At 42.4% G+C, this 72,089-nt stretch overlaps 2 protein-coding genes across 2 annotated transcripts; one reads left to right on the top strand and one right to left on the bottom strand.

Annotated features, from left to right (window-relative positions):
* Positions 1 to 26,985: 26,985 nt before the first annotated feature.
* LOC311056348 (voltage-dependent calcium channel gamma-4 subunit-like) lies at positions 26,986 to 54,756 on the top strand (the record flags this gene model as incomplete). Its single annotated transcript, XM_084072912.1, has 4 exons — positions 26,986 to 27,214; positions 50,568 to 50,651; positions 51,537 to 51,677; positions 54,227 to 54,756. The coding sequence occupies 4 exons, from the start codon at positions 26,986 to 26,988 to the stop codon at positions 54,754 to 54,756; spliced, it is 984 nt and encodes a 327-aa protein (XP_083929038.1).
* On the bottom strand, positions 45,507 to 46,283 carry LOC311055733 (NFU1 iron-sulfur cluster scaffold homolog, mitochondrial-like; the record flags this gene model as incomplete). Its single annotated transcript, XM_084072001.1, has 1 exon — positions 45,507 to 46,283. The coding sequence occupies one exon, from the start codon at positions 46,281 to 46,283 to the stop codon at positions 45,507 to 45,509; it is 777 nt and encodes a 258-aa protein (XP_083928127.1).
* Positions 54,757 to 72,089: the final 17,333 nt, after the last annotated feature.

Raw genomic sequence — 72,089 nt, 5'->3', positions numbered from 1 at the left:
AATAAGTAATTCATTCATACAGTATAACAGAAGCTGCAGTCGGCCCTACAGTATTTTCATATTTTCAAATATTGCTCCATTTGAAAACAGTTAGGACACCTCTGCTGCTCTATAGTCACATGAGTTGAATGAATGAGTTCTCATTGTGATACCAATACATAATTAACTTAAAGTATACTTTGTCTAGCATTGATAATGGAGTTTAATATATAATGTGTTTCACAATGGAGACAGATATAGACCAGTGGTTCCCAAACAGTTTTTAGGGGACGTGACGTGTCGTGAGCTTGTAGATCGGCTATTTTCAGTAGTTTTGGAACCATTATACCCACATTTATGCTCCAGTACTTTTACTGAAGTACTGGAGTTGAGTACTTTGTCCACCACTGCCTGTAACCATGACAACACAAACAGTTGATTGACAGAGGGCATTTTCCAGAGGGCATTTCCCAGTAGCTCTGTATCATGCATGTATCAGGTTTAAAATGAGACTTATTGTAGAATCATTACTCTATAGCAGTGGTTGTCAATCTTTCCAGGCCGTGACCCCCAAAATAATCATAATCTGATTATTTTGGGGGGTCACGGCCTGGAAAGATTGAGAATTATATTTGAACTGGTGACCCCCTCTCTGATGAGCAATTTTTTCCTCTTTCTTATATTATTTGACAATTTGGCCAATGTTTAACCAGTTTTGAATGTATTGTTTGTTGATTACTTTTGATACAGTAATGGTCTCCTTTTTTCTTTTTTGAGGCAGTAAAAAGTTCCCACAGGTTGAGAACCACTGTGGCAGCAATTCCCAACCTGTGTGTGTTTATGTGTGTGTGTGTGTGTGTGTGTGTGTGTGTGTGTGTGTGTGTGTGTGTGTGTGTGTGTGTGTGTGTGTGTGTGTGTGTGTGTGTGTGTGTGTGTGTGTGTGTGTGTGTGTGTGTGTGTGTATGTAACAATACAATTATAATAATTATATAATGTCATGCTGTTTTTTCTTCCTTTCTTTAAAACCTTGAATTTTTTTTTTTATTGTGAAATCGATGAATAATTAACTTCAAGTATACTTTGTCCAGCGTTGCTAATAGAGTTCATATGAATGTCTCTGAATGTGCTTCACAATGGAGACCCACTGAAATGATGGCACCAGTAAACACATGGATTATATTTCATGCTCTTTTATTGTGGTGATCCCAGTACAAGTCAGTGGGTTGAATCACACATTCCACTCAACAAGATGTCTGTGTACGAAGCATACAAACAAAAGGTGTTTTGAAAGAACATGGGTAGTCATACCAATAAGTTTCACCGTACGTTATCACACAGTTGTCACTTGTACCACCATTTGGCTGACCACTAATCCACCTGGTGTAGTTCACATTGGAGCCGTCAGACCACATCCATCCACCCTCTATATAGAGGTCATTCAGTCCAATCCAGGTATCTCCCAGCAATGGGTCATAGTTCTGGATCAGGGTTTGGACAAAGGTGTGCTCCTCTTTGCTGTGGATGGACACCAGGTGGGCATCTTGAGACTGGCAGTTCTTCTCTGCATCGTTCCAGCTCAGGTCTGAAGGTACGTACTTGTAGCAGCGACCGTTGAAGCTGAACCAGAACATTGGACAGCTCCCACGCTCCAGCTTCAGCTCAGCAGAGGGACTGGCGTGCACGGTGCCTACACACACACACACACGTGCACACGCACGCACACACACACACACACACACACACACACACACACACACACACACACACACACACACACACACACACACACACACACACACACACACACACACACACACACACACACACACACAGAGGGGGAAAAAAGTGCCAAATTAGAGTGATGCCATAGAAAACCATTTTTTAATGTTTCTTTTTTTCTTTTTATAGGTATTAAAAAGGTCTTAAACGTCCTTACATCGTAACTTTAGACATGTGCAGATACCCTGTATACAATACTCTATGTTGATTTGTTTACTGTTGAGTGAGAAAACAATGTTGCACATTAAGTTAATCATCTGGGGACCCCCAAATCATTTGGGGACCCCCCTGGGGTTCACGACACCCAGTTTGGGAACCACTGAACCATATGGAACCATAGTATGGACCTTTAAAAAACAGTTATATTAATATACTTAGTGCCATGAGGCCCAGCAAGCACAGGAGTTGAGGAATCAGCAGCATGTCAGCCTGAGGTCTCTGTATCCGTGGAGCCTGGGTCAGGGTCTTCTAGAAGGGTGTGTGTCTGTGGAGCCTGGGTCAGGGTCTTCTAGAAGGGTTTGTGTTGCTGTCTGTGTGTGTCTTTTTATCTGCTCCACATGAGGGTGTCTTCACAGCTGGCATCATTTGATTGGTCATGATGCATTAACAGCTGTGGAGTTCACATGTTCACTCAACCCACCTTTTTACACACACACACACACACACACACACACACACACACACACACACACACACACACACACACACACACACACACACACACACACACACACACACACACACACACACACACACACACATACACACACACACACACACACACACACACACACACACACATACACACACACACACACACACACACACACACACACACATACACACACACGAGAGAGAGAGAGAGAGAGAGAGAGAGAGAGAGAGAGAGAGAGAGAGAGAGAGAGAGAGAGAGAGAGAGAGAGAGAGAGAGAGAGAGAGAGAGAGACGGGGGGGGGCTTATATTTATGTCACATTTAATGCATAAGTAATCATAAACATGTTTAACTTACTTTTATCATGGAGAGCCTGTGTAAGTCAGTGATTTGAATGGGACAATGTAGTCATTGGGACAGACTGTATGAGAGAATGAAGGTACAGTAATAGTCACACAACAGGGCTTCCATTTCAATACTTTTTACATTGTAGAAGTAAAAAGTATTGACATTTTTAAATACTCCAGTAAATAAAATAAAATAAACCTCAAAATTGTACTTAAAGACTCACTATTTAACTTTCTTATATGAATAAAATGTAATTTTGTCCCTTTTGTATGGTAGAGTATGTTCATACAATAACGTATGCAATTGCAGTGGTTGTATTTTGTCTCCCTGCTCTTCTATTGAGACCTGCTCCCACTCCCCCATTGTTGTACTGTACATATAGGGTGCGTTCGGAAATTGCACACCGGAGCGCACTTGCCTATTAGTTTGTATTGGCCAGTGCGCTCAGTGCTGTATTTCCGAACGCACCCATAGTGTTATTATTGCTTTAGGCTGCACTAGCCTTCCTGCTTTCGTGTATAGATCGAGGGTGGGTTTAAAATCGGCGCGGAGAGAATGCGCCCGATCCCATTGGTTCACCGATCTGTCCGTCAGCCCCCGCCCCGTCAACACAACATTACGAGCGACGCCCACTGCACTCTGGTTGGTTGGGGAAATGAAACACTCCCTATATCGGGTACACCGACGCGCTGGTCCAGGATTTTATTTTTTAGCAAAACTAAACAATAAAAGCCTGGAGATCGAGGCTATTATTGCTTTGACCCCCCCCCCCCCCCCCCCATTGTACATACTGTATCATTTTTGTGTATTTGTATTCTGTATGTTTTGAACTGTTGGTGCCACTATATTTGACTATGAATTGAATACCAAGGAGCTCAATGGAAACAAAAGCGCAAGGACTTTTTTGAACGAACCTTTTAGACAAAGTATTCTAAATGTAACTGTGCTGTTTGCCTAATAAAATATTCAATCAATCAAATGACCATTTTGACAAAAAATGGTCTTTGACAAGATCATTTAGATCGTGTCAAAGGTCGTGTCTCACCTATAGACAGGATTTGATAGACACTAATTTTGACCTCATGGTCAAGATTACATTAATCCCCTGAGAAAGCAGGCCGGCTCTATTAGCACAATTGTAGAAATGTCAGCACTTACGCAGGAAAGCAGGTTAAAATCTGGGGTAGAAGAGGAAAGTGCAGCTTTAATCACAGTACTTGAGTAAATGTACTTAGTTACTTTCCACCACTGACTCTATAGCTGCATTAGTGTGTCCATTGGTCAGTTCACAGACTGACCTCTGTGTGAGTGACACTCAGTTCAGCCCAGAACCGTCCTGCTCCAACAAAGACCTGAGGCCTGGTTCTATAAATGTCTTCTAAATCAGTAGTTCTCAAACGTTTTATGCCAAGGACCCCCAAAATGATATGTATTTGGCCACGGAACCCCCCATCTGAAAATGTTTTGTGCCAGGGAGCCCCCCATAAGAGAATATTTGTGTTAATGACCAAAGATCTTTAAATAAATGAATGGCAATGGACACAGAGATGGTTAATAGTACCTACATATCGGCTATTAAACAAACACACGTATAGCCTATATTCTTTTTTTTTTTAAAGTAACTTGGAAGTAAGTGACATGATTGTAGTCATTTATTACGGAATTTTGTTTTAGTAATGCCTTATATTATTTTGTTAGCTCTAAAAGTAATTAATTACAATGAGTTACTCTTGTAACTAGTTACCCCCAACACTGTGTCTGTCTGTCTGCCACATCACGATTCCCAGACGACCTCCCTGATAGTCTGTGTGTGTGTGTGTGTGTGTGTGTGTGTGTGTGTGTGTGTGTGTGTGTGTGTGTGTGTGGTGTGTGTGTGTGTGTGTGTGTGTGTGTGTGTGTGTGTGTGTGTGTGTGTGTGTGTGTGTCAAATGTGAACACCACAGGTGTTAGATTAATGAACTACTAGCATATCGTTGATCTCGGGTGGAAATCTTGTATGTCCAAACTCTTAACTTTTTTTGTTATTTATTTTCTTTCTTTTATTTAAATAGTGAAAATAGCTGGTCCATAAGCTCACAAGCTTGTAGATCAGCTATTTTCACTACTTTTGTGCAACACTCTTGTATGATGAAGTAGGACATTCATTTAGAAAAAACACAGAAAGTTGAAATATGGAGATACATGGTTTCAGCCTGACAGTAATGTTAGACAGTAGCTAGCTATCCAAGAGGATGTTTATTTATTCATCTGGACAGTTACTCACACACAAGCCAAACATAACATATTCAATATTTATCGTTTATTAAATGTATTAAACACTGACAGCTTAAACTCACACTACAGAGAGTTACAGCAATAATATTAAAGTAATAATCCTTCACTTTTTGATATTAACAATTCTCCTTTTTTATCCTCCCTATTGCTGGTATATTTAAGACATTTTTATATATATTTTCTTATTATATTACATATATTTTAGACATTATAACATATTGTCTAACCATTTTCCATTGTGTTAAAAGACATGCCCCTTACTTTACGGATTAAATGGTTAAGAGAGAGAGAGAGAGAGAGAGAGAGAGAGAGAGAGAGAGAGAGAGAGAGAGAGAGAGAGAGAGAGAGAGAGAGAGAGAGAGAGAGAGAGAGACACTGAATCTGGTACAGGTAATATGAATTATTAGAGGTCAGTTGCACGTTAAAAGTGTGAATTTAATTTAATAAAAAAATAAGCTTTAAAATAAGCTAAGGATTTTGCCACATCACAATTCCCAGACGACCTTCCTGATAGGCTGCGTGTGTGTGTGTGTGTGTGTGTGTGTGTGTGTGTGTGTGTGTGTGTGTGTGTGTGTGTGTGTGTGTGTGTGTGTGTGTGTGTGTGTGTGTGTGGGGGGGGGGGGGGGGGGTTATCACACCGGGAAATGGTTAGTGCATGTAATGTCTTAAATCGGCAACATGAAAGATAATTAACTTTATATTAAACTATTTTTTTATATTTAATATACATATACACATTTAATAATATGTTATGTGTTCCTTGTTTGTGAGTAACTGTCCAGTTGAATAAATAACCATCCTCTTTGATAGCTAACTACTGTATGCTAGTGGATCATTAATCTAGCACCTGTGGTGTTCACACGCACGCACGCACGCACGCACGCCACAAACAGAGAGAGAGGGTGCGGTGGGGTGGTGGGGATTGATATGATTATTTTGAAGAATACATTCTTGAACTGGAGTTTACTGTATTCAAGTCACATTTAATGCATAAGTAAGCATATAAACATGTTTAACTTTTATTATGGAGAGTCAGTGAATTGAATGGGACAATGTAGTCAAAAGGGACAGACTGTATGAGAGCATGCAGGTACAGTATATAGTCACACTGTAGTTGTGTATTTAGTACTAAGCCTATAGCTGCATTGTCTGGCCGATACTCAGTTCACAGACTGACCTCTATCACTCTGACACCGTCTCCGGTTTACTTCCCATATCTGTGTGAAGTAGGCGGACGTTCATTCTATAGCTCCATGGTCACTGAACTAAATATTGGACCAGATCGTCACCCCAACCCTGCTACACTCTCACACCGGCTCACTAGCTCCCCTCCACCCAGTGTTGCATTGCTGAATTGGAACGTGGTTGCACTCTATTTTAATGACGTGATGCACCCGTCGCTTAACACCTACGCTACAGGTCACACAATGGACAATTGATACTACATTACATTACAGTCATTTAGCAGACGCTTTTATCCAAAGCGACTTACAATATGTGCATTCAACATAGGTAGGGAACGAAAACTACCAATCACCAGAAGTCGTAAGTGCATTTTCTGAAAAAACAAGCAACCAAGAGTATACCTAGGGCTAAGGTAAAAGTGCAATATATCAGCTACCTATTTCCTTAGACAGGTGAGACAAAATAGCTAGATCAAATGAGCAAGAGCTAAAACAAATAGTTGTATCAACTAAACAAGATCCAATAAAATAATACAACAATAAAACAAGCGTTCGTACAACTAGTTAACAACAAGTAGGCCAGGCAAAGGGGAAGGGTAGTGTTTCCTGAAGAGGTGGGTTTTCAGCCTGCGGCGAAAGATGGGCAGTGACTCTGCTGTCCTGACATCAGTGGGAAGTCCATTCCACCACTGTGGGGCCAGAACAGAAAAAGGTTGTGACCGTGTGGATCGGCCAGAAGGACCCTTGAGTGACGAGGCAGTCAGTCGCCCCGAGGTGGCAGACCGAAGTGGTCGGGCAGGGGTGTAGGCATCGACCATAGCCCGGAGGTAAGAAGGAGCTGTTCCTTTCACTGCCCTATAGGCTAGCACCAGGGTTTTAAACTGGATGCGAGCCGCTACGGGGAGCCAGTGTAGAGAATGGATATGCATCTAGGCTCATTCCTATGTTAATTCACCTGGTGTGAGTCGGGAGCCTTTGTAAACTTTGTTGAGGTGTGAATTTAAAGTTGTTTTAAATCTATGCATGTGCCTGCGCGTGCTCCTGTTCAAAAAGGTTGTTGCACGGCGTGTTAGGCCGTCTCATGAACAATACAACCCTGCCTCCACCCCCTTGAGGTGGACCCTAGGCCTGATACACTCTGAGGGAAGCCTCCGGAGGTACCAGGCCATCCAGGTGACCTTGAACACCTGATACATTTTACATTGTGAATCAGTATACTACAATATCTCATAGTAGTCGAGAAATGGAAATAAACTAATAAAACTACTTTTTAATTTACTCGCTCTTTTTTTCACACCAAACATGGGGTTACTACAAGTGGTTTTGGTGCAAAACAAATGCTTGAAAGAATCATGAAAAACTCTTAGTGTGATCCCTCAGCTGTCAAGGGTTCCCCTGAGAGTTGAATTTCAATCTTTGTGACTACTAAAGATTTACACCTTTGTAGACACAAAGTGAAGTGAAGACATTTCTTGGTAAGGAATTTATTCCAGGATTGGCCATTTTTTAAATAATATTCCCTGACTAATACCCATTATGCCTATTTTTGGGGGATATTTGCCAAAAAGTGTAGATCAATAGCTGCTATTTTCACTATTTTCACTACTTTAGTTACTAGTTACTTTCCAGATATAAATTATTACATTATAAAACAGACATTTATCACTTTAACCCTATTTTATACCTAAGTTATTTGAAAATAGCCGATGCGACGCTTGTAGATCTGCTATTTTCAACTTTACTTTTACTTTTGGTACTTTAAGTACATTTTGATGAGTCTTTTACTCAAGTAAATTTTGAATTCCAGACTTTTACTTGTAACAGAGTCTTTCAACATTGCAGTATTGATACTTTTACGCAAGTAAAACATTTGAGTACTTTTCCCACCACTGGTCATGAGGATATTGCAACATGAGCCCCCAAATAATTGGCAAAGCACTAAGATTTTAATTTAAAGTGTGATATAAATTACCAAAAATATGGAAAAACAAACATGATGGTGTTTTTTCTTCTTTAAAACAAAATAAAAATGAATGAGTTTTCATTGTGATACCACCAAATAATTAACTTCAAGTATACTTCATGTCCACTGATGTGAATAGAGTTTAATATTATGAATGTCTCTGAATGTGCTTCACAATGGAGACACACTGAAATGATGGCACCAGGAAACACATGGATTATATTTCATGCTCTTTTATTGTGGAGACCCAGTACAAGTCAGTGGGTTGAATCACCCATTCCACTCAACAAGATGTTTGTGTACGAAGCATACAAACAGAAGGTGCTTTACTAGAACATTCCCAGTCACACCATTGACGTGGAACTCCACAGTTTGTAATCACACAGTTTTCACCTGTACCACCATTTGGCTGACGCTGATCACTATTCCACCCGGTGTAGTTCACATAGGAGCCATCAGACCACATCCATCCATCCTCTATATAGAGGTCATTCAGTCCAATCCAGGTGTTATGGTACAACGATGGGTTATAGTTCTGAATCAGGTTTAGGACAAAGGTGTGCTCCTCCTCGCTGTGGACGGACACCAGGTGGGCACCTTGAGACTGGCAGTTCTTCTCTGCGTCGTTCCAGCTCTGGTCTGAAGATACGTACTTGTAGCAGCGACCGTTGAAGCTGATCCAGAACGTTGGACAGTTCCCGCGCTCCAGCTTCAGCTCAGCAGAGGGACTGGTGTGCACGGTGCCTACACACACACACACACGCACACACGCACACAGAAAAATAAAGGTGCCAAATGAGAGTGATGCCATAGAAGAACCATTTTTGGCTCCAGAAATAAAAATGTTCAGACTAAAGGTCTTTAAAGCAAGGGTTCCCAAACCTTTAGGCCGCGCCCCCCCAAAATAATCATATTTGAACTGGGGACCCCCCAGAATAATCAGAAAGAGAGGGAGAGCCAGGAGAGAAACAGAAAAGAAAACAAATCAAAAGAAAAATCTAAGATATCTATTACCTTCTAACTCTGGCTTATTAACATGGATGTGAAAACCGACGATTTTGATTAATGTGCACTGTCCCTGGTAAATAAATAAATACATAATACAAATAAATAAATTAACACTTTACAGTGTAGACTGGCACTGCACTGCTCACTGCCTTATCAGAGAGTGCTGAGTTAAATCTCACCTGTTGTGGCCTGTTGAAAAAAAGGAAAAATACCACTTAACTAAAAACGTATTCACCTTCAGCTTAGCTAAAAAGAATATCTGAATGGATTGTGTTGAAGGCTGAGCAAAAATCAGTCTTGGAGTGCATATTTTTAGTTAAATAGCAGATCTACAAGCTCACAAAGTGTTGCATAGCGACGCATTGTGAGCTTGTAGATCGGTTTTCAAATGGACGAAATGTATATAGGGCTGAAGTTGTTAATGTATGTATTGTAATGATAATCAAAATCTACAAAGTAACTAGTAACTAAAGTTTTCAAATAATTGTAGTGGAGTAAAAATACAATATTTGCCTCTGAGATGTAATGGAGTAGAAGTATTGAAAATTGGAAATACTCAAGCATAGTAAAAAATACCTCAAAATGTTGAGTAAATGTCAGTTTACACTAGCCTGGCTCCAGCCCGTGAATCGCTAGCCACGGCCATTAAAAAAATATGTTCAGGCGATTCTGGTCTGGTGACGCTCTCATAGGAGGTCTCAGCCTCGGTTGAAAATCTGATCGACGAATCGGGATCGGGATAATCCAGTACGAACCAATCGCCAAAGAGTCTTTGAAAAAAAAAAACTTTGGCCACGTCCCCATCTCAGCAACCGGCTGCATTGAGAGGGCTTTCAGACTGAATAATGGAGTGAAACGAAATGAAAATTCAGGCTGAGTGTCAGGCTAAGTTTACACTGCACTGAAAATAGATGAGTAGGCCTAGATGTTTGGTAGAATACTTCTTACCTTGGTCACTCAGTGCTGTGCAGGAGAGAATGGAGATGGTGATGAGAGTGAACCAGACAGCAGACATCTTGACAGTGACTGTAAGTAAGAACTGACTTCACTTCTGTACAAAGCTGAATAACGGGAAATGCACTGGTTCAGCCAATAAGACAAATATTGGTTGTGGAACGCACTTTGAACGGGTACGTATGCAGGAATTGATTGCTTGAATACTGTGTTAGACAGAAATGTAAATAACAGAATAACAGGATAACAGAATAACACAAAAAAGTCCTGGGGACTTGTTTCCATTGTGGTCCTACGTATTCAAGTCATCAACATAGCAAAAAACTAACTCGGATAAAAATAAATTAAATACAAATTGGATAAAAAATATATTTTATTTGTGTTGATAAAATCTAAAGGAGTAATATTTTTTTTTGAAAGTTTTACTTAAGTCACATATACTTGTATACTTGTAACAGAGTATTTGGGAACCACTGCTTTAAAGAACCTTTTATTTTAATGGTTCTATAAATAGCCAAGGGGTCTCGACTTGGTCCGCTCCATTTTTCCCCCTTATACTCCAAATATCTTTGTAGAAAAGAGCAGATCTACAAGCTCACAATGCAACACAAGCTTGTAGATCTGCTATTTTTTGTCTCAGCTCCATCGAATTGTAGTTTTAAGGAAAGAAAAGGGGGGCAGGGAGCCAAGAGAGGGAGAGCAAGGAGGAACAGAAACGAAACAGAAAAGAAAACATATCAAAAGAAAAGGCTAGGAAATCTACATTTATACACATGTAACAGAGTTAGAAATATCCTTGTATTCATTTCTATAAAAAGCTTGCCGTTCAATGTATTGTATCGTCACCTTCCTAAAGTAATGGACTAAGTCATTTTTAAAAAAGTGTTTCAGGGACAAAAAAAAAACTGATCCAAAACAAAACTATATGATATTTCTTAATCATTTCACCCAAAACGTTTATAACAAATTATGACTATTAACATAAAAATACCCCTGTCTGTCAGTTATGCAACATAAGAAATTTAAATAGGTTTAAATAGGATTAAACCTGACAATTTGTTTTTGGCCTAAGTCACAAAACCATTTGATTTAGGCCCAGTCACACTAGGGAGATAGGCCATTAAAAGGGGAGGGAACAGAATGATCCTTTTCAATTAGGAGATAGGCGATTTTACCAGAGATGGCCAGTATCATGAGCAACTGACTTATAGGCAAAAATATAATATTCCTCCAAAAATGACTTAGGCCAAGCCACCTGGTGGATGAACAGTGAATTCCATGCTGCAGGTGCATGAGAGCTCCGTTGCGATCAAAACATTTATTTTTGGGGTTTTATATGAATCATTTTCACTGTCAAGATGTTGGACATAAAGCTGCCACCGTAGTTCCATTACGGAACCATGTGGCAGTGGTTCTCAAAGTGGGGTCCGGTCCTTGAGGGCATTCCAGGGGTCCCCAGCTAAAGGATTTAACTCAAAAGGTAGGACTACAAACAGGAACTGAAAACCAAGACATACTGCACCAGGGGTCTTCAACGTTTTCAGGCCAAGGACCCCCTAGCTGAGAGAGAGATGAAGCAGGGACCCCCTCTGTATTGTATAACATTGTGTTTCAGATAAAACTTTTGCTGCTCTTTTTTCCCCTCGACACCTATTACTCTTTGCCAAAAATAGCAGATCTACAAGCTCACAACGCCTCGCAGCGCGAGGCGTTGTGAGCTTGTAGATCTGCTATTTTTGGCTGAAGTTCTCCTCAGAAAAGGGGACGCTAGGGTTCAAGTGGTTAATGTAACAAAGAAAAATGGGAACAAAGAAAAATCACAAGTCACATAAAGATTTGGCAGACCCCCTGTAGTAACTCTGAGGACCCCCTAGGGGCCCCTGACCCCCTGTGGAAGACCCCTGTACTACACCCAACAACAGATACAATGAACAAGCCAAGACAAGGTGCAAACACAGGGTTTAAATAGACAGGGAAATAATAAGACACAGGTGAACTCAACAGACAATCAACACTGGGATAGGCTGAGGGACTAAGAGGACACAGGAGGAGAACAAGACTAATCACAAGGTAGGAGAGACAAGACAGGAAACAGTAACAAAGCAGACAGGAAACAAGGGAACGATACTACAAAATAAGGTACAAGATTGTAAAGCAAAACCTAACACGGAAACAAGGACTGCAACATTACTTCAGAATAACAGAACATACAAATGGAATGACACCACTTAACAGTCCTAATAAGTCTACCACCTTTAAGGGCAGGAAGGTCTAAATAATAGAGTCAAAGTCCACCACGGCCCGAGGAGCGGACAGTGACAGGCCTAAAGAACAGGCCTAAAGTGTCCACGACCATATAAGGGCAGAAAAGGTCCAAGGACTGAGAATTACAGTCAATGTCCACGGCCCGAGGAGCGGACCGTGACACTGTACCCAGCATGCCTATTTTGGGGGAACATTTGCCAAAAATAGCAGATCAATAACTGCTCAAGCTCAAAAAGTGCCAACACGTGGTGAGCTTGTTTATCGGCTATACATATGAAAATGTATGGAATTTTCTTCTCCAATAGAAATGTCTTCTATTCACTTCAATTGATGAAATATTGGAATATTAGATCAGGAATGCAAAAGGAAGGAAAGAAAGTACAAACACTCCATCAATTCAAAGCTACATGGTGTGAGTGATTGGTATACAAATACAAATGAAATGAAATATCCCTTTAAGTCATTTAAGTAAGTAAAGTAGTACTTCTACCCCCCCTGTCTGCTGCTAATGGCGTTTACACAGGCATGAATGGACATACTGCATGTTTAATACAGTTATCTGTCAGAGAGCTGTGTGTGTGTGTGTGTGTGTGTGCGTGTGCGTGTGCGTGTGCGTGTGCGTGTGCGTGTGCGTGTGCGTGCGTGCGTGCGTGCGTGTGTGTGTGTGTAATATATTCTGATGAGATGAGAGAGGGGGGGGCGATAGAGAGAGAGAGAGAGAGAGAGAGAGAGAGAGAGAGAGAGAGAGAGAGAGAGAGAGAGAGAGAGAGAGAGAGAGAGAGAGAGCAGTTACGCGTTAAGTGTGTTGCTGCAGGGACACTTCAACACAAACAGCAACCTTATGATTCCATTATCCAAAAGATAAAGATCTCCATATGTGCCCAAATCAGTTCTGGGATCTTGCCCCAGCACCTTGAGACTGGCAGGTATAGAGGAGTAGTAGAAGAAGAAGAAGATGAGATTTGCATTCACTGTGACATAAATGAGGAATGAGTTCCACTTTATTTTCTACTGACCCTTATATATCATAAGTCAAACATTATTTAATAGGTGTAAATTTGATATGTTTAAGTGACGTAGAGAGACTTTTGAAAATAAGATATTTGCACTTGCAGAATATTTAGAGAAAGCATTACTTTGTCCATCACTGCCTGTAACCATGACAACACAAACAGTTGATTGACAGAGGGCATTTCCCAGTAGCTCTGTATCATGCAAGTATCAGGTTTAAAATGAGACTTATTGTAGAATCACTGCTCTATATACATAGCAGTAATTCACAACCAGTGTGTGTGCGTGTGTGTGTGTGTGTGTGTGTGTGTGTGGTGTGTGTCATGAGCAGTGGTGTAAAGTAACCAAGGACATTTACTCAAGTACTGTACTTAAGTACAATTTTGAGGTACTTTTACTCTACTGGAGTATTTCAAATTATCAGTACTTTCACTTCTACTCCACTACATCTCAGAGGGAAATATTGCACTTTTACTCCACTACAATTATTTGAAAACTTTAGTTACTAGTTACTTTGCGGATATAAATTATTACATTATAAAACAGACATTTATCACTTTAACCCTATTTTATACCTAGGTTATTTGAAAATAGCCGATGCAACGCTTGTAGATCTGCTATTTAAAAAACTTTTTTTTAAAACTTTTGGTACTTTAAGTACATTTTGATGAGTCTTTTACTCAAGTAAAACTTGAGTAATCACTGGTTTTCCCACCACTGGTCATGAGGATATTGCAACATGAGCCCCCAAATAATTGGCAAAGCACTAAGATATTCATTTAAAGTGTATAATATATAAATTACCAAAAATATGGAAAAACAAATATGATGGTGTTTTTTCTTCTTTAAAAAAAATAAATGAATGAGTTTTCATTGTGATACCACCAAATAATTAACTTCAAGTATACTTCATGTCCACTGATGCTAATAGAGTTTAACATTATGGAAGTCTCTGAATGTGCTTCACAATGGAGACACACTGAAATGATGGCACCAGTAAACACATGGATTATATTTCATGCTCTTTTATTGTGGAGACCCAGTACAAGTCAGTGGGCTGAATCACACATTCCACTCAACAAGATGTTTGTGTACGAAGCATGCAAACTGAAGGAAGTCCAGGACCATAAGAACAATCAAGGTCACGCCATTGATTTGTATGGTCTATATACACACAGTTTGCACCTGTACCACCATTTGGATGACCACTTTGCCACTTGGTGTAGATCACATGGGAGCCATCAGACCATATCCATCCATCCTCTACGTAGAGGTCATTCAGTCCAATCCAGGTCGCTGGCTGTGATGGCTTATAGTTCTCGATCAGGGTTCGGAGAAAGGTGCTCTCCTCCTCGCTGTGGATGGACACCAGGTGGGCATCTTCAGACCGACAGTTCTTCTCTGCGTCATTCCAGGTCATGTGTGTAGGTGCGTACTTGTAGCAGCGGCCGTTGAAGCTGAACCAGAACATTGGACAGCTCCCGCGCTCCAGCTTCAGCTCAGCAGAGGGACTGGCGTGCACGGTGCCTACACACACACACACACACACACACACACACACACACACACACACACACACACACACACACACACACACACACACACACACACACACACACACACACACAGAGGGGGGGGGGGGGGGGGAGTGCCAAATTAGAGTGATGCCATAGAGAACCATTTTTTTGTTTCTTTTTTTCTTTTTATAGGTATTAAAAAGGTCTTAAACGTCCTTACATTGTAACTTTAGACATAATAGATACCCTGTATACAATACTCTATGTTGGTTTGTTTACTGTTGAGTGAGAAAACAATGTTGCACATTAAGCTAATCATCTGGGAACCCCCAAAATCATTTGGGGACCCCCTGGGGTTCACGACCCCCAGTTTGGGAACCACTGAACCATATGGAACCATAGTATGGCCTTTTAAAAAACTGTTATATTAATATACTTAGTGCCATGAGGCCCAGCAAGCACAGGAGTTGAGGAATCAGCAGCATGTCAGCCTAAGGTCTCTGTGTCCGTGGAGCCTGGGTCAGGGTCTTCTAGAAGGGTGTGTGTCTGTGAAGCCTGGGTCGGGGTCTTCTAGAAGGGTATGTGTTGCTGTCTGTGTGTGTCTTTTTATCTGCTCCACATGAGGGTGTCTTCACAGCTGGCATCATTTGATTGGTCATGATGCATTTACAGCTGTGGAGTTCACATGTTCATTCCACCCACCAGCCACACACGCGCACACACACACACACACACACACACACACACACACACACACACACACACACACACACACACACACACACACACACACACACACACACACACACACACACACACACACACACACACACACACACACACACACACACACACGTGTTGCAGGTCCCAGGTAGCCAGGACAAGCATGCAGATAATAATGTCCTGTTTAACAGAAGAAAGAAGGAGAAGCACACAGAATGTTTTAGTTGTTTTCAGACTGGTTGCTCTCATTAGAATGTATTCACATAAATCACAAATTCACAATTCACTTTGTTTCCCATTTATTTTGTAACTTTGTATTATCATTTCAATGTCTTTTACTTTGCCTTCAATTCGGTTTTCACAAAAACACTCAATTAAACCATAACTATCACTGGAGTTAATCACCATTACAATACTGCATGTTTTTCCCATATTATTTTCCATATATGTTCACATAGCAAACCTGTTACACATCCTCACTTCAAAACATACAATAGGCTATAGTACCCAATTAGACCTTCATTAACTTGTCTTGTCTTTCTCAGGGGTAACATTTAACTTAATGCACTTTTTAGCAGTATTCATTTAAGCAAATATACTTTTCTTCTTCTTATAGAATATGGCAGCTTTAAGTTACTGTACTTGAAATGTTAATTGACCAATTCCTGAGAGTTTAACTTATTTAACCATGTCCAAACACAATAAAATAGCATGTCAAACTTACTAACAGTGAAGGTTTTTTTAGCGGTCTAGGCTTAGCCAAGACGTTGATTAGCTGTTTTTTAACCGTCTATAATATAGAACGGCTATAATATAGAACGGCTATAATATAGACGGTCTATAAATAGACGCTTAAAAAACACAATTATAAACCCGTTTTAGCCTAGCCCTTAGACGTATTTTAGACGTCTAATAGCCCTAAAAATGCTCAGTGGGAGGAGAGAGAAGCACACAGAATGTTTTAGTTGTTTTCAGACTGGTTGCTCTCATTAGAATGACGTGAGCTTCCTGTCTGCAGGTAATAGTATCCCATAAGGGAGAAAACACTCTGATACTGCCCCCTTATGACCAAGCTGAATAAAATGGAGAGTGAGAGAGAGAGAGAGAGAGAGAGAGAGAGAGAGAGAGAGAGAGAGAGAGAGAGAGAGAGAGAGAGAGAGAGAGAGAGAGAGAGAGAGAGAGACAGACAGACAGACAGACAGACAGACAGACAGACAGACAGACAGACAGACAGACAGACAGACAGACAGACTAGTACAGACAGACTGAGAGAGAGAGAGAGAGAGAGAGAGAGAGAGAGAGAGAGAGAGAGAGAGACACAGACTGTATGAGAGAATGAAGGTACAGTAATAGTCACACAACATGGCTTCCATTTCATGCCAGTTACGTAGTAGAAGTAAAAGTATTGACATTTTTAAATACTCCAGTAAATGAAATAAAATAAACCTCAAAATTATATTTAAAGCCTCACTATGTAACTTTTTTTAAATCAATAAAATGTAATTTTGTCCCTTCTGTATGGTATAGTATGTTCATACAATATAACTTATACAAGTGTGGTTGTTGTATTTTGTCTCCCTGCTCTTCTATTGAGACGTTTAGATGGTGTCAAAGGTCATGTCTCACCTATAGACACAGGATCTGACACTAATTTTGACCTGATGGTCCTGCTCCAACAAAGACCTGAGGCCTTGTTCTACAATGTCTTCTAAATCAGTAGTTCTCAAACTTTTTCGTGACAAGGACCCCCAAAATGATAAATATTTGGCCGCGGACCCCCCCCATCTGAAAATTTTCTGTGCCAAGCCCCCCCCCCCCCATATGTAGGTACTGGGATGGGCAATACCTACATATCGGCTATTAAACAAACATATCAGCTTTTAAAGGGATAGTTCACCCCCAAAATGACTTTTTTCTATCGATTAGTCACCCCATGGAGACTTGAATTCATGGCTATTTTTTTGTTTTTGTCACATTCCTAAGATAATAATTTGATGACCGGCAGAGAGAGAGAGAGAGAGAGAGAGAGAGAGAGAGAGAGAGAGAGAGAAGAGAGAGAGAGAGAGAGAGAGAGAGAGAGAGAGAGAGAGAGAGCGAGAGAGGGGGGAGGGGGGGGGGGGGGCACTTTTGAAGAATAAACTGGAGAATAAACTGGAGTTTATATTTATGTCACATTTAATGCGTAAGTAAACATAAACATGTTTAACATACTTTTATTATGGAGAGCCTGTGTAAGTCAGTAATTTGATGACCGGCAGTGGTTAAGGTAAAAGAGAGAGAGAGAGAGAGAGAGAGAGAGAGAGAGAGAGAGAGAGAGAGAGAGAGAGAGAGAGAGAGAGAGAGACTGAATCTGGTACAGAGAATATGAATCATTAGAGGTCAGTTGCACGTTAATTTAATTTAATAAAAAATAAGCTCAAATTAACACTGAGGATTTTTCCACATCACGATTCCCAGACGACCTTCCTGATAGGCTGTGTGTGTGTGTGTGTGTGTGTGTGTGTGTGTGTGTGTGTGTTTTTGTGTGTGTGTGTGTGTGTGTGTGTGTGTGTGTGTGTGTGTGTGTGTGTGTGTGTGTGTGTGTGTGTGTGTGTGTGTGTGTGTGTGTGTGTGTGCACGCGCGCGTGAGAACACCACAGGTGCTAGATTAATGAACGACTAGCATAGCTATCCAAGAGGATGTTTATTTATTTAGCTGGACAGTTACTCACACAAAAGCCACACATAACATAATTATCAAATACTAGAGTTTCGGGGGGCTACGCCCCCCCTCAACCCCAGCCGCGCACGGGGCCCAGCGTGGCCGTGTGTATATTGGGGGACCCAAATTGCCGGAGTGAAACTGTGGAAAAGTATTTTTGAAAAAGGAAAAAAATTGAAGAAATAATATTTGTTATGTTTCAGGGGGTCCACAGGGGGTCCGCGGACCCCCTGATGGTCCACTGACCCCCTGTGGAGTGTTGGGACGCGCGGGGACACCCCTGGAACATTGCGGACCATTTCGGTGTTTTTTTTATTTTCATGAAGGTGGTTGCTTGTTTCTGGCGCAGGCTGTGCAAACCTGGCAACCCAGCGCATGCTGCCGCACGTTTAAGTGGCGTAGCGTCATGAGGGTCAGTGGGGCCGTGGCTCGGTCAGTGAAGACCCTGTAGTGCGGATGATATGTGGCATAGAGGGGCAGATTGTAAATCCACAGAGATCCGTGGGCTACCATTGGTTCAGCGATGTGTGCGGTCGCCCTGCGGCCCCTCCTCCTCCACCAATGTGCAGTATTGAGAGCCCTGACGTCACAACAGTTGGAGCGATGGGCACTGCACTGTGGTTGGTTAGGGTACACCTAGGGCCCAGGTAGAACCCAGTTAAAGGCTGCATGGGCAAACCCAGTTAGGACCCGCCTTGGTCCCACATAAACATGGCTAGTTGGGGCCCACCTAAGGGCCAGGTAGAAGCTACTTATAGCCTGCATGGGCATCGCAGTTGGGACTGAAGTGGATGCCGCTGACATTGCTGACATGGGGTCCATATGGTTTAGCCCACCTTGAAACCATATGGGAACTACGCTGGCATGCTGGCTGTAATGCAAACGCTGCATCATACCTGCAGTGTGTAGTTTGATGTTGTGTGTGTAGCAGATATACCTGCAGTGTGTAGATCAATGTTCATAGGAAAGTCAATGCCCAGCAGTGTTTTTTTCCCCAGCAGAGTTTCTAGTGTCTGTGTGTCTCTCTGGAAGAGGTTGCACATGAACTCTGCAGCCGCACTGAGGCGCTCCAACACAAACACTCTGACATTAAGCTGCTTCACACAACAAACATCTGCACCACGCTGCTGTTTGTCCAAAAGACACAATATCTCCTCTCCCACCGACGTCATGTGTTCATTTATCGACAGGCGTACAGACTCCTTTTGACACATTTTACGTCGTTTATCCAGCTCTCAGTGACTCTCCACATCGGGCTGTTATTTTGCTGCGATCAAGTGAACGATGTGAGAGATTAGCTATCACAGACGGACGGACAGGGGGTGAAACATAGTCTTGCGCCATGCCTTTCGGCCTGGCGGAGACAATAAAAAACCGAAAGTAAAGGAAATGGCCATTTCTGCAACAGAAGTAGTCAATAAACTATGCTATGAAAACATGGGCCACATTGGCAAAGAATGTAAGAAAGAGGCAATCATGTAGAAAATAGCCGATCTCCAAGCTTACAAAGCCTGTCAACGTGAGGCGTTTCGAGCTTGTAGATCGGCTATTTTCACAATATTTACTTGTGGAACGGAGTCAAACAGAATGGGGGGGTCCCAGATCAAGTACGTGTATTTGGGGGGGGGGGGGGGGGGGGGGGGGGGCGGCGTGAAAGGCTTGATAAACACTGCTCTAATCGGAGCGAAATTATCTGAAATTACTACATGACCATAATGCAGCCTAACATGCGTAGCACGGGGCGGTCCTGCCATTACGTTAGTTACTGTAGTTGCTGTGGAGCTACATAGTTCTCCAGAAGACACACACAAACATACACCATGTACAATGGACGAACTGAGCAGCAATATAGACATTGAGCACACGAACGTGCATTGTTGACAAAGTGATTGCACAGCCGCTGCAGGCATGACAACCAGGTTAGCGTTAGCGACATGGCAGCTATCACAGCGCCCTGTCCGTCGTGCTGCAACTGCCTGTGATGGCTACAGCAGTAACAGCAAGCTGTCTGCGATGCCATTGTCTGGAGACTGCTCTTAGCGTGACACGACCAATGAGAGTGAGCGCTGTAGTTGTTGCTAAGATACGGTGGCGTCTCTGCCCCATAGCTTGTAGATCTCTCACACATGATTGGCGTAGGCTGCGTTGCCAGGTCTGACTTTGTGTGTAAGCAATGGTCGGCTTATTTTTGCGCGCCTTTGGGCTCGTTTGCATTGTGCGCACGGCAGCGCTTGTTTAGCGTACGTCAGCGCGACGTGGCAACGGACGTGGCAACGTGAAAGGTGATTGGCTGGTGAAAAGAAACACCCGACGTTACACCAGAAATGGTGCCTGGAGAAAATGGTGACCAAAAAAAAAGTTTGGAAAAAAAGGAAAAAAAACCCGCAGCTGCTGCCTGCTGTTGTGGTGATGAGGTCGTGCGCACGGTAAACGGTACGAAGCTGCCTCCCCTTCCGTTTTGTCCGACATTTGGTGAGTAGAATTAATTATGTTGCGCGGTGGAAAAGGTGTAGTGAACAGTGAGATGTCCCCTACGCGAGGCGTAAATTCAGCGCGGCCGCCGTGGCGAGTCAGTTGGCGACATGTGGTCTGGCGGTGCGTTGTTTATTCGATAACAGAGCTGTGGGGTGTGGACACCGAGGGTGCGGAAGTCGGTCGCCATTTATATAGTTAGATAAAACGTGTATTATATGTATTAAACTCAGACTACAGTGAGTTACAAGTTAATTATCCTTCTTGTTTTGATCTAAACAATTATTTTTTATACTCCCTATAGTGCTGGCAAATTTAAGACATTAATACATGTACTAACTATTTCCAGGTGTGATAACAAGATGCCCCCCCACCCCCACCACACACACACACACACACACACACACACACACACACACACACACACACACACACACACACACACACACAGCCTATCAGGGAGCTTATCAGGGAGGTCGTCTGGGAATCGTAATGTGGCAAAATCCTCAGTGTGCTAATTTGAGCTTATTTTGTATTGAATTAAACTTACACTGGCTCTCCATAACATAAGTACATGTTTATGCTCACTTATGCATTAAATGTGACATGAATATAGTAAACACCAGTTGAAGAATTGTATTATTATTATTCTTCAAAAGCACCATATCACCCCCCTGTGTGTGTGTGTGTGTGTGTGTGTGTGTGTGTGTGTGTGTGTGTGTGTGTGTGTGTGTGTGTGTGCCTATATCAATTTTTTTTAAAGTAACTTGAAAATAACTGACATAATTGTCTCCACCAGGCCGAAAGGCATGGCGAGAGAGTATGTTTTACCCCCTGTCCGTCCGTCCGTCCGTCCGTCCGTCCGTGTGTGTGTGTGTGTGTGTGTGTGTGTGTGTGTGTGTGTGTCATTCTGTCTTGTCTGTGTACAGCTAATCTCTGGCACCTTTGGCTTGATCGCAGCGAAACTGTGCACACACAGTCCCTGGATGCGAAAGCCGAACCTCAGCTCCAAATTTTTCACATGGGCCTTTTATAGCGCCACCAGAAGGCCGATTTGTGCAAAACACATTTTTGAACAGTACTCCTACAAATGTTGGCCAAAAATCCCCCAAATCGGTACACAGTATCTCTATAGTCATAAAAAGAAACGGCTCATTTCAGATTTTTCATATTCCATCATGATTGGCAAAAATTGTCTTTCAAAGTTTGCAGGAGTACTCTGTTTCGAACAAAATGCCTCAAATCATGAACACAGCATGCAATTTCCGTGAAATTTTGCACACACATTCCCATTAGGCCGAGGAAGAAATGCCATTTGAAAATGTTCAAATCAGCCTCATGGTGGCGCTGTAACAGGCCGATTCGTGTTTTTACCTATAATTGCACCGATCAGTGTAAAACTTTGTATGCACACTCTCTAGAGGCCAAGGACAAACCTTTGCCCTGCATTTTTCACATTTGCCTTTTATAGCGCCACCAGGAGGCAGACTTATGTAAAACACATTTTTTGATATTAAGCCTTCATATTTGATCCAAATTTCACGCAAATCGGTAGACATGATCTCTATAGTCATGTGATCAAGACGGATCTGTTTGATTTTTCATATGCCATCCTGATTGGCTAACATTGACATGTAATGTTTGCAGGAGTGGCCCATTTTGAACAAAATGCCGCAAGTCATGAATGCACCGTCCGATTACGGTGAAACTTTGAACGCACATTCTCTCACACTATGTTGAGGAACAAATGCCACCCTTTTAACATTGGCCTGTTATAGCGCCACCAGCAGGTCAAATTTAGCAAAACACATTTTTAGAACAAAATGCCTCAAATCATGCATGCAGTGTCCGATTGCCGTGCAAGGCCTAGGAATAATAATAATAATAATAATAATAATGAATTGCATTTTTATGGCGCTTTTCTAAGTACTCAAACTTACTCAAAGCGCTTTACAATGGTTCATTCATTCATACAGGGAGGGGACATTGGGAGGTGGAGCGGCGAACAGTCGACGCCAGCGTCCCCACTTTTCCCACATTCACACACCAATGGTGGCAAGCGAGCGCCGACCGAGTCATTGGAGGCAATGTAGGGTTCAGTGTCTTGCCCAAGGACACTTCGACATGTGGACAGGAGGAGGAGCCGGGATTCGAACCGCCGACCCACGGATCATTGGACAACCTGCTCTACCTCCTGAGCCACAGCCGCCCACAATAAATGGCAATAAATGGCATCCTTTTCACATTGGCCTATTATAGCGCCACCAGGAGGCCATAATAACCTACCTGACCTGGCGGAGACTTGTGCTCCGAGGAGCACTTTTTCTAGTTGCAATTTATTACGGCATTTTGACTTAGTAACGCATTATATTACTTTGTTAGCACTAAAATAAATTCTGTGTGTCTGTCTGTCTGTCTGTCTGTCTGCCTGCCTGCCTCTGTGTGTGTGTGTGTGTGTGTGTGTGTGTGTGTGTGTGTGTGTGTGTGTGTGTGTGTGTGTGTGTGTGTGTGTGTGTGTGTGTGTGTGTGTGTGTGTGTGTAAAAAGGTGGGTAGAATGAATATGTGAACTCCACAGCTGTTAATGCATCATGACCAATCAAATGATGCCAGCTGTGAAGACACCCTCATGTGGAGCCGATAAAAAAGACACACAAGAAGACCCCGACCAAGGCTCCACGGACACACACCCTTCTAGAAGACCCCAACCCAATTGATCCAGGGACACAGAGACCTCAGGCTGACATGCTGCTGATTCCTCAACTCCAGCTGTGCTTGCTGGGCCTCATGGCACTAGGTATATTAATATATTTGTTTTTTAAAAGGCCATAATATGGTCCTTCCAGTGGTTCCCAAACAGGGGGTCGGGAACCCTAGGGGGGTCCCCAGATGATTAGCTTAATTTGCAACGTTGTTTTCTCACTCAACAGTAAACAAACCAACATACTGTATCAGGGTATGCAGGGTAGCTGCACATAATGTCTATAGTTACAATTTATAAGACCGGGAACGCATCTGTGTCACTTCTTGATTTGAGCTAAAAAGCATTATTTTACACTATGGCTATTCAAAAATAGCAGATCTACAAGCTCATAGCGTGGCATCGAGTGCTGCACTACGAGCTTGTAGATCTGCTATTTTTGAAAAATCTTGAAAATGTGTGGAAATCTTTGAATATACATTCTTTAAAGTTAATATTTGTAACTCAAATCTTTGCTTCTGGGGGGGGGGGGCCTGGAACAAAATATTTGTCGCTGCCGGTCATCAAATTATTCGCTTAGGAATGCGACAAAAAAATAATAATTGTTCTTCTATGGCATCACTCTCACTTGGCATCTTTATTTTCTTGTGTGTGTGTGTGTGCGTGTGCGTGTGTGTGCGTGCGTGTGTGTGTGTGCGTGTGTGTGTGTGTGTAGGCACCGTGCACGCCAGTCCCTCTGCTGAGCTGAAGCTGGAGCGTGGAGACTGTCCGACGTTCTGGATCAGCTTCAACAACCACTGCTACAAGTACACGGTTCCAGAGATGAACTGGAACGACGCAGAGAAGAACTGCCGCTCTGAAAATGCCAGCCTGGTGTCCATCCACAGCAAAGGGGAGCACCACTTTCTCCTAACCCTGATCCAGAACTATAAACCATCGCAGGTACAGACCTGGATTGGTCTGAACGACCTGTACTTCGAGGGTGGGTGGATGTGGTCCGATTGCTCCAATATGAACTACGACGGGTGGCATAGTGGTTATCCAACTGTTAGTACAAGTTCCAACTGTGTGTATACAAACTGTGGAAGTCAATGGTGTGACACTCAATGTTCTAATAAATATCCTTCTGTTTGTGTACTTAGTACATAAACATGTCCTTGTCGAGTGGAATGTGTGATTCAACCCACTGACCTGTACTGGGTCTCCACAATAAAAGTGCATGAAATATAATCCATGTGTTTACTGGTGCCGTCATTCCATTGCGAAGCACATTCAGAGACATTCATTATAATAAATTCTATTAGCAATGCTGGACAAAGTATACTTGAGGTTAATTATGTAACGGTATCACAATGAAAACACATTTTTCAAGGTTTCAAAAAAAGAAAGAAAACAAAAACACCATGGCATTTTTATGGTTACTTTATATTCTATTGTAATATTACAAAACCATGTGGGGGATGCCCCTGGGGGTCCCGACCCACAGGTTGAGAACCACTACTCTATAGCAGCAATTCCCAACTTGTGTGTGAAGTGACACATTAAGGACTTTTAAGACATTTTTACTGCCTAAAAAAAAGACCATTACTGCGTAAAAAGTAATCAACAAAGTTATGCTAAACATTGGCCAAATTGTAAAATAAAGACGGGGAAAAAAATAATAAAATATCCGATCTACACTCCTCCAATTCCATGTGCTCATCAGGGAGGGGGGACCCCAGATCAAATATGATTATTATTGGGGGTCAAGGGCTGAAAAAATTGGGAACCACCACTGCTATTTTAAACCTGCTACATGCAGCATGATACAGAGCTACTGGGAAATGCCCTCTGTCAAGTAACTGTTTGTGTTGTCATGGTTACATGCAGTGGTGGACAAAGTACTCAACTCCAGTAGGCTACTTCAGTAAAAGTACTGGAGTATAAGTGTATGAATATAAGTGTAGAGTCTATATCACTGGTTCACAAACCTTTCAGCTCGTGATCCAAAAGAGAGATTTGATGGAACTCATTCTAATATCATTTATGTCACAGTATAAGTGCAAATCCTCTATGTTTTCTGAAATGTTCTACATTTCAATATGGCAATGCATTGATTGATATCGAAATGAAAATGTAGGCTACTTCGTAATTTGTACGTTTGAATACTTGAGTATTTACTTGAGTATAGGCTACTTTGTCCAGTACTGGCCGCAACCACTTGTGTGTCAGCCCCCAGCGGCGGGGTGTGCGCTGCCTGGAGGCAACACATTATTTCCCCTGGGATCCATTCATGAAGGGAGCCTATGCTGTTATAGCCATGCTTCCTCCAGACATTACATTCATTCTTCTCTTATTTATGTGATTACCTTGTTTATTGACTAGAGTTCATGTTTTCTCCGCTTATTCTGATCTCACACTTCAAGTCACTCTGTCTGGATAAAGAGTGAGTCTGCTGCTAAACGCCGATAAATTGTCGAGAAAACAGCAGATCCATTCACGTTTTCAGCTTCAAGCAGAGATAAACAAATGTTAATTGACTTGAGTTCGTGTTTTCTCTGCTTATTCCGATCTCACACGTGTTAAGTCACTGTGGATAAGAGCCTACATTAAAGCCTACATTGTAAAGAGAAGAACGGAGCAAAATAAAAGGCGAGAGAAGAGAGCCTGGTGTCCAAGCTTCTTTGAGACACAGTATATTGTTCTCTTTGGGGAATATTTACCTCGTTTATTGACTGGAGTTCATGTTTTCTCTGCTTGTTCTGATCTCACACTTGTAAATCGCTCTGGATTAAGAGGGAGCGTCTTTCGTCAATTATTGTAAAGAGCAAAGCGCGGAGTTTGGACGCACAAAACGGTAACCGGAGGGCCTCGCCCCAAAACACGCTCACCCCCATTTTTTCCCACGGACCGCTCGCTCCCAGTGGTTCTTATTCTTGTATTTGTTTTACTAAGGATAAGGTTTAGAAATAAGTTTAGGGTTAGGCATAGTTGCGCTGAGGTTAAGTTATAGGAATAAGGTTAGGTTTTGGCATAGTTTTACTGAGGTTACGTTTAGGAATATAAGGTTAGGTTTAGACATAGCTTTACTGAGGTTACGTTTAGGGATAAGGTTAGGTTTAGGCATTTTACTGAGCAACTGAGGTTAGGAATAACAAGCTTAGGTTTTTGGCAGTTTTACAGAGGTATACGTTTAGGAATATCTGATTTTCCCCCGGGACGACTGTGTTTTGGGGCGAGCGTTTTTGGTATTCTTTGGAACGCGTAATTGCACAGAGCCAGAGCAGCGTAGCAGAGCGCAGCGCGGAGCGTGGACGCACGAAACATGCCCAGAGAATCCGCTCCCTGACGCTCTCCTCTCCTCCAGCCGCGGGGTTTGAACCGTTCAGGTGCCTCTTCTTCGTGTTGTTGTCGTCGGACGGACATGATCCATCATTCTTTTTGTCGGAATATATTAGTATGAAAGCTTGGCCACCATGGCGTGGTGTGAGCGCGGCGTCCAGACGCTGCTGGCCACGGTCGGGGCTTTCGCCGCCTTCGGCCTGATGAGCGTCGCCATCGGCACGGACTACTGGCTCTACTCCCGGCAGTACATCTGCAACCAGACCGCCACCAACAGCACGGCCGAGGACCCCCAGCCTCAGCCCAGGACCAGGCGGGGGGATCTGACCCACTCCGGCCTGTGGAGAGTCTGCTGTATTGAAGGTAAAGAAGCGACGGATCCGTATGGGTCCAAACGGAACCATAGCCTCATTGATTGATTGACTGAGTAAATGATTGATTCATACTTTATTAACAGTTTGCAAAAAAGTAAAGCAGCGATGGATGGATATGGGTCCAAACGGAACAGTGGTGGAAAGTAACTAAGTAAATTTAGTCAAGTTGCCTATACTTCAGTTACAATTTTGAGGTACTTGAGGTACTTTGTTGGAGTATTTCCAGTTTTCAGTACTTTTACTTCTACTCCGCTACATCTCAGAGGCAAATGTACTTTTTACATTTCAAATTTGAAAACTTTAGTTACTAGTTACTTTGCAGATATACATTATTATATTAACATACATTAACCACTTTAGCTCTATTTTATACATAGGCTCACTCACCGATCTACAAGCTCACAATGCATAGCGATGTGATGGGTGCATTGTGAGCTTGTAGATCTGCTATTTTCAAACATTTTAGTACTTTTACTTTTGCTACTTTAATCGGGGTCCTGTGTATAAATTCATAAATTCCCCACAAACGGGCCCCGAGTCCCGACCCATTGTTTGGGAACCATAGCCTACCCTGTGCGTAAATACGCATTTCGGCCTGATCGAAAAAACAACACAGCAGATCCTATAGCTACTCCATTTTCATTGTATGAATGAACGCGTTGACATTATGTCAGAATCAGCTTTATTGTCATCATCACACGTTTACAGGTGTTTGTTAAGTGGGTGAAATTATATATTTCCTACAAGCACTATTTGTAAGAGACAAGAAGAAGAGGAAGGAAAGACACTGGTCAAGATTTTCTCTCAAGAGAAACATATAACTTTGTTAGATAGATAGATAGATAGATAGATAGATAGATAGATAGATAGATAGATAGATAGATAGATAGATAGATAGATAGATAGATAGATAGATAATCTTGTCATGTGCTGCTCCAGAATACAAAGGATTCAATGAGGAGTTAGAATTGAACCCCTATATGGCTGAAATGGCCCTATATGGCTAAAACAAATGGTTTCAAAAGTACTCTGTATCAGTGTTACCAGGTTTTGTGAGAGAAAAAAAGCAACCTGGTCTATGAAAACAAGCCCAACAGAAGCGACTAGGCTACATGAGCCCTTTAAAGGTACATTGGCTATTTGAAAATAGTACATCTACAAGTGCCCAACGCGTCACAATGCGACCACTGCAATGCGACCACCAATATTTACAAGCAACTTTACAGAAAAACAAGCCCAAAGTCGCTTAAAAAGGCCAGGGACATGGCAACACTGCTCTCTATGTTCAATAGAGGTGGGGTTCACGCCCCTTTTATCCACTTAAAGGGATAGTTCACCTAACAAAATACGTTTATGCCCTATCAATTACTAGTTTATTTGTGTTTGTGTTACATTTGTGATCCTATAATCCAATATTTACAGACAGACAGACAGACAGACAGACAGACAGACAGACAGACAGACAGACAGACAGACAGACAGACAGACAGACAGACAGAGGTATTACATGGGTGTCCGTGGCCTAATATGCATTTCAAACTGGGGGTCCTTGTAATATTGTTATTATTATTATTGATTTTGCAATAATTCATTCACGACAATTACAAAATCCTACACTAAAATATAAACTACATTACAAAGTTCATCAAAGTACTTCATTCAATTTCATGTCAAAACCCCAACCCCACCTAGTACAAAAGTCTAACAATGCATGGATCTCTTTTACTACTATATTTGCATTTGGGTGATAAGCATGTATATATATATATATATATATTTTTTTTTTCCTGCCATCTGGTAACTTGACTTTTAGTAAGTAATGCATAACCATGTCATGACAACAGGTCCCGGAAACCCAAATCTGTATAACCCTGAGATTGTCCATTTTGGTTCCATTTGTACCCTTTCAAGATTTTTAAACTGAAGCAACTCATTTGGAGTCAAGGGAAGTGTGCGTGCATCACCCCTCTCCCCATTCATCTCTTCATTGTGTCTGATGCTGTTGCCAGGCAACCTCCTCTGAAATCGCTATGGAAACATGCCCGGGACGATGTAAAAATAGATTATACTCTGAGTTCACGTCATGTATAAAATGTTAAGGTTTTTCGCTTTTTCACCTCTTCTGTTGGATTTGTTTGTGTAGTTTTTGTGTTGTTTGCGGCTCTAGTCTGGGGCTGGCAGTGACTGTCTTGTTTAGGAGAGACAGATGTTCATTCAGAAATTTGTACTGTCCTCACCTGGATGTTCTGTGGGCTACTTGCAGAGCCATGTACTGTACAATCGTCACTGTCGGGCAGAAACCTTGTATCTCCATATTTCTTTGTAATTTTTTTAAAGATATTTTTTGTGGCTTTTATGCCTTTATTTGGACAGGACAGTAGGCTGACAGGAAATGGGGAGAGAGATGGCAAAGGTTGTCTGGAACGGGAGTCGAACCCGCAACACGCTGTCATGCTGGATTACCAGCTTATGTGGTATGCGCCTGGACCGCTGGGCCAACGGACGCCCCATGAGGAAGTTATTTTTCCCAAGGGGCGGGATCAAAACAATGGCCCTCGACGCAATTGGTTAGACCTACCAATTACAGTCTCCCATATTCGAATACTGGGCCCTGATTGGTCACCCACGTCTTCTGGAGCAGGAAATGGATTCTCTATGGAGCGGTGCCAGACCCAAATCGCAGAGTGCCATTTTTTTTTTGCACTCGCAGATTCGTCTGGTCCCATGGGCTATGTGAGACTGTAGTGACAGTGACAGAGTAGCACTGTCCATGGTCCTGAGTGACAAGACCAAGCTCTGTCCATGGTCCTGAAACACAAGATCTATCTCAGTCCATGGTCCTTCAAAGACAGGTCCATCCTGAAAGACTGGACCAATCTGCAATGGTGGAAGAAGTACTCAGATGTTTTGTTTCACCCCTGAATGCGGACGCTGCTTTAAGACGTTAATTAATCATTTCAAAGCCCTGAAGCGATGCCTCACATAGACCCCCCTCCCTGCCTGCCCGTCACACTGCATCAGCAGGGGTTCTCAAAGTGGGGACCCACAGGGGTCCTTGAAGGGGTTCCAGGGGGGGTCCCCGGTGAAATTAGTTAATATAGCATCAAAATCAGTTTAACCACTTTAACCCCTAAATACATCGGCTATTTGAAAATAGCCCATCTACAAGCTCACAATGTGTCACGATGAGACACGTTGTGAGCTTGTAGATTGGGTACAAGCTCTTATATTAGACCACAGACACCCAGTTTGATATTATATTAAACCACAAACCCCCAGTTTGATATGAATTAGACCCAGAGTCCATTTGGTTCCATTTGCAGACTATCAAGTGTTGTCACTTTTAATTGACCCAGAGTCAGGCTTGGTCAGGCAGCCGTTTACGATGAGGTCACACAGTCCAAGGGTTAGAGACCCTCGCTTGGCCCCAGAGGCCAAATGTCCTGCCAGCCAGTCATATAACCCAGTTCTGATTGAGGCCATGTTTTCACTTTTCTTACGGATACACGTCAACCATTTCTAACCTTATCTTCATATAATTGGTCCTCATTAATGCTCATTATAAGATGGCACCATGTGTTCTGGGCTTGATCACTCTGGGCTGTGGACAGGTCAGTAACCTGCCTACTGATCACAGATCAGGGGAGGTAATCTGAGGATATAAGAAATGTTAAACGTATAGCATAAAATCATAATGAATTTTCCTGACCATTTCTAACTAGGTCCTTTAACCACTTACACATTGTGAGCTTGTAGATCAGATTGTAACACAGCTACTGTAGCACAGATAATACACACACAGCATCACTTCTTTAGCCCAAAGAAAACACACACACACACACACGCACACGCACACGCACACACACACACACACACACACACACACACACACACACACACACACACACACAATGTCACTTCTTCCTGTGTGCCTCTGGTTCAAACCACAGGCCGTTGGATGACAGCGCTTCCTGTTGTCATGGAGACTGAAGTACAGAGCAGAACACAAGGAAGCACACAGAGTACCCCCCGTCCGTCCGTCAAAACAAACAAACACACACGCACACGCACGCACGCTCACACGCACACACGCACGTGCATGTGCAGTACTTCTTCCATCAATAGCTACAGGGTTAAAAGGTATTGCAGCGACACATCATTCTGTCTGTGATAATAAACACTAAATTGGGTGTAACACAATCATGCACCTCTTTCCACTAGGGACAGTGGACACAACATGAGGTCCTGGAAGCTTAGCTGACACATTAGATGTCCTGTAATAAAAAACACAGGATTTGGTGTGACACACCTCTTCACAGACACAGGATTTGGTGTAACACACCTCTTCACAGACACAGGATTTGGTGTGACACACCTCTTCACAGACACAGGATTTGGTGTAACACACCTCTTCACAGACACAGGACTTGGTGTAACAAACCTTTTCACAGACGTAGTGTGAGGTCCTGGAAGCTGACACATGTACGGTCCAATTCCCTGCAGAACAATAGTCAATAATAAACATCAGAAAAAAACAAGAAAAAACAGGTGCTCACAGGAGATATAAAAAGGTAACTATAGTAAAAAGTGTCAATGGTGCTCATGGATCAAACAGGATCAAAACATGTAAAAAAACAACAGGGCACTCAGGAGTAAAAAGGAGGAACAGCCTTGATTTATTAAAAGGCAGCTGCCAACATTTTGACCTCTGAAGGTCTTCACCCTGATGAAGACATGTATATATAGTCCCTTGTTCAACAAGTGTTTCCTTTTCTCCTACTGGCTATATACAGCACATTTATTTATGTGTGTATTTAATATCACAGTTCAAATGAATTACACCGTCTAACAGGACCGTAGTCTGCAGTGGCTGAGGAGGTGGAGCAGCCGCTTCATGGGAATCGGCAAGGTTCTCGGTTCGATCCCCGGGTCAATCCCTGGGTTGTATTGTCAGAGTGTCCTTGAGCAAGACACTGAACTCCTAACTGTGTGTGAATGTAATGCACATTGTAAAGTGCTTTGGAGGTGCTATATAAATGCACCCTTTACCATTTCAGTCAGAATAAGTAGTTTAAACTACTGAAAGAACTCCAACGTACATAACCACTTAAACCCTATATACGTAGGTGACTAGAGTACCACAGGGATCTGTACTAGGCCGCTTTATTATTTTCCTCTACACCGAATCTCTTTGCCACAAGTTGTGAGCTTGTATAGTTTGCCAATGTTTGCCAAAGGAATATAAATAGCCTATTTTCATGTCATTTCAAGCAACGCAATAGACTATGTAAAGAATGCTACAGAGAAGCATTCATTCTCTCTCTCTCTCTCTCTCTCTCTCTCTCTCTCTCTCTCTCTCTCTCTCTCTCCCTCTCTCCCTCTCTCTTTCATGGAATTACTGAGAATAACACAGAAAAGGGGAAATAATTCACCATTGTTAGCCTAATTAACCGATAAACAAGTGCAACCAAAACAGCACCGCTGGTGGCAGATTGGCAGTTGTTTGTCTCGGGTTGGGAGGCAGCAGTGTTGTTGTTGCCACGCACAGGCAGAGTGCAGGGCCTGCTGTCACTTTGTCGTTCCCGGTATGCAGTGGTGGAAAAAGTGCTCAATTTTTTTACTCAAGTAAAAGTATCAATACTGCAATGTAGAAGTACTACAAGTAAAAGTCTGGAATTCAAAAAGTAGTCATTATGCAGAATGTCTTTTCACAAAGTTTTCAAATGTATAAAATGCATAAAAATCTTTTGAAAATAGCCGATCTACAAGCTCACAATGCGGCGCATTGTGAGCTTGTAGATCGGCTATTTTCAAATGGACGAAATGTGTATCGGGCTGAAGTGATTTTGTAATAATAATCAAAATCTACAAAGTAACTAGTAACTAAAGTTTTCGAATAGTTGTAGTGGAGTAAAAGTACAATATTTTCCCCTGCGATGTAGTAGAAGTAAAAGTACTGAAAATTGGAAATATTGTAGTAAAGTTAAAAAAAACAAAAAATTGTACTTAAGTACCGTACTTGAGTACATGTACTTAGTTACTTTACACCACTGCCTGCATGGCACGCTGCACATGGCACCGCTGCACTCTCGCTCTTTAATTAAAATGCGACCACGACTGAAAGGCCACCAGGGCACTAATTAGCCAGCGGAGACACACTTCCTTCCTTCCTTCCCTCCCAGACACTCACTCTCCCCCTTCTCTCCTTTCTCTCCTCTCCTTGATGTCTTCTTCATGATTACAGGCTATTGTAAAGGAAGTAAGTAAGTAAGCCTTGCCGAGCCATATGGCCCATAGGGCAGGAGCCTGTCTCCTGTTTCTGTAAAGCATGAGAGAGAGCTTGATGTATACAAGTACATCCCCCGTCCATGATGTCCAAGTACACCCCCTGGACATGACACTATAGTTTGTCACAAGTACTCCCCCATGTATGTCACCGGGAGTCCCCAATCCAACCCTTGATGCTGAGTGCCAAGCAGGGAGGCATTGGGTACCGTTTTATAGTCTTCGATCGAACCACTGAGCCACTCAGCTGGTCTCATACTTACAGGCTATCTTGTACAGGCTGTGTTCGTATATACCGTTTGCTTACATAGTTGTGGGTTGGGATACTGTTGTTGACATATAGGACTGAGTGTGTGTATGTTTTATCCTGCATAGTGCACAGTGTTGATTTTGACAGCACATTTTTGACAGCACGTTTTAGTCATAGTCTTTTGAATCAAATTCCCTTTAGTTTGTCATATTTTAGTCGTCTGAAAGTTTTACTGTTAGTCTAGTTTTTTAGTTGACTATATCATAAGTTTTTAGTCGACTAAATCTACAGTTGATTTAGTCGACTAAAATGTATTTTGGCGGTGCCTTGATGGCGTCGTATTGGCTGATTTTACACTTGGTTGCATGCTGAAAATAGCCGATCTATAAGCTCACAACGCATTGCAATCTTGCAGATGTGCTATTTTCAGAGTGCACAAACAAGCAGAAAATGACTTGACTTTTAGTTCTACTGGATCTCTTCTCCACTAGTCCCTCCCTAACATTTCAGTCTAGTTTTTATTTGTTGACGAAATTGTCAATATATTTAGTCTTAGTTTTAGTCATCATTTTTATTTCGTTTTTATTTCGTTTTCGGTAGTCGACGAACATTTTTCGTCATAGTTTTAGTCGACAAAATGAACACTGATAGTGCAGGTTATTTGTATGACTGCACCTCACAGTACTTCTCTAACTCTGTATCTGTATCTTAACTGCTACTAAGTTACTTTCCACCACTGCTGCTGCAGGGCTCCTTTCCCGTTAATATTCAAGTATAAAAAAAGAGCTTAAAAAGGCGCTTGGGTGGCACAGTGGTGAGGTGCCCGGGTTCGAATCCACCGTGGTGCATCCCGCTTTGTGGAGCGTCTATACGAACACAATTGGCCCGTGTTCGGGAGCCGGGTAGGGAGGGTGATAATTGTTACACAGTCCTACAGGCTGGGGGGGGGGGGGCACCTGCAGCATCAAATGATTGGCAGCAGGTAGTGTTGGGCGGGAGGAGTAGGATGAAGGCTCTATGTCCTCATGGTGGGGGCTCCTCACTGGCAGTGACAACACACAGACATGTGTGTGGGGAGGAATCAGTTGGCATAACGACTAAATTGGGGAGAATAAGAGGGTACACACACACTCACACACACACACACACACACACACACACACACACACACACACACACACACACACACACACACACACACACACACACACACACACACACACACACACACACAAAGACTGAATGACTATATAACTACATTGGAACACAGGTCCGTTTCCTGAACAGAACCAGTTCTGGAGGTTTACGACCGACTGCGACGGTGTTCTTGTTGCCCATGGTTTCTGTTGTCATGAAAGCCGTGCGGTGCTGAGTAATGCTCCGCCTCCTCTCGCCATGGCAACCACTTAAGATTCCAACAGGCTGATTTCCATGAAGAGTCCAGCGAGCACGCCTATGTCCCCCCCTCCCCCGCACGCCTGCGCGCATGCACGGATGCACACACACACACACACACACACACACACACACACACACACACACACACACACACACACACAGCGTTGTACTGGAAAGTACGGTACCTAACTTTACTCACATACTGTACTTCCCGATAGGGACAGAATCGTACCTTATGTCCCCCCCAAAGTCAACATTTGACGTTTGGTCAAATCCGTCCCACACAAATATACAGTAGGTTTATACATTCAACATGTCTCGATGTTTAATGAACATTCAGTCGAATGAAAGTACATTTCCAGTAAATGCCAAAGGTTTAAGCTTTAAAATATTGTATTTATTAAAAACAATTCATGTTTCTATCTACTACAGAGGCTGAGAAATCCTGTAAAGTTATTTTTTTTTCCAGAAAACTTGTAGGATTTAGAAGGCGTTTTTAGAATCAGGTCCAAATGGGTTCAGTACAATGATCAGGTACTCTTCCCTCCCACACACACACTCACACACACCAGTTAACCCATTAAGACTGGGAACGCATCTGTGTCATTTTTAGATTTCTTTGGCTATTCAAAAATAGCAGATATACAAGCGGTGCCGTATGAGCTTGTAGATCCCCTTTCTACAAGCTAAAAAAATAATTATATATATATATATATATATATAATATATATATATATATATTATTTTTTTTTAAATATTTGAATATACAGTATATATATATATATATATATATATATATATGTATATATATATATATATGTATATATATATATATATATATATATATATGTATATATATACATATATATATATATACATATATATATATATACATATATATATATATATATATATATATATATATATATATATATATATATATATATATATATATATATATATATATATATATATATATATATATATATATATATATATATATATATATATATATATATATATGTATATATGTATATATATATATATTGTTTTTAAAGCGAACATTTGTAAAATCAAATCTTTGTTTCTGGGGATTCTACAAATAAATCTAAATCCTACTGCAACAGTTCTTTTTAAAGGTATGTTGCTATAATATTATCAGTGGTTCTCAAACTTGTCAAGGACCCCCAAAATGATATGCATTTGTCTGCGGACCCACACCCCCATCTCAAAATATTTTGTTCCAGGGACCCCCACCAGAAGCAAAGATTTGAGTTAAAAATGTATATATTCAAAGATTTGCACACATTTTCACGATTTTTTAATAGCCCAAAGAAATCAAAAAAATGACGCAGATGCGTTCTCGGCCCTAATGGATTAAGTAGTGAAATATTGCATCATCAGCATACCACTAGAGCTGCACAGCCTCTGGAGGATAATATCCATTCAATAAATACAGACAGAGGTTCAGCAGCTACAACCTAACAGATCTGAGACAAATGAGGACAAAATAAGGACAGCTACACTACAGCTATTCTGTGCTGAGCTGTGTTGTGTTGTCTACACCAGTGGTTATCAATCAGTGGTCTGGGGACCACCAGTGGTCCTTGTCAGGGGCGTCATTTGGGGTGCCAAGTGTAGCATAAGTGTAGAGTATGTTAATATAATATAACTTATACAATTGGGGTGGTTGTGTTTTGTCTTCGTGCTCTTCTATTGAGACATTTAGATAGTGTCAAAGGTCATGTCTCACCTAGACACAGGATCTGACACAAATGTTTACCTGATGTCCGGTCAAGATTCAATTTATCCCCTGAGCAAGCAGGCAGGCTCTATTAGCTCAATGGTAAAAATGTCAGCACTTGCGCTTGGGTTCAAATCAAGGAGTGGAGAGGAGAAGAGAAGAGGAGAGCATTATGTTTGATTAGTGCTTTAAACACAGAGAGAGAGAGCACTGTTACTGGAGCTTGTCAAACACGCACGCACGCAAACGCACACACTCACTGACAAACACACTCATCTCTCTGAAAAGTTTGTGTGTGTGTGTGTGTGTGTGTGTGTGTGTGTGTGTGTGTGTGTGTGTGTGTGTGTGTGTGTGTGTGTGTGTGTGTGTGTGTGTGTGTGTGTGTGTGTGTGTGTGTGTGTGTGTGAAAACTACAAATTATGGAGCATGCACAAAAAGAAAAACATTTCACCCACTTCTTTACACCAGTAAACCTGTGACGTGACAAATAAAACTGTGTGCGTGCATGCCTGAGCGCGCACACATGCATGTACAAACTCTCATCTCTCGTAGAAGGAGGTAATGTGCTGAATTTAATGAGTAAAAACTGCATCAGTGAAATCGTTCAGAACCTGTAGTTCAGGATTGATGTTTAGATTGAAAAACAGCAGTGTGTCTGCCTTATCAAAGATTCAGAGAGTGTGTGTGTGTGTGTGTGTGTGTGTGTGTGTGTGTGTGTGTGTGTGTGTGTGTGTGTGTGTGTGTGTGTGTGTGTGTGTGTGTGTGTGGTAGTAGTACTATACTTGTGAGGACCAAATTTCACGACGTATAATTAGAGAAGTAGACAAGAGAAATGGTTGTTTTATGGTTAAATCTGTGTTTTCAGGCTTACAATTTGTAAAACAGGGTGAGACATTTACAGGTCAGGTTTAGCGGTTGGTGTTATAGTTTTTCCTATTTCATGCTTACTGTAGTTGTGCACTGATGTCACACCTAAAAATGGGCGATCCACACGCTTGTAGATCTGCTATTTTGTCGGATTTAAAAAAATATATTTTCCAATGCTGACCCAAGATATTCATTTCCTCACAGCAGGTATAGTAATAAAAAGTGCACGTGCGCATGCATGTGTGTGTATTGAAGTTTAGATGAAAGAATTAGCATTTTGTCTGCAGTATCAGCCGTTCACTGTTGATATGGAGTGACATTTGTTTAATTAAATTGTCACCAGGGTCACTTCTTACTTCTTCTTCAAACAGCAGCCCTGCTGTGTGGAGTACATACCGTATACATATGTATTCATGACATATGGACATATTTACATATTGTCACTGTCAGACGCAAACCTTGAATCTCTATATTTCAACTTTTCATTTTTTCGTTTTTATGTCCAGAGAGATTTGTCACATAACACTTTACAGGTGTAAAGCAGTGGGTGAAAGTATTAATAGCTTGTTAAGGGATAGCTCACCCATTTTCTATGGATTAGTCACCCCATGGAGACTTCAATTCATGGATATTCTTTTGTTTTTGTCGCATCCCTAAGCCAATAACTTGATGACCGGCAGCAGTTCCGGTAGGAGACACAAAGGAGACTCTTTTTGTCTCCTACCGGAACCGCTGCCGATCATCAAGTTATTGGCTTAGGGATGCGACAAAAACAAAAAAACATCCATGAATTGAAGTTTCCATGGGGTGAATAAAAGATCATTTTGGGGGTGAACTATCCCTTTAAAAGTAACGGCTTTGGACATACAAGTTTTCAGGACTGCCTATCTTAAAAGTCGAAGCATTGCCTGCATGAAATCAAACCTAACTACACATGAAGATGATTGTGCTCATTGTTCTAGTTTTGTTTTCTACATGTTGTTTGTTTGTGTTCTTGCGTCTGAGACCTCTCTTACTGACTGAAACAAACAGGTATTTATACACATGGGAACATGTGCAAGTCATATGACAATCAACACAGGGATTGGCTGAACTAAAACAAGACACAGGTGGAAATGATAATCACAGGGCAGGTGAGTCAAGACAGACAACAGTTACAAGAACAATAGGAAACACTAGGACAATACTTCAAAATAACGTACCAGAAATACATGAACACACTACAAAATAAGATACAGAATGATATACAGATCGTGCATGACCAGTTTGAGCAGAAGATAAATCGCTGGGTTTTGTGATGTTCCATATTGGCAGTATCAGCTTTGTGTTGTGAGGCGTTGTGAGCTTGTAGATCTGCTATTTTAACAGAATGTTACAGAAATAGTCACCCCCCCCCCCCCACTCTAATCAGATTTAATTAGCTCACTCTAATACAAAATGCAATTAGCTTTTCAGTAAAAGTACACAGAACCTGATCACTACCTTAGGACAGTGAATGCAGGTCATCCTAGTATCAATACATTAATAGAACAATAAAACTCATAGAGTAACAAGCAGGAATTGTGAGAAGACAGAAGATGAGTGGCAATGGTAAAACAACACTTTTTGCAGCTTTGTAGCTAAAGTAGCTATGTGCATGTTTGTAGCAGCTACAAACGTTGTCCGTCGCTTTGTATCTTCATGTCGCTGGCTTCAATTTAAAATGAATGGTAGCCTGTAGCTTTGCATCTTCATGTCGCTGGCTTCCGTTGAAAGGTAGCCTGTAGCTTTGCATCTTCATGCCGATGGCTTCCATTGAAAGGTAGCCTGTACCATCGTTGCTGCCAGTCTGAACGCAGCATTACACCCAATCCAGCCCATGATGCCGAGTGCCAAGCAGGGAGGCATTGAGTATTATTTCTATAGTCTTTGGTATGACCCGGCCGGGGGTTGAACCCCGACCTCCTATTCACCTGTTTCCTAGGCTGTGTGTTTTCCACTTCCTGTCGGATTTCATTGGATATCATTAGTCATCTGACCAGTTTCATTGGATTTCATTGGATCAAATCGACAGGAAGTGGAACACACACAGGAAGTGAAAAGCCTAGGAAACAGGTGAATAGCCTCAGGGTGGACACTCTAACCACAAGACCACTAGTCTAAGCTAGTGCTTTAGAGAAAGGGTAAATAAAAATACAGACCTTTGTTTTCTGGCCTGTCTATCTTTCTGTCTCTCATGCCTGTCTATCTGCCCCCCCTCCCCCCTGTCTCTCTCTCAGTGAAGGACATTTCTCTATTGTCACAGAGAAAGACATCAGTGAAGGCAGACTGATGTCTAGAGCAATGGAACGCTACTGTTGATTTATAAATGCATGCCATGCTGGGTTTGATCCCAGCTGTTTAATTAACACAAACTGTCTACTGTCTGTGATTGACTGATGGTATCACATGGTTTAATAAGTAGCCTGGAACAGCTCTCTCTCTCTCTCCCTCTCTCTCTCTCTCTCTCTCTCTCTCTCTCTCTCTAATGCGTCTTACTATCTTTCCATCTCATCCACCTCACCCCCCCCCCGCCCCCCGCTCTTCTTTCATTTCCTTCAACGCTGTCAACTCCTGAGTATCGACTTTGTTAACCCTGTTCTGTACAAACCAACCTGTATGGGTCCGTTTTGCACAGTGTCATGGTTAAATGAACACTGAGAGGATTTGACTCCCATGCGCCCCAGCCCCTTCTAGTCAGTATTCAGACATTATCTTATTGTTATGGAAGGTGCATCAGACTGTTAGGGCTGGGCAACTAACCACAAATACATAGAAAGCAATATTTAAAAGCAATCACAGACTCAAGAAGCACATGTTTTATTCTTTGTGTCGATTCCAAGAAAGACTATTGTTCATAATCGACAAAATTAAATAGTCTGATCAACGATTACACCCTGTATTATACTTCCTTAATGGTGGCGCTAGGGATGTCCGATTTTATCGGCCTCCCGATATTATCGGCCGATATTAGCATAAAAATTGATATCGGGAAAATATCGGTATCGGTTTTTGAAAAAAAAAAATTTTTTTTTTTTTTTTTTTTTTTTTTTTTTGGCTTTATAAATAAGTTACAGGAGTTCTTACTGTATATGGTGTGTGTGATATGAAATTTGAGCTTACCCTAATCACAATAATCCCCGCATATATCGGTATCGGTTGATATCGGTATCGGTAATTAAGAGTTGGACAATATCGGTATATCGGTTATCGGTAAAAAAGCCAATATCGGACAACCCTAGGTGGCGCACACAGAAATAGTGAAAAGTCATATCGCCCAGCTCTACATCAGACAGGGACAGTCCACGCGCACATGGACGTGCACACGAACGTGCACATGCTCGTGCTCGTGCGCACCCTCCCAGCCCCAGGCAGTCGGCTGATAAGTGCCGCCCATAAATCACCAGGTTGGAGGGCTCCGCTCATAATCAGGTTCCCCAAACAGACGCAATATTCCTTTATTACACTCACACACACACACACACACACACACACACACACACACACACACACACACACACACACACACACACACACACACACACACACACACACACACACACACACACACACACACACACAGAGACACACACACACACACACACACACACACACACACACACACACACACACACACACACACACACACACACACACACACACACACACACACACACACACACACACACACACACACACACACACACACACACACAGACACACACACACACACACACACACACACACACACACACACACACACACACACACAGAGAGAGAGAGGCTGTCAGACCCTTTTGCGTAGGAGGGGAGACAGGGGCGTCAGACAGACTGGACTGTGTGTGTGTGTGTGTGTGTGTGTGTGTGTGTGTGTGTGTGTGTGTGTGTGTGTGTGTGTGTGTGTGTGTGTGTGTGTGTGTGTGTGTGTGTGTGTGTGTGTGTGTGTTTGTGTGTGTGTGTGTGTGTGTGTGTGTGTGTGTGTGTGTGTATGTGTGTGTGTGTGTGTGTGTGTGTGTGTGTGTGTGTGTGTATGCGCGTTCGTGCGTGCGAATCAGAATCAGCTTTATTGTCACATCACAGGTTTACAGAAGTAGAAAAGTGTGTGAAATGTTTTTTTCGTGCATAGTTCGTGTGGGGGTTGTCTTGCCTTGGGCATTTCTTGCAAAGTAGAAAAAATAGCCGATCTACAAGCTCACAACATGTCACGTCGTCATACAGCCTCACACAAAAGTAGGAAAAATGTACGATATACAACAAAGACGCGTTGTTTTTGTTGTCACTAAAGTGATAGTGGTTACGTCTGTCTGTAACCAACCAATGAAAAGACTGCATTGTAACACAGGTTCTTTTTCCCATTCTTTGAAAAGTAATGGTTTTGGACATCCTGTATATGAGGTTTCTGCCTGACAGCGATGATATTAAGGCAATAATAATAAGGCTGGGATCCAGAGGGTTAGAACAGAAGCAGCAGCAGGAAGCTCCAGGAGAGAATCATTATGCAGGAGCAGCATATTAAGGCAATAAGGCTGGGATCAGGGTGGGTCGGCTTCATGTTCACATGTTCAGAAAGGCCTGGAGGTACCAGTCACCGGTAAACACCCACTTATTTAAACTCAGGACTTTTTTTTGTGTTATCCTTCGAGCCCAAGTGTATGACTGCACCCGAACTGATTGCATTTCTGTCTAATAAAGTATTCGATCAACCCATTAAGACCTGAGGTTCCGATTCAACAAAATGTCTTCTAAATCCTAACAGTTTTTTTTGAAAAGAACGTATGTTGCTATGTCAGTGGTTTTCAAACTTTTTCATCTCAAGGACCCCAGAATGTATATGTATTTGGCCTCGGACCCCCATTCCAAAATATGTTGTTCCAGGGACCCCCCAGAAGCAAAGATTTGAGTTACAAATGTTTGCTATAAAAATATATATATTCAAATATTTGCACACATTTTCTCAATTTTTCAAAAATAGCAGATCTACAAGCTCGTAGCGCGGCACTCGGTGCCGCGCTATGAGCTTGTATATCTGCTATTTTTGAATAGCCAAAGTGTAAAATAATGCTTTTTAGCTCAAATCTAAAAATGACACAGATACGTCCCAGGTCTTAATGGGTTAAATGAAATATGGAGAGCAGTGGTGGAAGAAGTAATCAGTGTGTGCAATACCACAACATATAACAAATATAAAGGTATACATTTACAAGTAAAAGGCATATATTAAAACTTTTCTCTTTGTTTGGCACATAATCATAATATAATAATAATAATCATTTGGCACGGATGGAATTAAAGTAGTATGCATTAAGTTTCTATACTTAGCGCTATTACAATGACAACTCACTTTTCAAGGTTTTAAAGAAAAATACCATGAACATGTTGTTACTGTTATATTATCATTAATGTTTTGCCAATTATTTGGGAGCCCACTTGCAATTTAATATCGTCGTGGCCCACCAACGGGCCGCGGCCCACAGGTTGATAAGCACCTCTTTAAATAGTACACAGCCACACATGCGGACGTCTGATTTGATGCTAATTAATTCAATTCATTTATTCGATGCCCCTCATTACGCACAAGGACCTACTCAACGGACGCAAGTGTGGCTGGCTCTTTAAAAGCTGTGTCATGGACCATGAGCTGGCCCCCCGAGGGCTCATGGGAAATGAAGTTTTGACAGGTTGATTCTCACTGGTGTAGTCTTTTACTGGGAAGGCTGTAGTTCATTTTAAGTCTTGTTGATCGTGTCTGTGCGTGTGTGTGTGCTGTGGTTTGTGTGTGTGTGTGTATACGCTTAACTTCAACCTCGTGAACATTTTTTCAAATCTTTAAATATTTTGTATTTCGTATACATTTGTAAAGCTAAGATTTAAGTTACAAATGTTCGCTTTAAAAATATATACATCTCTCTCTCTCTCTCTCTCTCTCTCTCTCCCCCAGACAGGGGGATTCCCCTTTAGGCAAGTGGTTAAGATGTTGGCTTTCCACGCAGGGAGACCAGGGTTCGAATCCCAGGCGTTACCAACAGCTCACTGGTGTCTGAATTTAATATGCAAATGATTTCCCACAGGCTACACAACGATAAATGCTGCACACGCATATGCACATACGCACACACACACAATATGGGTGGAGGTGGTGAGTGTGTGTGAACGTGTGCTCAGTCACAGCCCTAACAATGGTGAATGAATAACGTATTGTGTGTGTGTGTGTGCATTAACACGCTGCCCTCTTCCCGGTAGACATCATCATATTGTTTACACAACCACTGCTCTATAGATTATACGCTTAACTTCAACCTCTTTGCGCCTACTCTGTCTGTCTGTCTGTCTGTCTGTCTGTCTGTCTGTCTGTCTGTGTCTCACTATACGTCTCACTGCATCTCACTGCATCTCTCTGTCTGTCTGGCTGTCTGTCTGTTTGTCTCAATGAATCGCTCTGTCTGTCTCTCTGTCTGTCTCACTGTTAAACCAAAAACGGGTGGGTTCCAAAGGCTAGTCTCACTGCATCTGTCTGCCTGTCTCTCTTTCTCACTGTGTCTCTCTGTCTCACTGCATCTCTCTGCCTGTCTGTCTGTCTCTCTCTCTCTGTCTCACTGCATCTCTCTGCCTCTCTCTCTCTCTCTCTCTCTCTCTCTCTCTCTCTCTCTCTTTGTAACACTACTGGACAGTTAATGATGAGTTCAATATATGGAGATGCAAAGCACTCTCTTTCTGCAAGGATTTGAACACACCTCTATGACTCTGTGAAGGAGAAAAGCTGCTCCCATTCTCCAGTTCATTATGATAGTCCAATATATTAGTCTTTTTATCCTGACACACATTGTGCCCATTAAGGCCTACGGTTCCAATTCTACAAAATGTCTTCTAAATCCTTTTTCTGAAAAACATATGTTGCTATATAACATAAGTTTATAGCAACATATGAAGCTAATCTTTGCTTCTGGGGGGGGGGGACGACGACAAAATAGCTGATCTACAAGCTCATAGCGCGGCTATGAGCTTGTATATCTGCTAATTTTTTTTTAATAGGCAAAGAAATTACACAGATGCGTTCCCGGATTAAACCCTGACACAATGAAGAAACTGCTTCAGTAAGCATCCATTGATTTGTACCACGGCCTGACACAATTATTATTACCTGATCACAATTACTTTGAGTAAATCGCTATCATTTTTGCATAGCTGTTGGAGTTGTTTCCATTCACCTGTTTAAACATAGCTGGAAGAAACGAACAGAAACGTTATTTCCACATCGTTGTCCACACATCTATTTAACCTCTCTCGACCTGGTGTACCTATTTTGGGCATTTAGGGAAAATATTGTGTTTGTTGAAATGTTCAAAAATAGCAGATCCATAAAGCTCACAACGTGTCGCGTCATATTGATGCCATATACTGTAGACATAAGACATCATTTTAATGTCATATGGACAATGACATCATATTGATGTCATACTGTACAGGCATATTACATTATATTGATGACATTCAATCATCAGGGATCTCCATAAAAGGGTCACAGACAGACAGACAGACCCTGGACCCCATTATAGGCCCGTAGCTGTCCTTAGCCTGGAGTTTAATACATTAAATATTTTCAGAAGGGGGTCTGCGGCCTTGACATGAAACAGTTTGAGAGCCACTGATCCACGTCATCCCCATGCATGTTCTCTAGCCAACAGTTCACAGTCAGTCATCCGGAATCTGTCTTTTATAGACTCAAGCCGAGGTCATTTCCTCCTCATCATCATCATCATAATCCTCCACTTGCTCGACTGACAGTACTTCTGGGACGTAGAACTGCAGCATGTTCTGAATGCCGCTCTTCAAGGTGACGACGGAGCTGGGACATCCGGCGCAGGATCCTTGCAGCTTCACTTTTACCACGCCGTCCTCAAAGCCCCGGAACACCACGTCTCCGCCGTCCTCCAGCACCGTGGGCCTGATCCGAGTGTCCAGGAGCTCTTTGATCAGAGAAACCACGTCGTCGTCGTCTGACGGCGCCGTGTCTTCACGAGGAACGCTTCTTCCCTCCTTGACGACCGGAAGTCCCGTCGCGAAAAAGTCCATGATGGCGGCGAACACGTCGGGTTTGAGGACTTTCCATTCCGCGCTCGAGTCGTCTCTCTTCGTTACGGTGATGAAATCGGGGCCGAGGAAAACGCCCTTGACTCCGTCGATTCTGAACAGGCGCCTGGCCAGAGGCGAAGCGGAGGCGTCGCGGGCTGCCGCGAAATCCATCGTACCCGATTCCAGGACCGTGCATCCGGGCAGAAACTTCAGGCTGTTCGGATTGGGCGTGTCCCGGGTCTGAATGAACATGGTCCTCGCAGAGATGAGGGAGAAGGGAGTCTGTGGACGTCTCTCTGCGACTCCGGCGTTCTGTGGAGACCGGTGCGATCCGCTCCCTACGAGACGACGGGAACATCGGAATACGTCCGACGATAGCAACGTTGGAATGCCCAACAGCCTCCTGAGCTGCCTGCAAGTCGCCATCTTTGTTAGGTCCCTTGTTCTTGTTCACCCAAGCCTTTATATGTTTTTCTCACGCATCACACAGACGTGCGATCGATGACGTCAACGAGCGCGGTGAACGACACTTCCGACGGCGACTTGGCGACCGCCGACGGTGTAGCTCACTGGTTCTCAACATGGACTCTCAAGGGTCTGTAACTGAGTGTGTACAACTGGAACCAAATGGACCCTTACAGGTCAATTTGGTTAGCATATCCACAGTTCTGATGTTCACACCTCCAATTTGGAAGACAATTAGCTCCCTGTTGATGGTCCAATTGCTGATGGCTCTTGGTATCAATGTGTCTTCATTAATATTCTCATTAACTCAACAATGAGATCTCCCCCTCAACTCTGTGGTTGATGTAGGTGATCAACTCCATTGTTTAGGTTAGTAATAATATGTGAATAGTTTCAGTTCTGTTGGGCAGTTTAGAAGTTTAACCCCCCTGGATATTTTGTGCTAAGTCTTGCAATCCCTTGTTTTTCATGGAATCTTTATCCAATTGTCCAGCGGTCATTGTATCCCAGACCGCATATTTTTATAGCATCAATCCCATGTGTCATAAAGTGTTGAACATTTAACAAATGGGTATCTTTTTCATTATTAATGGTATATCTATGTTGGCTTATTCTACTTTTTTTCCGATAAAGTATAGTTTTGGACCATGGCGGAGGCGCGCCGACTCAGCAGACCTTGAGGCTGAGGAGTCGCGCCCGAGCGCCGCCAGGCGCGAGTGCCCGCGACGACCAGCCGATGGTCTGCTAGTCGAATCAGCGCCGTCCGAGTTATGTACCGATAGGGACAGAATCGTAAATCTTTTTGGTGCGGACTGCGTTTGCCCCACTGACTGCGTTTGTCCCAACTGCCACTCAAAGTGACTACTGGCCAACAGCCTGGATGAGGCAGACTATTTCTGTTATTAAGGCTTTGTGCTTTCTATCAGACTGTGCAGGGCAGAGGCGTCTAATCTCTGAGTTAGGGTAACCGCATACCCTGGAGAACTTTAACTGTCATCTGGGGATCCCCCCAAAATCATTCGGGGACCCCCTGGGGATTCCGACCCACAGGTTGAGAACCACTGTTATAGCTTATAGTGGCAGTGTGCACGAGACATCTGGTGTTGATCGGTCCAGTGGGTACTATGGAGGGAGAGACATCTGTCTGTCTGTCTGTCTGTCTGTCTGACTGTCTGTCTGCGTGTCTGCGTGTCTGTCCCTCAATAGGCACACGGTGTAAAAATGGAACATTTGAGATATTTGACATGAGACAAGAAAGTTGGTGCTGATCTGTCCAGTGGTGTGCAAGATTATCTCCACACACACAGACAACACAGACAAACACAAAAGGAGACATCCATTTTGGCTTACTATTATCAGATCGTATATTGAGGGTATATTATGTTGGGTGCATTTATTTTGTTGAATGGACTGTTCCTATGCATCATACATACATACATACATACATACATACATACATACATACATACATACATACATACATACATACATACATTTTGTTTTGTCTCTGTTAAATACACAGACTAAACTGTTCCACATTCTTTATCTTATTATTTTGAAAATAGTAGATCTACAAGCTCACAACGTGTCACACAATGATGCGCTGTCAGCTTGTATATCTGCTATAAAGCATTGCTTATTATAATAAGCAGCATTGAAGCTGCATGGTTTGCGGCTTGGACAAGGATTGTTGCGTTCAGCAAGATGCAGCGGATGGTTCCTGCGCATGCACATACACTGTAGTGTATGTGTATGCGCATACATACCAGCATACACACACGCACAGTCACACACACACGCACGCACGCACGCACGCACGCACGCACGCACGCACGCACACACGCACGCACGCACACACACACACACACACACACACACACACACACACACACACACACACACACACACACACACTCTAGCAACATGATGCAGTGGGGCCCCGGGGGTCCGCAGTGGGGCCGCCCCAGTCTGGGAGACACATCAAATGACGATCACACAGCTCAGTGCACACACACACACACACACACACACACACACACACACACACACACACACACACACACACACACACACACACACACACCCAGACAGGAGGGCTTAATTTCCGTCTGGGGGGAAAAACACACACACACACACACACACACACACACACACACACACACACACACACACACACACACACACACACACACACACACACACACACACACACACATGGTGGTGTGATTAAAAATGCATTATGAGCTTGTACATCGGCTATTTTCCGGTGCTGTGCTGTGTATCTGCACATATGGTTATTATGCCCTATTCACACATTCATACATGTTTCTCCTTTGTTGTTTTGTGCTGATTCCGCTGTTGCTGCTATAGAAACTCTTCACCAGGCTTTTTTTTTTGTAATTCAAATTATACATATATATATATTTATCTTTTTTTCTAAAGGGTACAGAATGTAACTCTGGTACAATGCAGCATATAAAACAACATTTGAATACTGCCAGACAGTCCATACAATAAAAGCACAGCCTAGCAACAGTGGCGTGCGCAGACATTTTGAGGGGCAGGTGCTCAAGTAAATTATACTTTTATTTGTTGACTTGGTCTGCTCTTTTTTTCCCTCTACACCTATACCTCTTTGCCAAAAATAGCCGATCTACAAGCCTACAACGCCTCGCAGCGCGAGGCGTTGTGGGCTTGTAGATCTGCTATTTTTGGCTAAAGTTCTCTTCAGTAAAGGGATGCTAGGTTTCGAGTGGTTATGGTAAAAAGAAAAATCATGATCACATAAAGAATTGGCGGACCCCCTGTAGTAACTCTGAGGACCGCCTAGGGGTCCCGGACCCCCTGTTGAAGACCCCTGCTGTAAACTGAAGGGAAAAAAAACACTTTTTTTCTCTCCTTTTTTTCAAAAGGGCTCTTCTGGTCAAGAGGGCAAAGGGCAGGTGCTCTAGCACCACCTAGAGTCTATCTGTGCACGTCCCTGCCTAGCAATCACAATAAAACATATTGGTGACATAGAATACATCTCATATTCGTCTGAGGATATGAAGTAGAGCTCTGACGTTCTATCAGATTCTATCTTTTCGTTAATTTAAGATTCATATAGATCCCACACCTGTCCCGTGTCTCTTTCATTGTTCCATCAATTTCCACCAGGCTTTTCCTCTTATCTTATCTTAGATTGCGTTATTGTCATGTTGAGAGATTGCTCATGTATTTTATCATCATAGCATTCATTGTCTCCACCAGCCAGGCCGGATGGCCAAAGGCCGGAGACTATATATGTTTTCACTCATATCTGTCCATCTATGTGTGTGTGCGTGTGCGTGTGCGTGTGCGTGTGCGTGTGCGTGTGCGTGTGCGTGTGCATGTGCGTGTGTGCCAGAAATGTTTCAATGCAATGACCCCCCCATGTATTTGCAAATACAGCTGCAAACACACCAGATGTCATTGTGATTGACAAGGACAGCAGAGAGGTCTTCCTAATGGAAGTTGGCTGTACTTTCGACTCAAGTTTAGAGATGATTAGATGAGATGAGATATACTTTATTAATCTCCGAAGGGAAATTGAGGCGTTACAGCAGCATAATGTGATCAAATAAATAATCTACAAGACAAACAGAAACACATCAGACTCACAGATGGACATAATTACACAGACCAGGGCCGACACAGAACCATATGTGTTGAGGGAGAGAGTTCTTATGCAGCATGCAGTCTGATGGCAGTTGGCCATGATATTCGGTCATCAGTCTGTGGCAGATTTTAGTTTTTTTGTTTTTTACATCTTATTTTGATCGTAAAACACATTTACTCAATGTCAGTTTCCAGCTTTTTTTGTATGACTCTGATTTACTATGACACTATGGCAAATTAGGAGTTCACTAGGACAGTGGCTCTCAAACCTTTCAAGGACCTCCATAACTCTGAGAGATGTACAAATGGGTCCATTTGGTTACATTTGTACAATCACTCACTTACACACACTCGTGCACGCGCACACCACACACACGCACGCACGCACGCACGCGCGCGCACGCACGCACGCACGCACACACACACACACACACACACACACACACACACACACACACACACACACACACACACACACACACACACATTGCACAGTGGTTGAAACTGGTTTATTGATGTTGTCCATTTTTGTGCATTTTTGTGTGTGTGTGTGTGTGTGTGTGTGTGTGTGTGTGTGTGTGTGTGTGTGTGTGTGTGTGTGTGCTACAGGCATCAACCAGGGAAGCTGTTACAGGATCAATCATTTCCCTGATGACAACGACTATGACACAGATAGCTCTGAATACCTGCTGCGTAAGTACTGTCTGTCTGCCTGTCTGTCTGTCTGCCAGCCTGCCAGCCTGCCTGCCTGTCTGTCTGTCTGTCTGTCTGTCTGTCTGTCTGTCTTCTGCCTTGGACCCCCACCCATTGCACCCCCCCAACCCTGCGCTGTGATTGGCCACCATTGTACCCCCCTAACCCTGCACCGTGATTGGCCACCATTGTACACTGGTTGACTCTATTCAGGACTGTGATTGGCTAGTGAAACACATGACACATGTGCATGGATTGTGCACTAAAAAAAAACAAATTTATGTTTTTTTTTTAAGTGAATCACCCACTGTGATGACCACTGTGACCACACCGCCCACTTCACACTGGGTGTGATTTTTTTCACTTTTTTCAAGTTACATTTCAGGTGATGTTTTTTGGGGGGAGATTTTCAAGTGGACCCTGATCCAGAACAGGTTGGGAAGCGCTGGCGTAAACATTTTGTTTTTGTTTGCTTTAAAAACGATTAACGGTAGAATCCCCGACCAAACCCTATCGGAAGATTGAAAAATACCATGCCATTTTGTACATGTCGTATCGTCTCTGATGGGTGGAAATGTCTAAAACTGTTACATTTCAGGATGCAAATTCAAAAGCATCAAAAGTAGCAGATCTGCAAGCTCAAAACGTGTCGCTTCACGGCACGCCACGTTTCGAGCTTGCAGATCTGTCATTTTGATGCTTTTGTTTGACACTGTAGGATGATGAAGTAGGGCGTTAATTTAGGAAAAAACACAAAGTTAAAATATGGTGATAAAAGGGTATATGGAGATAAGAGGTTTCTGCTCGACAGCAACGCAACGATATGTTTATCCCTGTCTCCCTCTCTCTCTGTCTCTCTCTCTCTCTCTCTCTCTCTCTCTCCAGGTATAGTGCGTGCCTCCAGTGTGTTCCCCATCCTCAGCACGGTGCTGTTGATGCTGGGGGGTGTGTGTGTGGGGGTGGGCCGCGTCTACAACAAACGCAACAACATCCTCCTCACCGCCGGCATCCTCTTTGTAGCTGCAGGTGAGTCTAACTCTTTCGGATGCCGATTTTATGAATGGCGTTTTACATTTATTTTACCAATTTTTAACCCTGCCCTTAAGCCAAAAGATTCGATCTACAAGCTCACAATGTGTTGTGTTGTGAGCTTGTAGATCGGTTATCTTTTGCTGCATACCAGTGCTTAATTACGTATAAATTAGGCATACTTCGACTCCAACCCCAACTCCTAAACCTAACCTCTAAATGTCTAATCCTAACGCAACCTGAATCTTTATTATCCTTATTCTAACCCTAAACCAAGCCGTACTCAGGTTTTAACCATTAAACAATTTATCATTATCAGATTCCATTTATCTTGTGAGGACCAGGAAACTGTCCTCAGGATGTCTATTTCTCAATTTCTACTACTTGTGGGGACATTAATGGCCCTCACACGCATAGCAATACAAATAAACACATAGAATGAAAGTTTTGGTTCTGAAGTTTCTGCCAACAGTTCAGAGAGAGTTTCTGGTTGGTGAAAGACAGCTCGCTCTGTGTGTGCTCGCGTGTGCGTGCGTGCGTGTGTGTGTGTGTGTTGGTGAAAGACAGCTCGCTGTGACACCGCGGTGCAAAAATACTTTCCCCACAAATCGTGCTCCTCCTCACATTTGGATGCACCCTCCGTGACACGGCTGCCACCGTGAGAGAGAGAGAGAGAGAGAGAGAGAGAGAGAGAGAGAGGGGGGGGGGGGGGGGAGAGACAGAGAGAGAGACAGACAGACAGACAGACAGCGAGATGCAGTGAGACAGAGAGATGCAGTGAGACAGACAGAGAGATGCAGTGAGACAGAGAGACAGGCAGAGAGATGCAGTGAGACTAGCCTCGGCTTGTAGATCTGCTATGTTCACTCTTTTTGAAAATCTATTATCTTATTGAAATAGATTATTTTGTATAATAATTGTAACACTTTTACAATTAGTAATATGAATTGTTGCAGCCCTGTAGATTATTCTATAGTTAAGGGTTCTGGCTCTTGTCATTAAGAGACACTACAGAGACACATGTCCCGTAATCATTGTCACATGAACACTGTCACACAAAGACCAGGGCTTCTATTTGTTCATAACTACATATTTGGGTGACTGTATGTTTTGGGTTGAAAGCCGTTGCCATGCACCTCTCACAGAAAACATATTGTGTGAATTAAACAGAACCAAGCTGGTTACAACTTATCTTTCTGATTGCCATTTATTTATGTATGTTTATTTATTACAATAAAATACAATAACAAAAACGACACGCTTAAATAAAACATTTCTTTTGAGATTCTCTTAAACTAATTTAAACTACTGAACTGTAGGATAGTATACATTCAACAGGTTATTATATTACTGCAAAATAGCATTTGTTCTCAACAGTGTTCAGAACAAATGCAGGGTGTTGAGTCAACAACCTGTTAAAAGAATAAGGCTTAAATAAAAGAAAAACCCAAACGACCCACATAAGTAACCTTTAGGAAAGCAATTAACCTACCAACATTACCATGATGTAAATGTGCAAACCCTGCACCGCAAATGTAATGAGTGCTCCGTGACACTGGCGACCTTTCCCCTGGGTCATTTACCTAGCAGCAGCCTCACTCTGTCATCATTGATTGATTTTATTTTGACAGTTCACTCTTAAAAAAAACATACAGCTCTGCTGAGAAAGCCCAAAACAACAGCATTGTACGTTTAAACAAAAAGTCACTCCACTCGCATCCTCCACTCGCGCATTAGTCTCGCCTCAGAGCGAGGAGGTTAGGATTAGATGCGATTCCGGAGGAATCGAGCTGCTTGTACTGTCAGCCACGTTCCAATTCTAGCTCCTCCTGCATGTCATGTTGTATATTAGACGCTGTGTTTGTCATATACTGTATGAGCTCATTGGGCTGCATGATTGTATAAAGTCAACCCATTACTGAATGTGTTGCTTCAGTAGCTTTTGATCACCGTTATGCATATATAGGGGCACTTTCACTCTCAGACCGCCCAACACGGGCATGCACAGGCATGTCCTATGATTACTCCTTAGGATATGAGCAGATCAAAGTTTCGTCCACTCTAAAACATCCCTTTGAAGTTCGCAACACGGCACGGCTTTAAGACTCCATCTCCCAGACAGTGCAGTCGTGGTTTCCATCCACATAACACAGGGAGACGGTCCATCCAATAACAAAACAGATAGTCAGTCAGCACTTCTGGCGAGGGGACGAGAACAGGCTGGAGTGAACACCAGTTGTACACTCGCTGTTTGACACAGCAATCGGCTTAGAGAGCTCACTCTCTCCATGGTCTCGGCACCTCCAAAAGCAAATTACCATTTGGGACACAAACAACACTAGTGAGCAGAGATTTAGGTATTGGAATTTGGCTTTTGCATTGAAACTCGCTGCTCAATCAGAACTTCCATTGTAGAAACGATCAGAACGGTAATTGGTGGTGTAGGACTCTTCCAAATTGGGCTCAATACCCCAAAATCTGGCATCAGTTGGGGCTGTACAAATGTCATTCTCTTGCTCATTCTCTGTCCGTCCGTTTCCCTCCAGGTCTGAGCAACATCATCGGCATCATCGTCTACATCTCCAGCAACGCTGGCGACCCCAACGACAAGCGCGACGACGACAAGAAATACACCTACTCCTACGGCTGGTCCTTCTACTTCGGCGCGCTCTCCTTCATCGTGGCCGAGACCGTGGCCGTGCTGGCCGTCAACATCTACATCGAGAAGAACAAGGAGTTCCGCTGGCGCGCGCGCCGCGAGTTCATCCGCTCGCTCTCCTCCTCCTCGCCGTACTCGCGGATGCCGAGCTTCCGCTACCGCCGGCGGACCACGTCGCGCTCCAGCTCCCACTCAACGGAGGCGGCGTCCGGGCCGGGTTCGCCGTCAAAGGGCGGGGTGCCGTCCTCTGGCGGCGGCGGGCCGCTCGGCGAGATGTCCATGTACGCCATGGCGAGGGACAGCATGACGGAGAACGCGTACAGCCCCGAGCACGAGGCGGCCGAGTTCCTCCAGGTGCGCAACTGCTTCGCCAACGACCTGAAGGACGGGGCAAATCGGAGGACCACGCCCGTGTGAGCGAGCAGCCCGCCAAGCGCTCGATTATTGGCTGGATTGAAGGGGAGGGCGGAGCATCTCTCTTGACAGAGCCAATTGTTGGGACCGTTGCGGTCTTGGCGGTTCTGTCGTGGAAGCCAACCAAACCGCGGAGTACTGACGAGGGAGAACGTCCCAGTTTTAAGAAACCCGTTAAAACCTCTGTGTTTTTTTTTATGCCAGTGGTTCTCAAAGTGGGGTCTGGGGACCCCCGTGGGTCCTTGAGGGGGTTCCAGGTGTTCCCCAGCAAAATGTTGATAGTTGCGAACTAAATGGACTCTTGCTGCATGTAATTCTGAGAGTGTGCACAGTTAAATAACAGTTAAATTACAGTGTAAAAAATCCTATTGAATGGGGGTCTGTGCCTAATGCATATCAAACTGGGGGTCCATTACAGCGTTTGAGAACCACTGTCTTTACCACCTTGCTTTTATAGGGCGGCGAAGCAAAGTGGAGTTGCTGTTGTCTGTGTTGTAGAGCCTGACCAATGCTTGATTTTCGGATCTGATGCGGATCCCGATTTAGGACAGTCCTAGACCACCAATTACTGACGTTTTGACACATTAGGTCAAAACGTCCAAAATAGATTTATTTGAAAAACTTAGCCTAGGTACAAGCTACTATTTTGCTCTGCTATTATTGATACAAATCTAAATCTAAAACATTAGAAAAAAATAGAACATTTTAATTTCTAACAGCAAAATAGCGACGCCAGGTTGAAATCGGGACGCATGCTATTATCGCTACGCCGGTCTGGCTTCACTGTGTTTGTAGTGCAAATGCAGTGTCCAACATCAGTGCTATGTTTCAAAAGTGTTGAAATACTAAACATTGTAGTATTGGGGGTTCACAAGCCATTATAGCGATCTCAACACCTTGGGGAAACTTCAGTGTCAGCTCTTTAATTAATTAATGTGCCAATCAACAGTATTCTACCTGTACATGATGAAACAAAGGTGCTAAATGACATGTTTCCTTTCGATATCAATCAGTGTCCCATCTGTGTGTGTGTGTGTGTGTGTGTGTGTGTGTGTGTGTGTGTGTGTGTGTGTGTGTGTGTGTGTGTGTGTGTGTGTGTGTGTGTGTGTGTGTGTGTGTGTGTGCGTGCGTGCGCGTGTGTGAGTGCAGTTGTTATCCTGTGTGGAGTCATCTTCAGTTGTTTGTTGAGAGTGTCTTTGCCTTAGAAAAGAAAGTGATTTCTGTTGAGTGCCGCGGTTGTGTGAAAAAAGTATTAGTTTACCTTCAGTTGCCGATGTTTACGTACTGGTTGGTTTTCCTGTCAGCATGACAGACGACAACAGGGACCCTCCTCAGAACTGTCTTTCAGAATGATTCAAGGTCTTTGAAATACTTTAAAATTCTTAAATATTTTTAATTCCACTCATAAGAGAGCGGCTAAGGGATGTGTGTTTACAAATCTGTACATGCTAGCCAGCACTCCGAAGTCCTTCTGGTTCTTGTAACGCATTTCGGCGTCAAGCAGACACAGGCGCGTTTCGGCGTCAAGCAGACACGGCGCGTTTCGGCGCCAAGTCTTCCTCAGCAGGTATGATACACTCTGAGGAAGGCTTGACGCCAAAATGCGTCTGTGTATGCTGTCCGTGCCTCTGTGAATTAAAAGTGCCAGAAGGACTTCGGAGTGCTGGCTATATTATTTTCATATTGTGAATGTTGGTGAGCCGTGCATCTGGCAAATTGTATGATACAGACTGAGTGTGCTCGTTTTGTTCCTACTACAAATCTGTACAGGCATAATTTCCACCCCCATTTCCTCAAAAGTAACAGTTTTGGACATACAAGGTTGCCTTCATCCTGGAGGTGAGACAGACAGACAGACAGACAGACAGACAGAATAAGAGGGTGTCCACAAACTGTCACAAAGCCAGAGGTCAGACATGTTCCACTGGCTCTGAACACACACACGCACGCACGCACGTACCCACGCACGCACGCACGCACGCACGCACGCACGCACACACACACACACACACACACACACACACACACACACACACACACACACACACATACACACACTGTTGCACGGATAGAGAGTGAGAGAGAGCCTGTCTGTCTGTCTGTCTGTCTGTCTGCCTGCCTGCCTTTCTACTCCTGTGTTGAACAGACAGACGCAGAGGGAGCTGTCTTTCTGTCTCAGCCGTCGGTCCCTGAGGGACCTCTAAAGCCTCTGTGTGTGTGTGTGCGCGTGTGCCTATTATAATTTCCTTTCGTTTCTCTCAGGAAATAACTGTGCTAGGGCGGGTCAAAACATTCCGTGGCGGGTTGAACCATTCCGTGGCGGGTCGAACCATTCTACCATGTTGCTTTTGTTGTGGTGCAGAGAAATGGGGCCGATGATTAAAGGAGCACTTCACCCATTTTCCACCTTACCTTCATATAATTGTTCCTCACTAATGCTCATTATAAGATGGCACCATTTCTGTCTACTCACTCTGTGTGTCATTGGAGGGCTGTGGACAGTTCAGAAACCTGCCTACCAGTGACATCATTGATGGGGATTCCAAGCTAATAGAACATACAGCCTTTCTCTTCCTGGAAAGTTAGCATGCTGAAATAGAAGCCATTGTTCTACAACAACATTTAAGTTTGAAATCACCAAACCTGCCTACTGATGATGTCACTGGTAGGTGTTTTTTTATTTTATTTGTAGGTTTATGAACTGTCCACAGCCCTCCTCTGAGAGTGATTAGACCTTTTTTTTTTCTTTACCAGATTATAATGTGAGGACCAATTCTATGAAGATAAGGTTTAAAATGAACTGGTCCTTTAAAGACAAACCCCTCGTATTTATTCACTTAAAGCCACATAACCACTTGACAATTTAGAAAAATGCTTGAAAATGACCAATTCCACCTGACGTGCCCAAGAAAAGAGATGCTTGAAGGTTGAAAGGGGAAAACAGAATTCATGTTTTGCGCATTCCTTTGAGGCAGTCTGCTGGGTTTCTGATCACATTTAGGGACCGTGGTTCTCAACCTTTTCTGGATCAGGGTCCACTTTAAAACCTGGAAAGCGTTCGCGGGCCCACCCATCTTGTAACCAGTTGTGTCTAGCCTTAGAAAGAAAGTTTCGATGCAGTTGAGAATTACGTAATTTCTGTCGAGCGCCGCGTTAAGAAGTATAACTTTTCCTTCATTTGCCCGAATATACATGTTGGTTTTCCTGTGAGCGTGCCGGAGGCAACAGGGACTCTTCTCAGAACTGTCTCTCAGAATGATTCAAGGTCTTTGAAAAACGCTGTCAAATTTGTATTTTGGACATATTTTCAGTGTTCGCTGCCGTGTTAACTCTTTCACTGCCAGAGTACATACATTAATAAACTCACCCACTGCATGACTTTTGTGTTTTATAACATTTTCAACTGGTCACAGAAAATTTTGATCCAATATGATCTACCGTTGGACCATGAGTGAACACAAAAAGTATCCATGCCCGTCCCCCAGAGGAACAAAATGTTCATCCCCGCGAGGTGCCTTTCCATGTCGCAGGCATGCTGAAAACAGCATCTTCCTTAAAAAATGCACGTCTTTCCCACCTCCCCAACTGGCCACAGAACATTAATATACGTTATGATCGCTTATCAGACCGTTGGTAAACACACAGCGAATCACTGTTCGTCGTCCAGAGAAAAAGATATACAACCGGCACTGTGCCTTCCTTTGTTAGAGCACGTTGAAACTACGGTGTCTTGCCGAATCCAGGGCAAAACAAGGCAACTTAAACGTCTCCAGGAAACCAATAAACAGGAAGTGGACGGAGGCGGAAATCTTCGGATGACGTTATTTCCGTATCCGTGTGAGTTAAGAGTGAAAGTGATCACTCGGGTCGACAGAGAACAGCGCAATCTTTTATAAAACAATTAAATGTCAGTGAAAGCCTTGGCGGAATCGGACGGGATTTTTAGAGCATGTTTATTTGAATGATCAATCAAAACCAATCAATCAATTGATTGATTGTGACCGGCTCGGATCAATGGAACTAACATAGTATAATTTAATTTAACAAAGTATCCGTACCACAATTAAAATTCATTTTCGAAGTTTTAAAGAAAAAAATACAATGACTTCTTTTGTTTTTATACTTTTTAAATATTTATGTTATTATCAATAAAATCCATTAATTGTTTGGGGGCCCACTTGCGAAATCATCCCGGCCTACCAGTGGACCCCGAACCATAGGTTGGGAACCACTGATTTAAGGCTATTAAACGTGTTTGTAGATTCTCTGTCATACAGACTTCATAACCAGGGCAGCCAGTGTAAGAAAAAGTCATCTGTAGGAAACCCTCACGAGTGTAGATTTTATACCATTATGTCATAATACTGTATTAAAAAAAAAAAATCCGAATGTGTTTGATTTAATGGTAAAAGTTGTATATAGATATAGGGGGAAAGAATCCTTGTGCAGTAAGTGATATTTTTCAGTTAAAACAACACATTTATTGTTCAAAAGCTATACATTCTGACAGTAATCACTACTATAGTGTTTGTTCAGTAACAGTGGTCTGCCTGTCTCTCCAGCTCTTTAGTAAACAGAAAATACATTTAGGTGGGTAACACATTTCATCCAAAGAACCCATTTATTACCTTAAATTCCAATTAAATCTTTGTCAGCTCATTGTTTAAATCACTTGCAATTTCACGTCGTTATCCTACTGAGTTCTCCCTCCTGATTGGATGAATAGGTATCCTGACCTGAACATTTATTTTCTCCTCTCCAAAGTGCCAGAGAGACAGCTGTTACTGAACAAACACTCTATATAATATCGGAATATAGAGCTATTTAACATTTATTCTAACAAAATAATGTCACTGACACCAACTTTAAGGATAGAATAATCCTTGAATTCACCTTTTCATATTCAGGCTTCAAGACTATTGATCTTCTCTACTGTTAGCGCTCAGATGATGTTTTGTAAAGTAATGTACAGTAAGTATCTGCGGTACAATCCACTTTCTATCACCGCTTGTCAGTGATGGACAAAGTACTCATCTCTAGTTGAGTCAAAGTATAGATACTCCTGGTCAAATATTACTCAACTGCAAGTTGAAAGTTGCTCAGTCAAATAGGCTACTACTTGAGTTAAAGTAGCTTACTGTACTTGCAACAAAAAAAAAAGTATTCAAAAGTACATTTTATTTTTAATATCAATGCATTGCTGTATTGAAATGTAGACATTTGACCCCCAAAATCAAACGATTTTTCAGAAACAACAGTACAAATAACAGATCGCATACGCTCAGAGAAGTACAGTACTGTACTCAAGTAAATGTTCTTCGTTACTTTCCCCCACTGCCATGTGCGCAGCGAGCGAGCTGCGTGTGTGTGAGTGTGATGTGATGTGCTGTGTTTTGAAAATGGCTTTGCTATTGTCTAGAAGCTCCTTGCAAAAATCTCGTCTTTTCCCTTAAGGGAACTGGTTGAAGTGTGGAGTGCTAATGATTGCAGAGGGATGAAGAAACAAGAGTGGAAGAAGGTGGTAATTGGATTTGTTGCATAATAATACAAGAGAAATCGTGATGAAATAGCAAAATCTGAGGCACTCATCAACACTTTAAATGCCTTTTCTTCGCTACCTTTCAAACTTAAAGCCTTTGCCAGTGATTTGAAGCCAAAACCAATGCCGGTGTGTTTTGTAAATATTCTTGATTAAATATTTGAAGTATAATATTTTGTTTTTTTGTGGTAGTAGAGTGCCTTAAGTTTATTTAAAGATGGATTTTTACTATCTTGTGATCATTCCACCCAAAATAAAGGTCTCTAATTCATATCGATTTGCTCCAACTGCCGTTTCTCTGTGTTATTTTTTTTAGGTCTCACCAAAAACCTTCACATAAAGAAATAAACTGAATCAGGGTTTATGTGACTGTGGTCTTGCTGTTGGTTTGTTTAATCATGTAAGCATTTTTTTCTGACATGACAATATGTTTACAGTCCACCACACACACGCCCACAAGCAAGCACGCATGCACGCACATGGCACATGTCACAGACTGAGGGGTCATTAATGTTTCCGTACAGGGATTGTTTTCTTGGCAAGACTTGGCATGTCCGGGGCAAATCTTTGATTAAAAAAGGTTTTTCTTCATTATATTGATCTTAACTTGTTCATGTAATGTGTGATGAAAGCACTAACTGTATTGGTCAGACCCAATTATTGAAATCCCAAACACAGTATAGACTTGGACCTTTGTTGCTTTGACACCTGTATACAGCCAATATACGGTGAATAGACATGGACCATGTTGCATTGATGCATGTATAGAACCAGTATACAGTGAATACTGTAGATTTGGACCATGTTGCATTGATGCATGTAGAACCAGTATACAGTGAATACTGTAGATTTGGACCATGTTGCATTGATGCATGTATAGAACCAGTATACAGTGAATACTGTAGATTTGGACCATACTGCATTGATGCATGTATACAGCCTGTGTACAATGGCTGACTTGTCAGTCTCCAGGTCTTCTTCAGAATAGGTAGGACACTGATTAAATTAATTAACACAGAAATACAATTATTTTTAAATGTTATGTAGCACAAGGCTTAGACACTATGGCACATTAGGAGTCCACTAGTATACAGTGCGTACATTTAGGGCTAGGTCTGTGTGTTTCTGGTAACATTTTTGACCGCTTATACTGATGTGCCGTAACTGACCTGTCACTCTTGGTTCAATGAACCCTAAAGTCCAGTTTATAGACGACATACACAGAAATTACCGTTCACATGCGCAAGGCATCTTTATTGACAAACAAGGGAGACTCCCTTTATACTATGTGAATAAAAGAACAGCAAATTAATGATATTAAAACAATACGACCTGATATATCACGAAGGCGATTCGCTCCACATCTAGGTCTGCATGCAAACAAGCGTTCGGTTGAGCGCTTGGAGAATTCTAACGTTCTTATCTTTAGCATTCAGTATATCAAAAACAGTGGATGGCACGTTCGGCCTTCTAATTGGAGTACAGCTTCTGTGCTCCACACTCTATAAAGTAAAGGTTGACGGCCCAAGGTTCCACAATGGACCATCAACCCCTCCTTGGGTACGAATTTAGTACCCACAACACCTAAATGTGAACAGTATTTTATCACATAACATATTGCATGTTTAAAAAAATCAGGTCCCATTTTTTTCTTTTTGAGTCATGTGAGCCGAGGAAAACCCTTTTCTTTGAAGGGGAAACTCTGAACTAGGCTGGGGCAGTCCCAAACCTACCATCTGGACATGAGCTCTTATTGGGGACAATTACAGTACATCATTTGATACCAACAAGTGTATAGCTAAACTTAGGTTCCCTCAGTGGGAGTGCTTATTTTATTTTTTATTTTTTATTATTTGTGCATTTTGGTTTCTTCTTCTCCAATTCCTCCGGTTGAGGTAGTCACTTTTCCGAGCCCGGAGGAGGAGGTTCCGACAGAGTCCAAGACTAGCCCCCCCGTATTATACACAGGGGCTCAAACTCCAAGCGCCAGTCAGATCCGTACCCTCCTTGAGGTCAAAAGTCGGGGCGTAGATATCGTGCAGGGGTGTTCTTCGTCAAGTTCAGCATGGGGGCCCAGGTGGCAATATAATGTTTATGTGGTGTGATTGTGAGAGTGTGTGTAGTTGTTGATTGGGGAGAGGGCCATATATTTATATACATACCCATGCATGGCGAGACATCACATAAGTATATATATATAAAAAATGTAAACCATATATCTATATAGATATCTATGCATGGCGATACATAACATAAATATTTATATATAAAAAAATGTAAAAATGTAAACCATATATCTATATAGATATCTATGCATGGCGATACATAACATAAATATTTATATATAAAAAAATGTAAACATACTATAACCCTCCTTGACCTGCCACCCGGCAGGGCACACAGCATAGGAATGTGCAGAGGCCACGATGCCACCCTCCTTTACCTTGACAAAATGGAATCGGAAACACAACAAAACACCTTTCCTGTGCCTTTTGCACAGGTCAATTGACCTCATTCTCGGGCTGTACAAAATTGTACAATTCTCTTCTGCAACCAATGACCTGTTTCAGAGAAATGGAAGGTTAATGACAGCAGAAGTGTATAAGTCTCTCCTGCAAGCAGTCGACCTGCTTTAGAGAAATGGAAGGTTAACCACAACATAACCAACCTTAATCACACCTTGGTCAATCAGTGTTATCATGGCAATAGGAATAAAAGTTAGGTCAATGATCAGCAAAGTAATTGGATACATTTTGCGCCACAATCGATGCACTTAAGTCCTTCGGACCTCCCCACTCCTGTGCCTCCTGCACCAGGGCGCAGTCCAAGGCTAGACCCCTTTCCACTTGAGGTCTACACCCAGGTCACCCTGGATAGAGAGTTCAAGCCTCCTGCTTCCCGGCGTCTTCTTTTCAAAGCCCACCGATCACAAGAGCATCACTCGCTTACATGACTGTTGCACTACGGCGGTCGCTTTGAGCTTGTGATGGCCTGACTGTACATTGAGCCGGAAGCAGCGACCACACGTCTCCTGTCGGGGAGCACGCCATGGTTTTAATGCTTTTTGCGATCCGACCGGCGGGTGACCCAGTCGATAGCGATCCCTTACCCGTTGGCGTGGTTGGCGCCCCAGGCAGGAAACCGACGGTCTTGTCCTGGCCCCGCTTGGCTACGGGAACCAGAATATTAACCGTTTTCACCCGCCTTGCCTGTAACCGGTGAGTCACGCAGCTCCCGTCCGGTTAGGTGTGGACTGTCATCCACGCACCATGTGCTACCAACCCTAGGAGAGAGCGGCAGTCGGCACATCGACTAGACGGTTCCACAGCAGGATGTTGATTCATCCTTGACAGAACACGGGGGCCCTTCAGTCTCTCCCCAGCACTATACATACGTCTTTAACGTGCTCTGGGAGCCTTGCGACCCCACTGCCGCCTGTTTTACACAAGGGATTGGAGAGCCTACCCCCTAACCTCATGTAAAGTATGACCTCTTTTGAAGATAGTGTAGGTTTCAGCCAGTCCACCGCAACTGGCAACAAACTGCAAAGCAAATGTCCACTGTATGAACTCACTTGACATCCACTCTGCAACCAAAACCCGGCATGTTCTTATACTGTACACCAAACGCACTGACCATTGACATAACAGGGAGATATTCTGAGCCACTACAAACAAACATATAGTTTCGCTTTCAGTTTGTCACATCAAAATAGCATGACAGAAGCCACCAAGTACACCACCCCGAAGTGTGCACCCTTCAGAGGCCGTGGACCGTGCAGCTACTGTCTGTAGTCATAAATGTTCTGCCAAGCATCACCCAACGTGCTCGTGCAACTCAAGTGCTACCTTTCAATTCACGTAGCTAATTTAGATAAGCATTTAAGATCTTTTGGTATCTTGTAAGAGCCTAAATGTCCCCAGTAGGTATGATCACTATTGTTTATGGTATAAAACATCTTGATAAGAAAGGACCACTTACTGTACAGTGTCGAAATGGAAAAGTTTGAGCTGCTCGCCACTAAAACCAACCTAAGCTAGATTATTTATGTTATGACCTCAAATGAGTATATTAAGGGCTATTTTAGTGACCACAAACTTAATTTCTGCAAAAATATAATCACTTAATCTCAGTGCTCTCATAGTTTCAGCTTTAAAAACAAAACAAAAAAATAACAGGCCTCTGGCCTTGCATTTTTAGAACTGGTAAGGGCCTCCTCTTAACTGTAGCATCTTTCACTTAACAAATTGTCTTTGGTTTTAACCAACTATATAAATATATACATTATTATGTGACAACGTTATTCATTAATATATGTCCTTAAATTATTCACTTATTCTTATATTTGAGTCTCAGCACTCATTTAAAATTTGCTCTAGAAATTAGATACACAACATGTTTCCTTGTTCCACTAATTAGGTTGACACTAGGCTTGCATACTTAGATTACTTTGAAAAAAATATAGCTTGATTGTCACTTAATCACTTGAATTTTGTTTGTTTTCTCTGATTACGCTATTATAATTATTTTAGTCTGTCACTAGAAATCAGATGTAATATTGTATTAGTAATGGTGAAATATTATTATGTGCACTTATTAAACTTTAATCTATGCGAGTCGAAATCAGGTTTCCTCTATAATATATTAGTGCCTGAGCTAAAGTATCATATTTGTCACTTCTCTAGTGTATATTATTTGTAAAAAAATAAAAAATATTGTGTTCTACCCAGAGCGATAGAAAATGTATTTGTTTACACATGTCGAGGCCCCAACAACAACGAGTAGCAGTAAGTCAACCTTGTTTCATAGAGTCCCACTTCTTGCTTAGAAAGTGTGTCCTTCACCATGGCATAGTAGTTCCAGTGTCTGTACCAGATCAAAGTTTGTCAAAAGTCATTCAAGCTTTCCCAAGGCTTGCTCTCTGGTCGTCATAGGTGTCCTCAGAATTGAGTCTCGTGAAGACTGCAGTTTGCCTCAGCATGTCGCTCAAACTGCATTATATTGTGGTCTTTCACAGTCTCTTTCAGTTTTTTAATGCCTCCAACTGCATGTTTCCAGTTCATAGAAAGAAATGACCGTCCGCCAACCATTGTTGCAGTCCTCGAATGTGAAACCAACCCATTTCTAAAGTCTGAGATAGTTGTAATATATAATATATATATAATAATGATACTGTGAGAAACAATTACAGTTACAGTGTATGTGAGACTATAAGTTGTTTTCTCATTTGATAACAGTGTATGTGGCACTCTCACTATCGTGCACCATGCTTAATATGTATTTCTCATTTTAAATGATCACTTACAGTAAGTGTCCTGGCCTTTCATTGCAGGCACTGTCACTTGTTTGGTCTATCAGTCACTCCAAAATGCGTCTCGCCACTAAGAGAGATTACTAGCCCTGCCACGGAAAGAAATTATGAGGTGTTCATCGAATGCTGTATCAATAGTAAGAAGCGTTTGGGCTTTCTGTGCACTGCTTACATTCTTTAAATTATTCACTTATTTTGGTCACAGTACATTATTTCGGCATTTATTTATATTTATTCTATAGAGAATTTAGTCGATCTACAAGTACACGTTGGGTCACTAATTTCACACTAAATTTCCACTATTCATGACTACATTTTAGCTGGGAGCATTCACATGCAAAATAACAAGTTTTGTTTTCCATTTCCACTGACAGTGTTGTGGGAATCTTATCAGTGTGTGTGGGCCACTGCTGTAGGCCGCTGGTGAGGAGTGAAGGTCAAATGCCTTCCTTCCCCCCCATTCTTTCAACTGTCTATTTTACCAGATTTAAAGAAGAAGCTTTCTCTCCCTCAGTGCATGGCTGCCTTTTGTAATTCATTGACTGTGTTTATCTCCTGTTTTTTTTTTTTTTTTTTTTTACTTTGAAAGTACTGGTCAACCTGACGTTGGATAACTGCAGTATGTAAATTCTCAGGGGCATAGGCTTCAATATAACTCAAATATTTTAATTCAGCAAAAAAATAGCAGGTGTCTTGGATGCACCTTACGTGAATGTGGGGTATTACTAAGTTTCTTTCTCTCTCTCACTCCCCCTGGAAAATATTCCCCTAGTGTCTCCTACGTCCTCAGGCCTTCACACCGTTCACTCAGAAGTAAATCACTGTGCTCCATTGAGTCAGACTCAAAATGGTACAAAGCCATGCACTTGTGAATGCACCATGGTAACCAGAATCAGGGGTCACTCAAGCAGAACTATATGATTTGTGTTCAACCCAATTACATATATGGACCCAGGAACGGCACGCGATCGAGGGGCATATATGAAATAAGTTGAACCACGGTCCTAATAAATAGAGTGGGTGCGCCTGTCATTCATACTCTCACAATTCCTAATGCATTCACCTCTAACACTTACCCCAAAGTGGGACACACATTCAGCTGCAGCAGTCACACGGTCAGTCACACTGGTCAGGTGTTCTACAGCAGCACGCCTCCTGCTTACAGTAGATACAAACATGTACACTTAACAATGACAGAAGGTATTTTTCAGTTGACCTATTCTGCACCTTCAGCCTACACGTCTCTGACGTACAAACATACCTTAAAAAAAAACAAATAGACAAACAAACAGGACTTACAGAGGCCTTCATTCATTCAGGACGACATGCGTTCAACATACACATACAGTATAGACAACATATATGACACACTGTGGTACCATTTAGGAGTCAGCCCTAGGCTGCAGAGCCAGCCTTTCAGTGTATTTGTTTTTTTTTTTTAAGACTCCACTACAAGCCTTAACATGGCCGGCCTACATACAACCTGTAGTATTTTTGGGGTCTTCCCTGAGCCGCAGTCTCAGCTCACAACCTGTAGTATTTTTGGGGTCTTCCCTGAGCCGCAGTCCCAGCTCACAATCTGTAGTATTTTGGGGTCTTCCCTGAGCCGCAGTCCCAGCTCACATGTAACCTACCGCTCGGACCCAGCAGCGTACGTCCTCAAGGCCTGTTTACGGTCGTCACCTCCTGTAGTATTTTTGGGGTCTACCCTGAGCCGCAGTCCCAGCTCACCTGTAGTATTTTTGGGGTCTTCCCTGAGCCGCAGTCCCAGCTCACATGTAACGACATATAACGACATATAACGACATATAACGTACACAACTTAGGCTACACGCTATCTTCTCCCATGAACCCAGTGTGGTTTGCGATTTAGAGAGCCGTGCAAAGGCAGCTAGTGTAGTGTCTCATAGAAGTATAGAATATTGTCTATAGGAGTATAGAATACAGAGAGACTGTGTAGTGTCCCAGTAAACTATAAGATCATGGAATACAGAGAGACAGTGTAGTGTCTCAGTAAACTATAGGATCATAGAGTACAGAGAGACAGGGTAGTGTCTCAGTAGACTATAGGATCATAGAGTACAGAGAGACAGGGTAGTGTCTCAGTAGACTATAGGATCATAGAATACAGAGAGACAGGGTAGTGTCTCAGTAGACTATAGGATCATAGAATACAGAGAGACAGTGTAGTGTCTCAGTAAACTATAGGATCATAGAATACAGAGAGACAGGGTAGTGTCTCAGTAGACTATAGGATCACAGAATACAGAGAGACAGTGTACCCTTTTCTTCTTTTTTTTTGTGTGGAACGTCCTTGCTGTAGAGGCTGGTACTCCGGATTGTTCTTGTGCTGTTAAGCATAATACACTGACATTTTTAGTTAATAATACAGACTCTGTACATTATGTTTACATTTAAACGGCACCTTAGTGCATTGCATATAGTTTCTCGACTGGTACTTCTAAGAAAATAAAATGTTACTTGGTGCACACTATATGCTCTAAAGAAAGTAATTTATTTGAACGTCATATTTCTCATATTACCTCGCCTTTTTTTTGTTTTTATATAACTGACTCCAATCTTCTAATCTTAAGGGTTACATTCCCTAGTTATCTGTTTCACCCAATCAAGAGCATCAACGTTGCCATGTGGAGGCACAGGTCCAGCATTCTAAATTTGCAATGAGTCACTTTCGAACTAGCCTAAATATTCAAGGGTTCCAGCAATAATGCTGAAGTAGATATACTACATTGGCCTTTGAAATGTAGTCGAGTAGAAGTAAAAGTATTGACAACTGGAACTACTCTAGTGCAGTAAAAATGGAGAACCTCAAAATGTACTCAAGTAAGACACTTGAGTAAAAGTACTTTGTGACCTTCCACCACTGAGGTGGTTATCTTCCTTGCTTGCATTCCTAAGTAGGACAAAATCACTAAACAAAAGTGCTCACAGAGCAGACACTATCCACTGACATGTACTTGGGTCAAAGTACCCAAAACAAACGCTGGTATCAGAGTGGAGTGAAACACTTAGTTAGAAATGTAAAACAAGCAGGCTGTCCCCGATCACAATTTCTCAGACCTGACATGCACAATTTTCCCTTGAAAATATCAGATCCACCAGCTCGGATTGCTAGTAAATGGAATAGCTAGTGAGCTTGTAGATCAGCAATGTCCAAATGGCTGAGGTGAAACTGCAGGCAGCTGTAAGGGCTATTTACTTAAGGTAACACTACCTCAGGGCTGTAGTTAGGCACAATACTGGACTTCATGTACAAGACGACAGCATACATATAACGACAATAAACATGACAACGACATACATAAAGCGACAATAAACATGACAACAACATACATAAAACAACAATAGACATGACATTCGAATGTACTAATTTGAGCTTAGGCTACGCTATCTTTTCCTTTGAACCCGGCGTAAACTCGGGGCCGTTGCTGGGAGGATAAACTGTCCACCCAGCCAACCTAACGGGACATCATGGGGTATAGGGAGTTCAAAGCCTAATTTAAACCTAAACAAATGTATTATTTTTGATCAAGGCCGCATTTACAGTCCTTAACATCACCTCGCTCGGATGCCGGAGCTAAACATGTATTATTTTTGATCAAGGCCGCATTTACAGTCCTTAACATCACCTCGCTCGGATGCCGGAGCTAAACATGTATTATTTTTGATCAAGGCCGCATTTACAGTCCTTAACATCACCTCGCTCGGATGCCGGAGCTAAACATAGGCATACGCTATCTTTTCCTTTGAACCCGGCGTAAACTCGGGGCCGTTGCTGGGAGGATAAACTGTCCACCCAGCCAACCTAACGGGACATCATGGGGTATAGGGAGTTCAAAGCCTAGTTTAATACAAAGGTCATTCAATCTGCTGTTCAGTGGTGACTTCACATGCAAACAATCATTTTTACACATTATCTGTAACAATTGACCTAAATTTGGTATAATACAATTCACATATAGCACCGCGTGTACCCTTCCTGGGGCCCCAAGGAATTGTATCACATAGTGTATGGGCGAATTGTTATTTGGATCTTATGGATCCAGCGGTCGTCTGGACTGGACAGGGTCACGGTCGGGGTCACCAGCTGATGTGCCGTAACTGACCTGTCACTCTTGGTTCAATGAACCCTAAAGTCCAGTTTATAGACGACATACACAGAAATTACCGTTCACATGCGCAAGGCATCTTTATTGACAAACAAGGGAGACTCCCTTTATACTATGTGAATAAAAGAACAGCAAATTAATGATATTAAAACAATACGACCTGATATATCACGAAGGCGATTCGCTCCACATCTAGGTCTGCATGCAAACAAGCGTTCGGTTGAGCGCTTGGAGAATTCTAACGTTCTTATCTTTAGCATTCAGTATATCAAAAACAGTGGATGGCACGTTCGGCCTTCTAATTGGAGTACAGCTTCTGTGCTCCACACTCTATAAAGTAAAGGTTGACGGCCCAAGGTTCCACAATGGACCATCAATACATGTCTGTGGACATATATAAAATAAGGTTTGAAAAAAATGTCCCATCACAAGCTGGCATAGTGATGATGACCCCTGGATTTGTTGGGAGTTGTTGGACACAAATGCAGGAACTCAGACAAACGCACAAAACCAACAACACATGCTCACACGTTCACAAGCACACACATGACAAACAACACTGCACTACAAGATAACAACACTAAACATCACTCTTAACTAATAGAAAATCGGACAAGCAACAAGACAGGCAACAAACAAATGACAACAAAGCAACACAGAATTAATTCTCAGGTAGGCTTTGTAGATCCCTGGAGCTCATTAATTAACTAGGTGTTACCAATGATATACTATTTAAGGCTTAGTTGCATTTAGTGTAGCCGAGCCTGTCCAGTGAGCCATCATGCACAATAGCAGCAACACTGGCTCTGTTTGATCTGAATGTAACACATCCTTAATAGGCTCTGCGTGCACAGCAGTCATATTGGAATGAAATTGGGCCTCTTTCTCAGTTCCTTCACAGGTCTTACTACAATACCAGCACCCTGACTCTGTTTGACCAGAATAGAACAGAGCCTTGATTAGTATAATTGGTAAGACCTGTGAAGGAAGTAAGGAATATGCCTAATGTATTTCCAATATGGCTGCTGTGCATAGAGCCTATTGGTAATTAGTAAGAATCTCTTGCTAATATATGGCTGGGGGTTCCAAGGGGATACCAGCAAAAGCATTATAATATAGCATCACAATCAATGTAACCACTTCAACCCTATTGTATACCTTGCCTAAAGTTTTGAAAAATTGTGAAATCTTTTGAATAATTTTGAACATTTTAACAACACAATTCTTTCTGTTCTGGAGGTTCCTGACACAAAATCGTTTCAGATAAACACATTAATTTGACATGAAAATGTTTGAGAACCACTGGTTATGTTGGTGTAGTAACTGAGTATATACTGTAATATGCCTGACTACGCCACCTCCCGCTTGTGGAGGGGGCAGGAGGAACCCCTAAACCTTACACTGTTCAACTTCCCTTAAACAGGAACAATTACTTTACTAGAGGCAGTTTGTGGAAAAATATAACAACTTTATTAGCATGAAATTACAAAACACATCACTGTTGTCTATTACAAACTAGCACGACAATTAAGGTCCTTAAGGCAAGGTATTTAGTATTAAAATGGCAATCTAACAGTTATCTCTCGCAGTCTAAGGAAGGGCGGGTCGGCCCGTGCACACAGTGAATACCAAAATAACTAGGGGAAAGAAAAGGGGGCAGGCCTGGCCTCAAAGAAATCATGCAATATAAATACAAATACAAAAAATACAAAATTCAAATACAAAACATGTATTACAGGTTATATCAATACACACCAATAAAAACCAAAGGGGTCCCCAATGCAGTCCCAAGCTGAGAGGAAAGCCGTGTGCAGCAGGGCGGACCCGGCCTTGAACAGGGTTACACAAATTAAACTAACAGAACAGAGGAGAGAAACAGTTAAAATATGCCAATATGGATAAATGTTAAAACCTATGCCTACAGTGTACCTTGGCTAGATGGCTCAAATAAACAAAACAAAAAGAGTAAATTAACAGTGGAAAACAGTGGCCGGTGTGGTCCCTTTAAGGAGACAAACAAAACGCATTAGTTGCCAGCCCTAGTATCACACTAAATAAAACACTTCAAATTCATTAAAAGAACAAACAGCTTAAAACCTACTTTGTGTTGCAGTAACTGTGCACACAATGCAAGGCCAAGGCGAGGGGGGCAACCTCAACACCAGAGCTGCTGTATAAAAGAAGACGGTGATGTTACAAACTAAAATACATTAAAATCCACAAAGAGGCAATGCATAAAATGTATACTGCTTTACCCGTGTCTCCAGGTAGGGCAGACAGAGCAGACACCACAGGAGGTCACTTCATTTGTAAAACTGAAATAATAAATAAATGCATTAAAATAAGATAATAAAAC

The sequence above is a fragment of the Gymnoscopelus microlampas genome (assembly GCF_963454915.1).
Source record: "Gymnoscopelus microlampas genome assembly, chromosome: 11".
NCBI lineage: Eukaryota > Metazoa > Chordata > Actinopteri > Myctophiformes > Myctophidae > Gymnoscopelus > Gymnoscopelus microlampas.
The sequence above is the reverse complement of the archived record's forward strand: the minus strand, read 5'-3'. Positions and strand labels throughout refer to the sequence as shown.